Raw genomic sequence first — 64,836 nt, forward strand, 5'->3', positions numbered from 1 at the left:
CACAGGGCCCTGCAGGCTGACCTCAGGCCGCCACGGAGGAGGCTTCCTAGGGGTGGATGCAGCCTGTCCCACTCCCTGCCTCCCGTGGCAGGGGATGGGGGTGGGGGGAGCTTAGGCCCTTTTGGGGACCTTGTCTCCTCTCTCTGCCCCCTTGATGTCCCTTCCCCTGTGATGCCCTGTCCCCAGACCTGTCCCCAGACTCCTGGTCCCCCTCATCCCATCTGCCTCCCTAGGTCCTCGGTGGGAGGGGCCAAGGAGAGCTGGCTCCAGCCTGGGAGTCTTACCCTCCGGCTCGGTTCCTCCATCATTCTCCCCAGATGACCTTGGAGAAGGGGACCTCCAGCTCTATCCCCCAGGGCCCACAGGGGCTGGGGCTGCTGACGCAGGCGATTTCCAGGAAGAAGAGGCCGGGAGGGGAAGGAAGGGCTGAGTCAGTCCCTGTGTGGCGATTACAGGTCCTTGGGTGGGGGAAGCAGCTGTGGGGTTGAGGGGCAGGGTTATGGCGCCCGGGCCTAGCTCAGGATCAAGGCGAGGCTCCAGGCTAAGGGGAAGGGACTTGAATGACCCACTGGGGCATTTCTCCCTCCAGGCTTCCTCGCCTCTCGCCTCTCCTGAACGTCCCTCAGGGTCCTACCCCTTAGACCCTAGGCTGTCCGAGACACCTTCTGGCAAGAGCAGTCCAGGCCCTGAACAGGAGGCACTTGGCCTGAGCGTCCACTGGGTCAAAAACACAGGACACCTCGATGCTCCGTTGGCCCAGGATCCCAGCCTCATCACCCATACTCAGACCTTTACACACAGCCTGAGACATTGCATAAAAAAAACACACACACACACACAATTCTAGTCAATGAAATCCTGTATTATAAATGCTCATTAACTGCAGGGCTACCATGGCAACACGGGGTGTGTCTGCAAGGATCCCGTCCATTCAGCAGAGCTGAGAGCAGCCAGCAGCAGGCTCCCCAGGGACTCCGCAGGCCCCAGCCAAGCCACACAGCGGCCTCTGTGAATGGGGAGAATGGACCGCCTACCTGAGCGCTTGCAAAGTGCAGAACTCAGTGCCAGGCACAGAGCGGGCCCTGGATGTGGGCTTTGCAGGGGCTGGAACTCCGGTTGATAACAAGGGGAGTAGGAACCGTCCAGGGAGCCAGCGCTGGGTGAAACAGTGTCACATCCAGGTGGGCTTAGAACAGCCCCAGAGCGCAGGTGGCTCTTCCTGTGGCTTTGGGCCCTGCTTGGGAGCCCTGACCACACAGCCAGGCTGGGCAGATGACTGACTGCTGAGGGAAGGGCCCAGGATTGGGTCAGGCTTGGGGGACAAATCATCGCCCAAGTGCTCTGTCATCCCCAGGGCTTTTCAGTTGCCCTCCCCCATACACCAGAACTTCTCCAGAGAGCTCCGGAGTTGCTTCCTGGCTTTGCGTGGCCTTGGATAAGGGTCTTTGCCTCTCCAAGCTTTCGTCCCTGTAATTTTGTTTTGTCACCAGCCCTGAATGGAGCTCCTGACCTTTCCCAAGTCTCTTCCCCCAACGGAGGATGCTCACTGATGGGCAGAGTGGGGGCCGCGTCTCAGCCTTATTCCCACAGGCTCAGAGGAGTCATTAACAGAGTCAGCTATTCATCATTAGACTCATTCCAAGTCAGGTGGCAAGGCCACCCGCCATCCCCCAAAGCTCCAGTTATAATGTTTCCACGAAACTCCCGCCTGCAGGGACTGTGTGTTCCCATCAACAAAACAAGGGCAAGTCCCTTATCTTGTTTGGGACTTATGGAACTCCACTTTTACAGGCAAGGAGGCTCAGAAAGGGATTGCCCTTTCTTTGTGGCCACAGAGCAAGTCGGCAGCACAGTCAGCTCAGAACCTGGGTCTGTGGCTCAGAGACCGTGCTCAGGGCTGGGCATCGAGCTGTCCCCCCAACCTGACTGCTTTGTAGGAATGAGGGGAGGGCAGGGGTGACAACGGCTGGGTGGGAAGCTTGAGCGGGGAGGAGGACCCAGAGCCAGCAGGTCTTGCCCTTTCAGGCTAAGTAGATCACTGTCAGTGCCCCGAGTTTCAGTTTTCACTTCTATAAAGGGGGATAGTGAGGCTGGCTCTGTCCATCTCACTGGCTCTGAGAGGATTTGAGGAGCTCAAGGGCAAAAGGCACTGGGCAAGGGGCATAGGCCGGCCTGGGTGAGTTGGTGGCTGACAAAGCCTGGGTGGTAGGAAGGAGGAAGGTACAATACTTACCCACCCACACCACAACTTGGCCTAGGGCCCCCTTCCTCCACTGTCCAGGTCTCAGCTTTCCTCTGAGCCACTAGGCCAGTCCTGGCAGAATCCACCTAACTGACGCTCCTTGGGGAGTTGAAGGAGCGGCCAGGAAGGCTCCAGATTAACAGTTGAAACTTCCCTGCATTTGTTTTCCATTGCTACTGTAGCAAATCGCCACCAACGTGGGGGCTTTGTTGTTGTTCAGTTGCTCAGTCCTGTCCAACTCTTTGGGACTCCATGGACTGCAGCATGCCGGCCTCCCTATCCTTCACCAACTCCCAGAGCTTGCTCAAACTCATATCCATTGAACTGCTGATGCCATCCAACCATCTCACCCTCTGTCATCCCCTTCTCCTCCTGCCTTCAATCTTTCCCAGCATCAGGGTCTTTTTCATTGAGTTGGCTCTTCGCATCAGGTAGCCAAAGTATTGGAGCTTCAGCTTCAGCATCAGTCCTTCCAATGAATATTCAGTACCAATTTCCTTTAGGATTGACTGGTTTGATCTCCTTGCAGTCCAAGGGACTCTCAAGAGTCTTCTCCAGCACCACAATACCAAAGCATCAGTTCTTCAGTGCTCAGCCTTTTTGTATTGTCCAGCTCTCACATCCATAAGTTGGAGGCTTAAAACAACACAAATTTATAAACTTCCAGTCCCATTGATGAGAGGTTCCAACATGGGTCTAAAATCAAGTTCAGTGGGCTGTGTTTCTTCTGGATGCTCGAGGGGACAACCCGCTTCCTTGTTTTTTTCCAGCTTCTAGAGGCTGCCTGTTTGTGGCCCCTTCCTCCATCTTCCTAAGCAGCAATACAGCATTTCTGCATCATCACATCTCTTTTTCTGACACTCCAGTCTCCCTCTTCCACTTCAAGAACCATCAATCATTATTGTGCTGGACCCACCCAGATAATAAGGATAATCTCTCTGGTTTTTTGTTTTTTAAAAGCACAACACAATTTTTAAAAATTCATTTATTTGTCTGTATTGGGTCTTACTTGCCTCACGTGGGATATTTTGTTGCAGCACAAGGGCACTCTAGCTGGGGGTGCACCGGCTTAGTTTCTCTGCTGCACTTGGGATCTTTAGTTCCCCACCCAAGGGTTGAACCCATGTCCCTTGCATTGCAGGGTGGCTTCTTAACCACTGGACCACCAGGGAAGTCCAAATCTCTCTGTTTTAAAGTCAGTTGATTCAGTTCAGTTCAGTTCAGTTCAGTTGCTCAGTCGTGTCTGACTCTTTGCGACCCCATGAATCACAGCATGCCAGGCCTCCCTGTCCATCACCAACTCCCGGAGTTCACCCAGACTCATGTCCATCGAGTCAGTGATGCCATCCAGCCATCTCATCCTCTGTCGTCCCCTTCTCCTCTTGCCCCCAATCCCTCCCAGCATCAGAGTCTTTTCCAATGAGTCAACTCTTTACATGAGGTGGCCAAAGTACTGGAGTTTCAGCTTTAGCATCATTCCTTCCAAAGAAATCCCAGGGCTGATCTCCTTCAGAATGGGCTGGTTGGATCTCCTTGCAGTCTAAGAGACTCTCAAGAGTCTTCTCCAACACCACAGTGCAAAAGCATCAATTCTTTGGCGCTCAGCCTTCTTCACAGTCCAACTCTCACATCCATACAGGACCACAGGAAAAACCATAGCCTTGACTAGACGGACCTTTGTTGGCAAAGTAATGTCTCTGCTTTTGAATATGCTATCTAGGTTGATCATAACTTTTCTTCCAAGGAGTAAGCGTCTTTTAATTTCATGGCTGCAGTCACCATCTGCAGTGATTTTGGAGCCCCCCAAAATAAAGTCTGACACTGTTTCCACTGTTTCCCCATCTATTTCCCATGAAGTGATGGGACCAGATGCCATGATCTTCGTTTTCTGAATGTTGAGCTTTAAGCCAACTTTTTCACTCTCCACTTTCACTTTCATCAAGAGGCTTTTTAGTTCCTCTTCACTTTCTGCCATAAGGGTGGTGTCATCTGCATATCTGAGGTTATTGATATTTCTCCCAGCAGTCTTGATTCCAGCTTGTGTTTCTTCCAGTCCAGCGTTTCTCATGATGTACTCTGCATATAAGTTAAATAAGCAGGGTGACAATATACAGCCTTGATGTACTCCTTTTCCTATTTGGAACCAGTCTGTTGTTCCATGTCCAGTTCTAACTCTTGCTTCCTGACCTGCATACAAATTTCTCAAGAGGCAGGTCAGGTAGTCTGGTATTCCCATCTCTTTCAGAATTTTCCACAGTTTATTGTGATCCACACAGTCAAAAGCTTTGGCATAGTCAATAAAGCAGAAATAGATGTTTTTCTGGAACTCTCTTGCCTTTTCCATCATCCAGCAGATGTTGGCAATTTGATCTCTGGTTCCTCTGCCTTTTCTAAAACCAGCTTGAACATCTGGAAGTTCACGGTTCACATATTGCTGAAGCCCGGATTGGAGAATTTTGAGCATGACTTTACTAGCATGTGAGATGAGTGCAATTGTGCAGTAGTCTGAGCATTCTTTGGCATTGCCTTTCTTTGGGATTGAAATGAAAACTGACCTTTTCCAGTCCTGTGGCCACTGCTGAGTTTTCCAAATTTGCTGGCATATTGAGTGCAGCACTTTCACAGCATCATCTTTCAGGATTTGAAATAGCTCAACTGGAATTCCATCACCTCCACTAGCTTTGTTCGTAGTGATACTGGCAAACTTAATTGTTCTTTGCCATGTAACAAAACACATTCACAGGTTTCCCATCTTTAGGGGGAGCCATTACTCTGCCTACTGGATTCTGCTTCTTCCCATCCTTCCCTCCCTCCTGGCTTAGCTGACCTTCGCCTCCACCCTCAGCATCCTTCCCTCCTTCAGGATGCCTTCCTGACCCCCTCTCCTCCCCTCCCACCTTTACAGTATGAAAGATTTTATCATCTTGGTCACATTGTACTGTCACAGCTGTCGGGTACCCTTATCTCTTTACCATCCACTCTTTGCAGGGTCTGCCTTTCAGTAAATGTTTCTTTTACTGAGTGAATGAACCCACCAACCGACCAATCAATAAGCCTCCTGGTCACCGTCATCGGCAAGCCCCAGGACCTCACACTGCCTCCGCTCAGGCCCCACCCAACGTTGTAAAGAGTCTGAGTACCAGTCCCACCCCCGCCCCGGAAGCCACCTAGCCTGAAGATAAATACGGTAAATACGGGCGTGGCCGGGCCATTCATCCCGCGCACACCCCCAAAGCCCTCTTTTCTAGGGGACGGCAAACTCCTGAAAGCTCTCGGAAGTCTGTAATATATTGACGTAAGCGCCTCCGAGGCCTCATTCATTTCCTCAGCAGTCACTCAATACTTTTATGCCAGTGCCCTCCAGGGAGGGAACCCTCCAGGGACGCTCCTCTTCTGAATTCTAAAGAATTCGGTTTTCCGGCTACCTCCCCGCTCGGCCCTCATAGAACCGAGAGTTTTGGCTCTGACGGACATAGCCGGAGTCCGCGGAGTCCAGCCCCATCACTCGACTCGGCCCGGCCCGCAGCGGCCCGAGTTCGGACGGAACCCCCGGTCCTGCGGCTGCTGGACCCCTGAGCTGCGCCTCGGAAGAGGGAGCCCAAGCGGGCCCGCTAGAGGGGCGAGGCTGTGGGTGTGGCCTAGATGGGGCGGCCCCGGCATTGGCTCTACGGGCAGGGGGCGGGGCCATAGGGGCCACGGTCTTCCCTGTAAGTTCGCAGCTCAGGTCTATCCCACCGCCGCGCGGTCCGGCTCCTGCGCTTTCGCCTCTCTCGGGTCAGCCGCCTAAACGCACGTCAAGGTGAGTTCAGGCACGAACTCTGCAGCCAGACCTCGGCTCCTGGGCGGGGGTCCCTCGAGAGGCGCATCCTTAAGGCGCCTCATCCCCGATCGCTCCTCGGTCCCCAACTCATCTCTACGTAGGTCCTTTCTGCCATGAGATGCACGGCATTTCTCACCCGCGGTCCCGGCGGCCACGCCCGCGTTCCCCTCAGCCTGCGGGGCGCCTCGTATCCCGAACCCGAATTCCCGGTCCAGTCCTCCATGCTGCGCTGGGCCCCCCGCCCCACCCCCGGGACCCGGGAGTGCCCTCCTGCCTTTCAGCGCCCTCGCCCGAACCCGGGGTCGTATTTTTAGTCGATGGTGAGGTGTCCTCCTATCTTTAGCCGTGGCCGCGAGTGTCCTGAAACGGATCCGGACTGGGTTGGGCTGCGCTCGTGTAGAGGGCAGGGAGGGGGTCGGCTAAGTAGCAGGACCCGCCGGAGCCACGGGGCGGGGGCCTCACGCCCGAACTCTGGCCCTGCGCCGAGCGGACACTCGGACATCGCCTAGGCCGGAAAGCACAGGGGAGGCTCCTCCCTGAGCCTGGATACCCGGGCAGGGTCCCCGATCGCTCCCTCTTCCCCCGATTGTCTGGTTCTGAGCCCAGAATCCTCCAAGGGAAGAAGATCCTGCAGACAGTCCGCACCTGGTAAGCGAACGTGCGTGCCTCTCCTTGGGAGGCGCCCGCCTAGATCTGTAGATTCGCTGGAGACCCCGGTGCGTGCAGGACCCCTCCGGGACAAGGGCGGTAGAGGGAGAGCGCGCGCCACCTGGTGGCCACGGAACCGAGCGCCGCTCTGCACAGGGAAGTGGGAGACCCCGCGGCCAGCGAGGGCGCCTGTACCGGCGGGCCCCTCCGCCCAGGGGCTGCTATTTTTCAGTCTTGTCTGGAGCACTGTCCCCGGAGAACCAGAATGCTTGAGGAAGTCCCTATAGGTATTTGTTGAATAAATGTCGAGGCTGACAGTGACCCGCTAACCCCCTCCTACATCCACACTCTCTGACTTCCAGTAACTCCCTGGTAACGGCCTTGTTGTCATCCCATTTCATGGATGAGGAAGGTGAGGCCCAGAGAGAAAAGATGTTTTCCAGGTAGCAGTGGGTTCAAGGTTAGGGGCCTGCCTTTGGATCACCCCTGGTGGGGAGTGGCCTAGTATTCCTTGTGAGGAGGGGGCTCTGCCTCCAAGAAGTCATTTTCTCTAAAGGAGGCCCCGGGCTCCTTCCAGAGCAGGCCCACAGAGCTGGGATGGCTCCTGTCTGCTCCTCCCAAAGCTGCAGGGTGCAGCCCAGCCCAGCCCCTAGAGCCTTGTCCTGATGGACAGCTCATTCTCATATATCTGGACACTTGCATGTTGAGAGATGGAAGCAGCCAAGAGGTAGGACTTAAGTGGAGGAGGCTTGGGGACCTGGCAACCCCAGCCCAGGTGGATCCGTTTCCCTCTTGCTCCCCAGGCAGTGCACATATTATAGTATGGCCCATTGTACCAGAGACACTGGAACCCAGCTGGGTAGCAGTGCCCACTCTTCCTCTTACTAGCTGGGTGACCTGGGCAAAGTTGCTTGATGTCTCTGAGATTCAGCGTCTGTCTCTGAGATTCAGCGTCTTCCTCTGTAAAGGCCAGTGATGACACTGTGTTGTGCCTCGGAGGTTAAAATGGAAACCATGCAAGGCTAGCTGGAGCCTGGGGTCTTGGTGTTGCCAAATCTGAATATTTGGGGCTTGATTGTTGCAGTTCCCAGCTCTCCCCTGGTGGTTGACACTGGCCCAACCCTTCCCCCCAGCCTCAGTTCTCCTCACATCTGGAATTGGGTGGATACATCTGGCTCAGAGCGCGAGAGCTGTCAGGGACGCCGGATCTGTTGTGGAAACACTCAGGCTGTCTTGGCGCCCCTGTATGATGGAGGGCGGGGGGAGGGGGGAGGTCTGGCCCAAGTTCTGGTCAGATCCCACCAGTTGGCTTCCTTCTCCATGAGTGAAAAGGAAGGAAAACTATCCCAGAATTTCTCGCCTGCCAAGGGGACAGATAGGATATATGTCAGCATGCCTCCAGACCTGGCATGGTGGGCACAGATAAATGTCTTTTAGATAAATGAGTGATGGGAGTCCAGGACCTCAGAGCATGTCCTGCCTCCCTCCCCCGGCTCCAGCTCCTTCCAAGCTTAGCTGGAATTCTGCCACTGGAGAGTCATTCCTTTGTTTCCTGTTAAGCTGCAGGTGCTCTGGGAGGGGCAAGATGTCCGGTCTCTGGCTCAGCACCACTGACCCGAGCTGTCCCGTCCTGGGGTGGGGTTTCCTGAGTAAGGGCCTGGCTGAGGGGGAGGACTGTAGTTGGGATTCTGCCTCTCCTGCATCCTCCTTCCTCCTTCCTACTCCCTCCTGCCAGCCCCCTCCTTCTTCTCTCACCCTGCTCCTGAGGCTGAATGCAGAGGGGACTTCCCTGGTGGTCCAGTAGCTAAGACTCCGTGCTCCCAATACAGGGATCCTGGGTTCGATCCCTGATCAGGGAACTAAAAGATCCCATGTGCCACAAGTAAGAGTTTGCTTACTGCAAGTAAAGACCCTAGTGCAACAACTAAGACCCAGCACAGTCAGATAAATAAATAAATATTAAAAAAAAAAAAGATGAAGAAGAAGAATGGGGCAGAAACTGGCAGAGGCTGCTTGACCCTTCCCCAGCGATTTCCCACCTGCTCAGCCCCTGTTGGCCCCAGGAGGGTGGGCTCACGTGGTCACCCACTGGGCGACCTTGGACAAGTTTCTTTGCCTTTCATGCTGATTCTACACACTAGGCCAGTCCCCTGCTGCGGGAACTAGAGGGAGTGCTCGTTCCACTTCCTTTTTCTGTTAAACCTGTATGACATCCCTCCAGAGTGTATTTATTTTTTCCACCTTAAAAATATCTGTGTTTATTCTGACTACATGAATAATATGTGCTCATAAATAATACATGCTTCTTATTAAGAATTTGAGCTTATAGAAGTATGAACAAGAAAGGGGAAGTCACCTGAAATTCTACCATCTTGAGAGAACTACCATCAACATTTGGCAACCGTCCTTTCATACTTAGCTTGTGTATATCATTTTTTAGTAATGAGACCAGATATTAAAGATAATTTTTATTGAGGGGAACTTTTCTTCCCATGTCACAGACCCCACACTCCATCCCTGCCCCCCCTGCCTCTAGGTAGCCCCTATGCCAACCTAGTGCCAGCCTTCTATATTATTTCCTGCTCCAATATAAGATATAATCCTATGCAGACCTGTATGTGTAGGTACACATACGTGCATGTATGGGGAGTGGGGAGCGGAACTGCTTTCAGCAAATGGGATCTTCTAGACTACATGTTTGCATTTTTGCTTCTCTCATTTTGTAATGCCTTATGGGAATCTCTCTAGAATGTCTGAAAGCTCTTACTTTATTTATTTATTTGGCCATGTCATGTGGCTTGCAGGATCTTAGTTCCCCAACCAGGGACTGAACCTGGACCCACAGCAGTGACTGCAAGTCCTAACCGCTGGACCACTATGAAATTCCGAGAGCTCTACTTTTAAATGGGAATGAAAGGAGAGCGGTTGTGATGATTGAATGAGATGGGTTTGCAAAGAACTCAACAAAATCCCAGGCACGGAGCAGAGCCTCCACTCCCCAAGTATTTATATCCTCCACTCCCTCTTCCCCTTAGCTGCTGGGACAGAAAGGAGGGGCAGAAACTACAGTAGACTCAGTTCCTGCCCATAAGGAACTCCTAACCGGGAGGAAGATAAAAGGGAAGCTCTGAGCAGGCATCTCCCTTCCAGGTGGGATGTGATTGGGCCAAACCAGTGTTTTTTCTGCTCAGTGGGCTGAACACCTGCTGTGCATCCAGTCCTGGGCCCAGCCCAGGTGGGCAAGACAGAGGTCACAAGACCTCCATCCTCAGTCAAGTCAGGAGCTGAGACAAATCTGAGACAAGTGCCCCCGTCTGCCCCCCATACCCCCCACCCCCAATGACTTGGCACTGGTCACATCTGGGGCACAGTTGAGTGCAGATGATGAAGATGAGCAGAGCTGTGGACTCAGAGCAGGAAACCAGAACCAGGGCTGTGTATGTGACTTCAGGCCTGTCACTCAGGGTCCCCACTCACAGAGGGAGGGGCTTGGCGCTTGGGATCCAGGCCTTGAGGCCGCAGTAAGTCTGTGGAGGAACACAGGATCTTTCCAGGAGGGCTCCCCACAAGAGTAGGCCCCGCGTGGGCTCCTGGGGCTCCTGAAGGGCACCTGGAAACCAGACAGGTGCCTCTGCTTTTGTCCTTCCATCTCTTACTCATATCCTTCGTGTTTCAGCTCCTCAGCCCAGACTGGAAAGAATCTCTCAAGGACAAGCCCGGAGAGCGTTGCCGCCTACCAGCTTTGCGCCTGCCTGCTTCCGGTTTTCAGAAGCGTTTTCAGCCTTCTTGGGAGAAAGTGATTTTGGCTGTCTCGACGCTCTGACTTCGCTGATCGTTTCTTAGCCCTTTGGCAAGTGTTTGGTGCCTGGACACCTCGCTCTGGGTGTTTGTGGTGGACGGGGGTGAGAGGAGACAGCGGAGGGCGCGGTCCTGCGAGTGGCCGGTCCCGGTCCCCGGGGGTGAGGTCGTGATGTCCACCAAGGTGCCCATCTATCTGAAGCGCGGCAGCCGCAAGGGCAAGAAGGAGAAGCTGCGGGACCTGCTGTCCTCGGACATGATCAGCCCGCCGCTGGGGGACTTCCGCCACACCATCCACATCGGCAGCGGAGGTGGCAACGACACATTCGGTGACATCTCCTTCCTGCAGGGCAAGTTCCACCTCCTGCCGGGGACGGCGATGGACGAGACCCAGGAGGACAGCAGCTTCGAGATGCCCTTCCAGTTCACACGCACGGCCACACTGTGTGGGCGGGAGCTCCCGGACGGGCCGTCCCCTCTGCTCAAGAATGCCATCTCCCTGCCGGTCATCGGCGGGCCCCAGGCTCTCACCCTACCCGCCGCCCAGGCACCCCCCAAGCCCCCTCGCCTGCACCTGGAGACCCCGCAGCCCTCCCCGCAGGAGGCGGGGACTGTGGACGTGTGGAGGATCCCAGAGGCTGGCGCCGCCCACAGTGAGCTGACCCCCGAGTCCGGGGCGGAGGAGCCCTTCCTGTCCCACGCCAGCTCCCTGCTGTCCCTGCACGTGGACCTGGGGCCTTCCATCCTGGACGACGTCCTCCAGATCATGGACCAAGACCTGGGCCACCTGCAGATCCCCACATAGGACCCGAGAGCGGCTAGTGGGGTGAATGCCACCGAGGCAGGGGGTGGACACCAACCCTGGTCTAGGACTCGGGGTCCCTGGGTCCCACCTGTGTGGTTGTTGGCCAGCGATTTCTCACTTTGAGCCTTTGTCTCCCTCCCTCCCACCCTCTCCGCATGGACAGAGTGGCCTCTTTGCTTCCGCCTAAGCCCCACAAGGACACGTGCCGACATCAGCCCAAAGCGCCCCCGTGTGTCTCGGGCCACCTGGACCCCCACCGCCAAATGCTCCTCAGATCCCTCAGACGAAGGCTCTGCTGAAATGGACTCCACATTTCACCCGCCTCTAACTTAGCCTCCATGACACCCTGATGGGAGGGGGGCCAGGGAAGAGGCGGGGCACAGCCAACTGGACCTCTGGCTCCATGCTGTGGATTGGGAACCTGGCGTCAGTGACCGGTGTCCCTCCACCCCACCCCTCCCACATGATCAGGGGATTCAAGTTGCAATAAAACTTGCTGCTGCTAGTACTTGTGTTCCCGGTACTCTGTTCCGGGCCCCTCCTCAAGACAGGCCAGGCTCTGGGAGCTGTGGGCTCACTCACTCCAGCCCCAGAGGTCTTTATATGGTGGGATGGGGTGCTGGAAAGGCCTGCCTTCTGGAAGAAACTGTATGGTATTCTGAGCCCATAGTGAGAATGAAGCCTGAACAAACCAAGTGCCAACTGGGGATATTCTGACATTGATTGGGGTGCCTGATGAGAGGTAGCTGGAGTAGGCCAGGCACTGGGCCTGGGAGACTGAGGTCTAGCAAAAGAGGCCCAAGAGCCAAGGAATAACCACGGCCTAGTGCAAGGGACCAACAGCTTCTCTGGCATCAGGGGACTGAGGGAGCATGCAGAAGGGCAGGCTAGACCTGGCGCTGGGAGGGATCCGACTGTGTTCCTCAGTGGACCCATCTCATCAGTGCTGCTTGTTGGTCTACAGTGCATCACACGTGCTCCAGGTGCTGGGACGTGACCCCCTGGTCTCCTGGAGCTCGCAGTCTAGTGGGGGGAAGGATAGCAAATCTGTAATCAAGTGCATTTTCAACCGTGTTGAACACCGTAAAGAAGACACCAAGATTATGAATGCCCGGGGCAGGGTGGGGTGGTGTCAAGATTCTGAGCCAAGCCTGAGGGCGGACGGGCTTATGCTCATTCTTGAACAAACACACTGAGGCACCTGAGTGAATGAGAGAGGATCCAAAGTTTGGCCAAAAGGGCCTAGGTCTCTGAGTCCAACCTGGCCTTGTTGAGAGTCAGTTTTCCCATCTCTAAAATGGGAATCAATGACACCTGCCTTGCACGGTTGCTGAGAAAATCAGGGATAACATTTCTTTATTTGCAGATAGAAGGTATTCAAACATGGTTATGAAGGAGAGATACGTGGTCAGACCCAGGTTTTAGAAGGGTCACTACAGAGGCCGAGTGGGAGATAGATCACAGATTAGAGAGGAAAAAGCTGTTGCAGGAAGAGAATTGGCTCCAAGTGGGGACTGAGAGAGAGGGTGGGGCTTGATGTCTGGAGGCACGTGCTGGCCTCAGTGACCCCCCCCTCTTCCACTCTCTGCTGGTTCTTTTCCATCCTTTTGACCCTACAAATCTGACTCCCACCTCACCTCCAGCCTTTCCTGTTTCTAGGCCAAGATTTCATACCAGAGGCAGAGGCAGAATTGGAGCAGGGGACATTTTTCTTGGCCATACTACCTTTTTATTTTTCAGTGATTTTTAAAAACTGTGATAAAATATATATAATGTGAAATTTACCATTTCAATTATTTTTAAGCATATGGTTAAGTGGCATTAAATACATTCACATTATTCTGCAACCATCACCACTATCCATTTCCAGAACTTTTTCCATCTTCCCAAAGTGAAACTCCATACCCATTAAACACTGACTCCCATCCCCCAACCCCAGCCACTGGCAGCCACCTTTCTACTTTGTCTCCGTGACTTTGACTTCTCTAGGGGCCTGATACAAGTGGAATCACATGTTATTTGTCTTTTGTGTGATTGCCTTATTTCACTTAGCGTGACAACTTCAAGGTTTATCCATGCGGTAGCAGGCACTCAAATTTCATTCTTTTAAATGAATAAAAGGATGAATAATATTCCATTGGGCTTTCCACGTGGCACTAGTGGTAAAGAACCCACATGCCAATGCAAGAGAAGAAACACAGATTCAACCTCTGGGTCGGGAAGATCTCCTGGAGAGGGAAATGGCTACCCACTCCAGTATTCTTGCCTGGGAAATCTCATGGACAGAGGAGCCTGGTGGGCTACAGTCCATAGGGTCATAAAGAGTCAGACACAACTTAGTGACTTAGCACCCAATATTCCATTGTCTGTATATTCCACGTTTTGTTTATCCATTCATCCAATCAATGGACACCTGGTTTCTTCTGTTGCTGCTGCTGCTAAGTCACTTCAGTTGTGTCCAACTCTGTGCGACCCCATAAACGGCAGCCTACCAGGCTCCCCCGTCCCTGGGATTCTCCAGGCAAGAACACTGGAGTGGGTTGCCATTTCCTTCTCCAATGCATGAAAGTGAAGTCCCTCAGTCATGTCTGACTCTTCGCGACCCCATGGACTGCAGCCCACCAGGCTCCTCTGTCCACGGGAGTTTCCAGGCAAGAGTACTGGGTTGCTTCTACCCTTTGGCAATTGTGAATAATGCTGTTATGAGCATGGGTGTACATATATCTGAGTCTCTGCTTTCACTTCTTTGGGATGTGTTCGGAAGTGAGATTGCTGAATCTTATGATCATTCTATATTTAATTTCTTAAGGAAGAGCCATTTTCCATTGGAGCTGCACCATTTTACATTCCCACCTCCAAATTTTTTGTTTTTAATTAGAAATTTTGGCCATCATTTAGAGAATAGGAGTTGCAGTATCTGTAGTGGGATTTTGAACCCAGGTCTGTGAGGCCCCAAAGCCCGTACATGATTGCAACCCTCTCCTCCCACTGGGGTTCAGCTTCAGACCCTGGTAACATATGAAGGCAAAGGGTGGGGAGCTGAAGGCCAGCACCGTCTTGCCTGCAGGCTCCCCCTCAGTTCTTGGGTGACTTGGCCCCATCTGCCCAGGAGGGGAAGACAGGAAACACGACACCTTCCTTATAGCTTCACCCAGCCAGAAAACAGCACGTCACCTCAGACCTGAGATGAGGATAAAGCGGCCATGGAAGGCAGACCTTCTTGTCCTGGGTCCCCGGAACTGCTCCCTACCTAGCAGGCACATTCAAAGGACTCTGGGAACCCGCTCGGGGCTACCATGCCTGGGCGGAGAAAGGGAACTGGATGGGGAAACTGAAGCATTGGACTATCTAAACTTGGGACTAAGGTGGGCAGAAGTGGAGTGAAGGACCTTCCCCCTTCAGCTTGAATAGAGCTGTACTTACTCCCTACAGATACCACTCCCACAAAGGAATCCCTCTATATAGGAAGTGAAGTTGTTGGATGGCCAAAAAAAAAAAAAAATCCCACAGGAATTTCCTGGTTTCCCAGTGGTTAGGACTAGTGATTTCACTGCTGTGGGCCTGGGTTCAATCTCTAGTTGAGGAACTAAGATCCTGCAAGCTACGTGGTACAGCAAAAAAAAAACAACAAATATCCCCACAGTCCACTGTTTTAAATGCCTGACATCCATGCATTTCTTTATTGGAGTATTTACTCTTAAAAATATTACATATATTATTTTATATAACCTGTATATATCACCTCTGGTATAATAGGTCTATCCCTGTCAAAAACACATTCACTCGGGACTTCTTTGGTGGTCCAGTGACTAAGACTCCGTGCTTCCAATGCAAGGGGCTCGGGTTCAATCCCTGGTGGGGAATCGGATCCCACGTGCCACAACTAGGGGTCTGCATGCTGCAACTAAAGATCCCACATGCTGTAACTAAGACCTGGGACAGCCAAATAAAAACTAACTCATTAATTATTATAATAACAATTTTAAAAATGCATTCACTCATTTCCCAAAGGGAGACAACTCAAAATCTTGTAAAGGATCACATCCACTTCCGAGTCCAAGATGTCGAGATGATGCCCATTACCCCTGCAGTTCTTTACCAGCTCATCTCGATAGTTTGCAAACTATAAACTACACTGTAAAGTTAATCACCACTGCGTACAACAGTGGAGAAAAACAGAGAGGCGTGGGAGAATTAAAATATATTTAAAAATATACTTGACACAGCAAGAAAAGAAATATATGTAGAAGCTATAGACTTTTCTACAACAAAGCTGTAGCTGGTATGAATAACCTCCCTTCTTTGTTACGCAGCTCCTGTTTGCTTTGTCTCCAGCCTGCATTTTGCCTGTTCAGGGTTCTTCACCAGGTTGACACATCCCAGACCTACTTTTTTCAAGAATCTGAGCACTTGGTGGATCTCCCTGTAGAGAACTGGTATTTCCCCCAAACTTTTTATTTTGAAACATTTCAAACCTACAGAAATACTGAAAGGCTAGTAGAAGGGTGCGACAGAGGATGAGACAGTTGGATGGCATCACTGAATCAATGGATATGAGTTTGAGCAAATTCTGGGAGATAGTAAAGGACAGGGAAGCCTGGCGTGCTGCAGTCCATGGGGTCACAAAGAGCTGGACATGGTGTAGCCACTGAACAGCAGTAACAACGTACACCCACATATCTGCATCTAGATCTGCCAATTATTACCGTTTTTCCTAATTTGCTTTCTATCTTGAATATAAAAACTTTTTTCCTGACCTTTTGAAAGTAAGTTACAGATGTCACAACTTGTCAGTATTTTTTCTGTTAAGTCATTCTTTAGCTTTCTTGGGCTTTCTCTGGCATCTTCAATGTGTGAATTGGTGTATTTCATCACTTTGGGGAAATTATTGATCATTTTCTCTTTAAATATTGCCTTTACACCTTTTCTTTCTCTTCACCCTCTGAGATTCCAATTAAATATATCTCAGATCTCTATATTTATCCTGTTTCTACTCTAATTCTGTATTTCCTGTCCATATGTCTTCCATGCTGTATTAAGGACAAGATGATATCTTCCTGTGTATCATACAGTTCAGGGGTCCCCAACCTCTGGAATCTAATGCCTAATGATCTGAGGTGGAGCTGATGCAAGAATAATAAAGTGCATAATAAATGTAATGCACTTGAATCATCCTGAAACCATCCCACCCTCCTCCATTCCATGGAAAACTTGCCTTCCACGAAATGGGTCCCTGGTAACAAAATGGTTGGGGACCACTCTGGTAGCACACTCGTTCTGTCTTCAGCTGTGTCTAATTTTCTTTTTAACCAATCTATTGTGTTCTTAATTTCTGTTATTGTATTTTTCAGTTGGAGGAGTTCGATGTGATTCTTTAAAAATTCTGTTGTGACACAACAGAAACTTGTCACCTGCCGATGTTTTTACACTTGTCTTTATCTTCTTTAAACTCAGTAAGCAGTGTTCTTTTATGGTCAGTATCAGATAATTCCAGCATCTGTAATCTCTGTAGGTCAATTTGTGCTTTCTATTGGGTGCAGTCAGTTCTTATGCAAGGTTTCTCGTTTTTTTTTCTGTGCCTGGTTGTCTTTGACTAAGTGCTGGATATTGTATACGAAAAAGTACTTTTAAGACATAATTTAAGGCCTTGGATGACAGTCCATTCTTTCAAAAAGGATATTTCTTCGTCCCAAACATGCTCACTTCTACTAGGTAAACAGAGGCATTATAAGGATAAGTTCAGTTCAGTCACTCAGTCGTGTCCAACTCTTTTGCAACCCCATGAATTGCAGCACGCCAGGCCTCCCTGCTAAGTCACTTCAGTCATGTCCGACTCTGTGTGACCCCATAGATGTCAGCCCACGAGGCTCCCCCATCCCTGGGATTCTCCAGGCAAGAACACTGGAGTGGGTTGCCATTTCCTTCTCCAATGCAGGAAAGTGAAAAGTGAGAGTGAACTCGCTCAGTCGTGTCCGACTCTTAGCGACCCCATGGACTGCAGCCCACCATGCAATCCCCTTCGTCCATGGGATTTTCCAGGCAAGAGTACTGGAGTGGGTTGCCATTGCCTTCTCCATGTCCATCATCAATTCCCGGAGTTCACTCAGACTCATGTCCATCGAGTCGGTGATGCCATCCAGCCATCTCATCCTTTGTCGTCCCCTTCTTCTCCTGCCCCCAATCCCTCCCAGCATCAGAGTCTTTTCCAATGAGTCAACTCTTTGCATGAGGAGGTCAAAGTACTGGAGTTTCAGCTTTAGCATCATTTCTTCCAAAGAAATCCCAGGGCTGATCTCCTTTAGAATGGACTGGTTGGATCTCCTTGCAGCCCAAGGACTCTCAAGAGTCTTCTCCAACACCACAGTTCAAAAGCATCAATTCTTCAGCGCTCAGCTTGCTTCACAGTCCAACTTTCACATCCATGCATGACCACTGGAAAAACCATAGCCTTGACTAAACGGACCTTTGTTAGCAAAGTAATGTCTCTGCTTTTCAATATGCTATCTAGATTGGTCATAACTTTCCTTCCAAGGAGTAAGCGTCTTTTAATTTCATGGCTGCAGTCACCATCTGCAGTGATTTTGGAGCCCCCAAAAATAAAGTCTGACACTGTTTCCACTGTTTCCTCATCTATTTCCCATGAAGTGATGTGACCAGATGCCATGATCTTAGTTTTCTTAATGTTGAGCTTTATAAGGATGGGTCCACTTTAATCCAAATTCAAGGCTTGAGTTCCCAGGACCACTAGTCCATTGATGTTGGGATCACATCTTAAAGTATATATGTATTAGTAGTGGGGTATCTGACTTGGAGTATCTGACCTTGTGCAGGCTCTTGAGTTTTGATTTTGACCCTCCCCACCAAAGACCACCAAATAAGAGCTGAGTTTCAGTTATATCTTCAAGATCAGTAAATGTCCCCAAGACAAAAACTGTCTTGAATTCTGGGCTTACAGCTCTGGGTTTCAACTCTAAATGTTGGATCAGTAATTCTTCACTATATTATTAGCTTGTCAATGCTTTTAAGATTTTTTCTTTTTTTTTTTTTAAGATTTTTTCCTCTTAAAAAGAGGAAAAATCTTATTTTCTATTTCTCCCTTTTTTATTTTCTATTCAGTAGAAAGGTTGGAATTAAATACCCAACCAGGAAGCCTGTCTCCCATTAACCACCTGAATGCAATATTAGAAAGATCTCCTGGGTTTTGTTTACATTTCTCTTTGTCCTCAACGGGTAACAGCAATCCTGCTTACCCTAAACAATTAGAATCAATCACCCCAGCCATCAATGATACTTCCTTTTTACTTTCTTGCCCAGTGACAGGTAGAACTCAAAACAGCCCATTGGCAATCTCAGATCCTATTAATAATTCAGAGAAATCATTATTGTGCCCCCTGGTGGAAGCCTTCCTCGTGTCCTAAAGGCTCTGGATCAGCCAGAGCCCAGAGTGGAGAGAATCGAAAACAAACATTTTGCAAAAGAACCATTAGCTGAGATTGCAAGAGGCTGCACCCCCACTTCCACTTCTCTGTAAGAGAAACACTATATGTATCAGTCACTGGTTTCAGAGCATATAGAGGATCTACTGTTCAATGATGGAGCATTTCTTAAAAGAATCCTAACAGAGAGACTTCCCTGGTAGTGGCTAAGACTACACTCCCAATGCAGAGAGGCCCAGGTTTGATCCCTGCTCAAGCAATTAGATCCCACATGCCCCAACAAAGTGTTCACATGTCACAACTAAAGATCCCACATGCTGCAACAAAGATCAGAGCTCCTACGTGTGGCAACTAAGACCCAGCACAACCAAATAAATAAATAAAAGAAAGAAAAAATCCTAAAAGAATCAAAAGCCATTGGTACTGGGCTCATAAACTGCATTTCCAATAACAGAGAACTAGGCTACTTATCATTACTAGTATCTTTTATTTTAAAACTTTTATTGAGACTTACCTACAGGTAAGTGCACAAATCTTGGGTGGGTCAATGAATTTTTACAAAGTGAACAAACCTGTGTAACCCAACAAGGAATATTACTAGCATCTTTGTAGCCACCTTATGCCCCCTCCTTGTTATTATCTTCCAAAGTGAACCACTTTCCTGACTTCTGCCCCATAGTTTAGCATGTGTGATTATTTAATTTGATACAAATGGAATCACACAATATGTCCTCTTTGGAAATTGGCTTCTTTTTTTCAAATATTAAGTTTTTGAGATTCATTCATGTTGTTGTGTAGCAATAGTTCGTTCTTTTCCATGTTGCTTAATCCACTCTAGTGCTATGGGCATTTGGAATGTTCTCGTTTGGGGCCAATACAATTAATGCTATTGTGAGCATTCTTTTACATGGTTTTCCATATATGCATGCACGAATAGAATTGCTGGGTCAGAGGGTATGTGTGTGTTCAGCTTCAGTGCTCACACACTGTCTTAGCTCAGGATGTTGTAACAAAGTACCATAGACAACAGATATTTATTCCTCACAACTCTGGAGGCTAGGAAATCCAAGATCAAGGTGCCAGCAAATTTGGTTCCTGGTGGAAGTCCACTTCCTGGCTTGTGGACATTTGCTTTCTTGTGGGTCCTCACATGGCCTTTCCTCACAGAGAGATCTCCAGCTTCCTCTTCTAAGGAGGGCACTAATCCCACCATAAGAACTCCTCCCTCAGGCTGCATCTAATTACCTCTGAAAGATCCCACCTCCAAATACTATCAGACTTAGTGGGGAGGACTTAAACCTATGAATTTGGGGGTGGGAGCTTCCCTGGTGGTTCAGACAGTAAAGAATCTGCCTGCAATGCCCGAGACTGGGGTTTGATCCCTGAGCTGGGAAGATCCCCTGAGGAGGGAATGGCTACCCACTCCAGTGTCCTTGTCTGGAGAATTCCATGGGCAGAGGAGCCAGATGGGCTACAGTCCATGGGGTTGCCGAGTCGAACACAACTGAGCAACTAACACTTCCACTTTTCACAAACATTCATGCTGAAACACATACTTTTGTATTCTTTTGGTGTCACCTTTGATTCCCACAATCTTTGGGGGAACAAGAGTGCAACAGTATTGTCCCTAGGTTTTCCTTCCAAGCTGCTGACATCTATTCTGCAAATTTGGTGCAGGGTAAACAGTGACAAATACCACTCAACTCTCACCTCCCAAACTTGATTTTAAGGTATAATGATGATGTGTCCTGATTCTGAAATACTAAAATGGGGCGGGGGGTGGGCAGAGAATTTGTGCATCTTAGAATTGATGAAATACAGCATATTACCAGGATCAAAGACCAAGCCCTGGGGACTCTGACAGGTCTAGGTAGATGTGAGGATAGAGCACCAGCAAAAGAAGCTGAAGGAGCTGCCAGTGCGATAGGCAGCCAGCCAGGACAGTGTGTGTCTCAGAGATGAGTTTGAAAAAGAAGTGAATGGCCAGTGTTGTCATGGGGGCTGATAGGCTGATCAAGACAGTGAAGTGAAATTGCTCAGTCGTGTCCGACTCTTTGCGACCCCATGGACTGTAGCCTACCAGGATTCTCCGTCCATGGGATTTTCCAGGCAAGAGTACTGGAGTGGGTTGCCATTTCCTCCCTGATAAAGACAGGGAGATCTCTAAATCTGTTGAAATGGAGATCATGGTGTCTTTGTTAGATGTTTCAATGAACTGATGAGAACAAAATCCCCATTAAACTGGGCAGAGAGACACTCAGAAATCAATCAACAGAGATAGTAAGTATAAACAAAAATATGTGCTCTGAAAGGGTGAAAAGAAAGAGGGTGATAAAGGCAGAAAGGGCTTAAGGAAGGGCTCTGATATTTTAAAAAGAGGATGTTAAGCCATGTTTGCAGATGAATCTGCATGATTCAATAGTGAAGGAGAAGTGAATGGTACAGGAGAGGAAGCTGCAAGAGAGTTCTTCAGAGGAGGAAAAGAGCTTAGGGGTAGGAAGCAGGGGAGAAGAGGTGGGGATCAATTAAGTTGGTGGCAGGAGGGTGGGGGAACTTTTGTCAGACCCCAATATTCGGGCCAAAGATCTGCCAGGTTCTTGCAGTTAATATTTCTCTCCCTAAAATGGGCAGCCCAAAAGGAGTGTGCACTGCTCTTACCTTCGGCTACCCACCAACCCCTAGTCTGTACGTGAGGGCAAAGGGTTATTAACCACGAGGTTAAAGGTCAGAGAGGTAACAGGACGCATGACCTCCATCTAGACCACCTCTGGGTTTGCCAGTTCTCACCAACCTCACACCTTCTCATTTCTGGATCTGGTCAGATCCTCCCTCCCTTCTCCCTTCTCACTAAACGGCTGAGGCAACACAGGAGCAGAAGCCTCGGGGCGCGCGCCCGCCTCCATTGCGCCTGCGCATTCGTCCCCAGAGTTCCAGGCCGGGGAGAACCCGGCAGAAGCTCGTTCTCCGTCGCTCGCTCTCGGGCGCACGCGCCCCGGTGGCGCCTGCGCAGGAGGACAAGGAAATTACTTCTCTCTGCGGGCCCAGCGCCTGCGCGCTGCGGGCTTCGGGCCTCTCGGCCTGAGGGAGAGGAGCCGGGAAGATGGCGGCCGTGGTGGAAAATGTAGTGAAGCTGTGAGTGGCCGTTTCTTTCTCTTCCAGGCTGGGAGGTCTTGTAAGGGACCTGGAAGCAGGGGGCGGTGTGGGAACGGACGAGGCGGAGAGAGGGACGTGCCCGGAGACGCCGTGTTGCGACTCCTAGAGGGGAGGGTAACAGGAGACTCGGGAGAAGACGTTGCGCTTCTTTAGAAACTTGTGGAGGCCCTGAGGGGGGCACGCGGGAGCCCCTAACGGGCAGCCTCCCTGTGGGGCTGGGCGCTCCTTCAGGCGGAAGGTTTCCAGAGTATGGCGCCCTTATTGCGTACGGGAGACCGTCCCGGGTTCGCCTCAGTCCGGGAGAGCCGGGCCGACCCCCGCGAAGCGCGGCCGCCGACCCCTCCCCATCGGCTGCCCGCAGCGGGCCCCGGAGGAGCAGGCTTGGCCGCCCTGGCGCCGTTGAGCGCTCACGGCTGTTTTGTTCTGAACAGCCCCGTGACGTTCCTGGGCGGGCGGGGGCGGGGGTGGGGTGGTCCTTGAGTATCATGTACCCGAGACCAAAAATATTCCTGGGGAGAATTTGTGGAAGAGCAGACACGGAGGGAAAGAACTTCAGGGAAGAGGGGCTTGGCGCCGGCCAGTCCCAGCCATCGGAAAGTGGGCACTGGACGGACGCAGTCCAGGACGCCCTGGCCGCCCCGAGGGGCATCTAGGTCGGCCGTCTTCGCTCTGCAATACTCTTGGACTGGGCAGATTTCAAGCGAAGTTAAAGTTTATGGTCGTTTGGCAAACTGAGAATGGCCTGTTAGCTGTGAGTTAAAGATGCTTTGGGACTTGATTTAACCCAGCCTCCTCCCCGAAGAAGAATCTAAATGAGTTTTGCAATGGGGTCTTGCACCCCCACCCCCACCCCCACCCCCGTCGGCCAATACAGCAAGCTCTTTAATGGACACATTTGGCTTGGTGCCGCGGTAGGAAAAATGAGGTGACCAGCTGTCCAGCTTGGCTTTTGGATTTTGACTGGGTGAGAAGGTAAAGGTTTGGGAACTCTTCTAAGGGGCACACAGCTTCTCATCTGTCTTTGTAGTAGACTGAGCCCCACTCTTAAGAGCCTTTTTTCTAAGGGTACGTTGCTGCTCTCCCTCCCCCTGCCTGGAGCCTTTTCTTTGAGAATGCTTTCCCACTTCCATTAAGCTAAGTGCCTTCTCCTTGTGGGTTTTTTGGTCGTTTTTTTTTTTTTTTTCCCCTTCTAACATGCTTTCAGCTCCATCCTGCTGCCTCTTTCAGCCACCCCTACTCCCAGCACTATTATCTTCCTCTCTGATCTGCCCACTTCAGTTTCCCCAGCACTCTCTCCAAGCTGACATTTCCCTCAGTTTAGAAATGACGCTGCTGATCTACCATTTATATGTTACCCATACTGACTCAGATGTTCTTTCTTTGTTTCCCTGTCTTTCTCTTTGTTGACTGCCCCTGTCCCATTGTAAAGGGAGGTTTTACACAGGTTTCATGCCTCTCAAAAAAGAATCAAAGCTTCTACCTTGGAAAGCTTACTGTAATGGGGGAATGTCAAAACTTGCCTAGGTTTAAGAGTTTTACGTAGTGAGATAGTTTATGTTGGAAGACTTTCAACTGAGAAATAAGGTCACCAACCCTTTCATGCAGTATTGGAAGTGAGGGGTTGCCCGTTTAAATAGAACTTGACTTATTTCTCTTTAAAGATCTGTAGAGATAGTGAAGGTCACCAACTGCTGATTCCTCAGTACCAGTAATAAATAACCAACTTTCTGCTCCTCGGTTCTAGCTGTAAAGAGCTGTGGACCACAGTTAATACATTTTCCTACAGAACCTGCTCTTTAAAAAGAGACTTCCAGTCTTCCTGTACTGTTCTCGTCCTGGAAAGAGACGCTTTTCTGACCACGGTGTGCCTAGTCGTCTGACTGCTGAGGTTTTACATTGAGGTCAGGACTACTAGCTCATCTTTTCTGACTTGCATCTTGTTCTGGGAGAAGAATTTTCCTTTTGTAAATTCTCCATCCCTCCCAAATGTGGTGTCAGAATTGAAACAATCTTTAAGGGGTCTTACTGGGGCAAAATAATAGTATAAAAGAGCTGTGGTTGCTGACTGGTTTTGAAATCCTCTGAGTTAGGTAACAAGATATGGAGAATGTTAGCTTAAAATTTCTTGTAGTAGGAGCCTTAGATTCTTAAGAGAGCTCTCATTCTCCTTTGCTGTATCCTCATCAGATCCTCTCTTCCTCCAACTTGTATTTCTTTATCAGCTCTCTCACTCACAATGCAGTTTGCCCCACCTTCTGAAATCCCATTTAACTCACAGGAGCTTTGATAGAACATCTCTCATCCATACCTCAACCCCACCCCCCACCCCCGACAGTTTCCAGCCTCCTTGCTCTGACTTTGCAGTTCTCAGCCTGTCTAGCCCTTCCTTCCATCTGACTTACAGTGTCAGTATCAATTTCCATCAGCAGAAACAAAGGCGCTGCTGCACTCAGCCTTGTTTATCCAATTTTCCTCTGTTTAGTGAGGACATGGCTGCCTCCTAAAGGCAAGCAAATATGAGCCTATTCCTTCTCTTTATTCTCCAGCACAGGCTTCATGTCTACCTCAAATTACAGTCATTACAGCACATTGAATCAAGCCAGACTATCTTGTGTCACTGCCTGCGTGCAGTGTATGTCTTTGTTGGTTGCTGGGAACGTTCTAAGCTGTGCCTCAGTGGTCTATTGTGGCTGCCCCTTGAAAGCCCCTCTTAGATTCCAGAGCAGGGTTTGTTGCTGCAGCTTGAGTTATGAACATAAGCTACAGAGATTCACTGTGTTCAACTTCTCATGCTTGGAGTCTCCCTCTTGTAGAATATGTCAGAGCTTATCTAGTTCAGCCACCCTAGTCAGTAGCATACCTGAGGTCCACATGGGTTGACTAAATGTCCACATATATGTGGTGACTTGCAGCCAAGCCAGATCTTTTTACTTCTGAGTCAGGATATTCCAGACACCTTCTTGGGTGCTGAGGATATTATGGGGAAGAAATCATCTGCCCTCAGTTTGTTTACTTGAAGATCAATCAAGGGGAATTCCCTGGCAGTCCAGTGGTTAGGACTTGGCGCTTTCACTGCTAAGGGCATAGGTTCAATCCCTGGTTGGCAAACTTTAAGATCCTTCAAGCCACTTAGTGTGTAGAAAGAAAAAGTTTGCTCGAATATATAAATGTGAATTGTATTAGTTTAAGCTCTAGTATTACTGTGCTTGTTAAGCTCTGAAGGATGAGAACAAGTTTGGTTCTATATACATGCTTCTTAGAACCAGATTACTCCTGGCACTGCAGTTTTGCAGCTTTTTAAAGCTCTTAAAAAGTTCAAATTTCAAAGGAGGTCTTTTGAGTTCAAAAAGGTTCTTTCTTAAAAAAATTGTTAGTGTCAGAATGGAGAAGGGTCTAGAATAGGCCTTTCTGCAAACAGGTTTTGTATCAGTGTAATGGTACTCAGTAGAAAGTAGGCTTCAAGGGTGTTCACATATTTCCAAATGTTTTCTATTGATTGTAAAGTTAGTATATAGAATTAGCTACTTTGCAAATACCTAGTTTAAAACTCTAAAGATATAAAATGGCACAAAAGAGAAAGTCCCCTAGTCACCTGGTTTTTCTCCTTGGACGCCTACAGTTTCTTTTCCACCACTTAGGGACATCCCATAACACTCATCAGCCCTGTACCCCACCCCCCCTTTTTTTTTTGTAGTTATCTTGGAGATTGTTTAATATTTGTACATGAAGAGCTTCCTTTTTTTTGTTACAGCTAAGTTGAATTTCTTTGTATAGATGGGGTTTGATAAACTTTAGTAAGTCCCCCCAGATCTTTTGAACTCTTCTCGTTTGTAAACAGGAGTAACTTCAGCTTCTCAGAATCCTGAGGGTTAAGAGAAGTAGCACTTTGGTTACCAAAGGGTTGGAGAGGCACAGAACAAACATTATTTTCTTCCCTTCTTTGTGGGTTAGACTAAGGACTGATTAGACACAGGGTGCAATCATGCACTCTGACGGTTATTTATTTGTAAGGTACTTTTCCTCATAATGGCCTAGTGAAGGGGTTTGGTGTCCCATGAGGCAGAAATGGAAGCAAATAAAAGCAGAGTGACATTCTCCCAGTCCCTTGAGCCTTCTAGAGAAGCAGATGGCAAGGGAGAGGGATAGCCCAGCACACACACACACACACACGTGCGCAGTCACACCTGAGTTTTGTCTTTCCTGAAGCCTTGGGGAGCAGTATTACAAAGATGCCATGGAGCAGTGCCACAATTACAACGCCCGCCTCTGTGCTGAGCGCAGCGTACGCCTGCCTTTCTTGGACTCACAGACGGGAGTAGCCCAGAGCAACTGTTATATCTGGATGGAAAAGCGACATCGGGGTCCAGGTGAGAATCCACTCAGGAGCCCAAGGAGGAAGCAGCTTCCTCATCTTAGGTGATGAGCCAGCTGAATAGGTTTTCCCTGTTGCTTTCCACCCAGGATGCATACGGTCTTCCCGTGATTAGAATCCTGGAGAGGTCGAAACACCTTTTGTTTTCCACAGGGCTACACTGCTCAGGGTCTTGCTGGGCTCTGGAGAGCTATGTGTTAGCCAAAGCTCCTGAGCTTAATATGTTTTCTTGTCCATAAGCCATGCCTCCTCCAGCCCCAGCTGCTCACCATCCACATTCCTCCCTTGCTCTAGAACGCTACTCATGTGGAAAGTGTTTGATACTATTTTCTAGAGCTGTGTTAGGGTTTGATTTCTCTCTTTTCCTTCCTTCCTTAGGATTGGCCTCTGGGCAGCTGTACTCTTACCCTGCCCGGCGCTGGCGGAAAAAGCGGCGAGCCCACCCTCCTGAGGATCCAAGGCTTTCTTTCCCATCTATTAAACCAGGTGAAGCATAGTCCTTCCTGAGTGGGATATACCCTGCTGCATAGTCAGAGGCCTGCTAATCACCTGTTACGTACCAGGCCCAGTGCTAGATTCTAAAGATACTAAAATGAATGAGATGTGAGTCTTTCTGTAAAGAATTCAGTCTAATAGTTAAGAGACAAGTAAACAGATAAGTTATGGTGCCAAGTAAACCAAAGCATCTTGGTTCCTGGGCACCCAGAGACCAGAAGACAGTGACTGGCTTGTGATTGGTCTGACACTGTGTAGACCAGGCAGATCTGCGTTCAGCCCTTCTGAGCCTCACCTCCTCCTGACCTTGCCCGCAGACACAGACCAGACCCTGAAGAAGGAGGGGCTGATCTCTCAGGATGGCAGTAGCTTAGAGGCTCTGTTACGCACCGACCCCCTGGAGAAGCGAGGCGCCCCCGATCCCCGAGTTGATGATGACAGCCTGGGCGAATTTCCTGTGACGAACAGTCGAGCACGGAAGGTACACGATTAACACTGTGGTTAAGGAAACTGGTGGAAACCAGTCTCCTCTTCATCAGAGGCCAGCCAGTAATCAGAATAGAAGCAGAAGCTATGGGCCAGGAGGGGCCCCTGCTCTTCTGTTCCTGCTCCATTCCTTAATGAGCACTGGGTACTGATGGGCTTCATTGTCACCATCCCGTCTTTTCTGCTCCTTTTCTGGTAACTATAGAGTCTAATCTTCTGTTGCCACCTGAGTTTTTTTTAGTGCCTGGGGTTACCTAGGTGATGTCCCTGCCAACAAGGAAGCGAAAACTACATAAAAATATGTCAGGCACTGTGCTAAGCACTTTTCCGTCATTTTCTGCAGTCTCTACAATCTTAGGAAATAGGTACCTTTGCCCATTTCACATGGTGGGGGGGGCGGCGCTGCAGCACATTAGTGAAAAGAAAAACTTGCCACAAGCAAGCAGCGTAGTTTAACTCTGGGACGTTAGGTGTTGGAAGGGAACCGCTGCTGACATGCTCCCGGGTGGCAGATCAGAGGCAGGAGAGGGCATGCCACTTGGGGTATCAGGGATAGTTTTATGAAAATGTGGCGTTTGATTTAGCTACTTGGAGATGGTGGGAAAGGCATTCCAGGCTAGGGGAACAACATGAATAAAGGCCCAGAGGAAGGAGAGCCCAAAGCCTTGAAAGAACAGCAGTGAGGAGTGAGGCTGGAGTGGAGCCGCTGGGTCACGGAGGCGGCCCTGGCAGCCTTGGCCAGTCCCAACGTGGGGGAGCTGTTGGATGTTCTCATTTCTGCCCATCCTAATCCTCCTGTCTACTCAGCGGATCCTAGAACCAGATGACTTCCTGGATGACCTTGATGATGAGGACTATGAAGAAGACACTCCCAAGCGTCGGGGCAAGGGGAAGTCCAAGGTGAGGGGCAGCCCAGGGGATTGGGGAGCCTGCAGAGTCCCACTGTCTTACTGCTGCTTGTTGCCATCATCCTTCCTGAATGAGATTAGCAGCCACTACCAGGAGAGTAACTCTTCGGGCCTAGACACTTTAGTAAGGGCATCTTTTTGCTCTTCTTTGCAGAGTAAAGGTGTGGGCAGTGCCCGTAAGAAGCTGGATGCTTCCATCCTGGAGGATCGGGACAAACCCTATGCCTGTGACAGTGAGTGCCTCACGAGTGGGTGGGTAGTCCTTGCCTTGGACCCAGCTCCTCGGGATATGAGAGGAGGGAAGGTTGTATTCTTGCTCAAAGTGGTAAAACAAGCTTGGACTCTTGTCCTGCCTGCTGACTGGTTCCCTCTGAGATCCCTGAGAGGCCCTGGCCTCTGCTGCACAACGGGTGAGCCTTGCATGCTCTGGGGGAGATTTCTGCTGTCCTCTGGGGTGGGGGTGCCCATGAGGGACACACAGCAGGCAAAGTTGGCCTCTCAGTAGATGGCATCTGGGCCTGCTGGCCCCAATCCAGTCAGGCCCCAGGAGTCCAATGCTAACTTTCCCAGTGTCTGTTCCCTCTTCCCCTTTTCTCTGACTCGCCCCACTTCTGTCCCTCCACCCTGGGAGCACCGTCGCCACTGGGGTTTCTCTCTCGTTTGCTCTGCTTTCCTGCTGCTGCTGTACCTGTCTCAAGTGTACCAAGGCCCTCTTCTCATGACTTTTCTTTCTGTCTTTCAGATAGTTTCAAACAAAAGCATACCTCGAAAGCGCCCCAGAGAGGTAGCTCTCTCAACTTCTCAGACTTTTGGTTTTCCTATCCCTTTTTCCCTTCTCCCTTTGTTCCTGCCTTTCTCATCTGTGACGCTAGTGTTAAGGTCCCTGGAATGGCATGGAGAGAGGAGCCCTGGCCCTTCTGTTGCGGTCCACTGCTCACAGTCCCAGAAGCTGCCTCTCCCTGCTTGTCTCCCACTATGTTGCTCTAGGGCTGCTTGGGCCCACTGCATGGGGTGGCTTTAGAAGCATTCTGAGGGACCCATTGTCCCAGATCCCTCTGCTTCCGCTTCCCCAAAACAGACGTGGTGGTCAGCTAATGTTCCCCACCATCCCGCCACCCTTCCCATCCCTTCCCCATTCCTTTCCTGCCACCCCCTATTCTTGGTATCACTGCTCAAAAGTACAGGGTGCCTCGTGGGGATCTGCTTTTCTTGCTGGTTGAGGGGTTGTTGGTTGGACAGAGCACTGATGTGGGCATGTCTTTGAGTTTCTCTGGGGGACAGCTACCCCAGGAGACTCAGTTGATAGATTTTCCCCAAGAGATCCACCCCCACTTCTTTGTTTGAGCAGAGGTGGGCTATGTTGTATTTGGGGAGTAGCATGAGCCTACATTTACTGAGAGGTAAAAAAGTCTGGAGTCTTAGCTTTCCTCCTGCCTGCCATTATTTCAAAATTATTGCAATACTATAGAAGGTCCCTTTCCTTCCTGACTTGGAGCTCCCCAGACTATTCCCAGGGCAGGCAGAAGGCAACGGCTCAGTCTCCCAGACAGCTTGAGTGGAGGAGCAGAGGTGGCCGTGCTCTGGGCTTTAGTAAGTGGAGGAGCCGTGGAAGCTTGAGAGCCCTGGGCCTGCTGTTCCTGGCCACGGGGAGGCGGTTCTCAGTAGAGGTCTGTCCCTGAGCAGAGCTGATGGGGGCGGTTACCTCTGCCTCAGGTGGAGCCCACAGCTTAGAGGGGCAGGGATGAGGTACTTTCAGAGCCTAACACCTTTCTCTGCAATCTTCTCCCCACTCAGTTTGTGGAAAACGTTACAAGAACCGACCAGGCCTGAGTTACCACTATGCCCACTCCCACTTGGCTGAGGAGGAGGGCGAGGACAAGGAAGACTCACAGCCACCCACCCCAGTTTCCCAGAGGTCCGAGGAGCAGAAATGTAAGCTGGTGTCAGGGGCGGGGCAAGCAGGAGTCGGCCTGGCTGTGAAAAACCCTCCTTGCGGGGATGTCAGGAGACCCAGAGGCCTGCATGGGTGTCATCTGAGTTCTTCCCTTTCTCGTTATAGCCAAGAAGGGTCCTGATGGATTGGCCCTGCCCAACAACTACTGCGACTTCTGCCTGGGGGACTCCAAGATCAACAAGAAGACAGGACAGCCCGAGGAGCTGGTGTCCTGTTCTGACTGTGGCCGCTCAGGTATCTGACCCAGTGCAGCCCCTGCCGACACCCAGACCCTGAGGGCCCGTGGCTCACCAGCATCCCAGTGGCTGTCATAGCCGGGTCCCCTTGCTGCTCCCCAGCCTCCAGCTCCCTGATTCGCTCGCTGTCCTCCACAGGGCATCCGTCCTGCCTCCAGTTCACCCCCGTGATGATGGCGGCAGTGAAGACCTACCGCTGGCAGTGCATCGAGTGCAAGTGCTGCAACATCTGTGGCACCTCCGAGAATGACGTGCGTGCCCCCCACCCCAGCACACTCCTGCTTGGCTTTTCCTGTCCTTTCCACCAGGAGGAACTTTGATTTTTTTGGCAGGTGTTCACTGAGTATCTACTTTGTGTCAGATCCTGTGTTAGGCACTAAGGACACTAAAGACAAACAACGTCCCTACTTTCATGGGCTTCACACTCTTGTGTGAGCAAACAGTTAGCAAGGAAATGAGTGGCCTCTTTATGCTGTTCCCTTTAGAGAACGTTCCATGCAGTAGTGTGGTTAACTGTTAGAGCAAGTGAATAACTGATTCAGATAGAGCTTTTCTGAGGCTGTTGGGGTCCCGGTGGGATGACAGTGACTTTCTGGGTGGAGAGGGACAGCAGTAGTTTTCTGGCCAGAGGGTCCCATGTCTGTTCTTCCTGCCATCTGCCCCCGCCCCTCTTGGAAGAGCCCTCCTAACCCGTTCCCAGCGGCCCAGGCAAGGGGAGTCATTCACCTCCCCCTCCCTCTTCCATCTCGCCTCTAGGACCAGCTGCTCTTCTGTGATGACTGCGATCGTGGCTACCACATGTATTGTCTAACCCCGTCCATGTCTGAGCCTCCTGAAGGTAGGTTTCCCTGTACTCTTACTCAGAACAAGTATTTATTAGTGACTTGGAAAATCACTTATATAGTGAGTGTATTCCTGTATCAGTGATACAGTCTTCCAGGTTAGGAAGTAGGCTCTTGGCCTTCACTCAGTTCTGAGTGCTTTACTAGCATTGCACCTTTAGGGTTTAACGTTTGTACATTATCACCAGATAACATGCGCGGCCACAGAAAACGGACAGCCTGAAAGAAAACAGATGCTGAGCAGAAAATAATTACCAGAAGGAGAGATCTGTTATCCTTCAACCAGCCTACAAAACTCAGTCATAGTTTGTCCAGTGGGGGACTGTGGTTTCACCACTCCATGCCTGACAGATTTGAGTGTTCATTTCCACCAGTTGGGAGAGGGGGCGGAACCTGGGACCTGGCCCTCCAGCAGTGCTTAGTAAGATGCTTCAAATTTATGGAAGGTCTTCAATGAAACCACTGGGGACACCAAAAAGTGGCTGCCTCTCCGCAGGTCCTCTTCTCCCCAGATTTCCGTGCTGAAGTCCATCCTTTATAGAAATGCAGAAGCTTACTCAGGAGTACGTGAAGCCCAGGAGCTGTGGCTGTGACAGCATGTGGGCCAGCACTGCAGGCGAGGGAAAGCAGCTCACTGCCTGATGCCAGCTGACTTGCGGTGTAGGTCAGACTGCCGTCGCCCCCAGGAGGAGCCGCTGGCAAAGTCTAGGGTCCTTTAACAGCTGCAGGGAGGCACGCACTCGGTCGTGCTCTTCTGTCACACCGCATATATTTGTTTCATCTGTCAGGCCACATTTAGGGAGAAGCAGCATGTTTTGTGTTCTATTGTTTTTTAACCATAAAATACCAGTTCACAGGCACAGTTCTGCATGAACTGTAGAAAGGCTTTCCTGTGGAAGTGCGGTCAGACACTGCTGTGGTAGAGAGTTGCAGGCAGCTGGGGAGTACCCGCCAGAAGCATCAGATGGTCTAGCCTCTAGGCCAGGAGTTCCAAACTATGACCCCAGGCCAAACCGAGCCGAACCTAGTATACATAACTCACAAGCTAAAAATTATTTTTACATTTTCAAACAGATTTAAAAAAAAAAAAATGACTGAAACTGTGTGGCTCACAAAGCCTAAAGCAGTTAACACTGTCTGGCAGTTTACAGAAAAAATTTATCAACTGCTATATATTGACCTTTGGGTTAGAAAGGACCTTAGCTTTTTGAGAGTCACCTCTGAAGAGCTGATAAAAGCTATGGATTCTTTCCCTCAGAATGATGTTGAAATACACATATGTAGAACTATGTTTATAGTTTTGAGGCATTAAGGTTTTTTGTTTCTCAAGGCATAGAAGAATTTAGCTGTAGCAAGTATTAATAAATGAACAAAATAAACTAGTTATTTTGCTTATAAGGAATATTATTTCCTGTTTTTGTTTTTTTTTTTCTTTTTTTTTTTAATGAAACCAGACTTGGGTCACAGTAAGTTGCATCATCATAGCTGGCCCCCTTTTCCTCTCATTGGGTCCTCAGCCTCTGCTCAGACAGCTGGTGACAGTGGAGAGCCCTTCTCTTCTGTCGGTGGGCTTTGCAGAAAACTGTCTTCTGTGGAAGCAGTATTGGTTTCTCTAGACCCTCTATTCATGATCTTTTATTCTAGCCTTTGGGGCCATGAGAACAAAAGTCTGGCTCTTCTGTAATCACAAGTTTAAAGCTCGGTTGCTTTAAAAAAGTTCTTTGTCTCCCCAGGTCCTCTTTAGTGATTATAATTATAGGGCCCAGAGGGCCTGGGAATCTGTCTTCTAAAATAGGCCTCCAGGTGATGCTTTCTTTCATCTCCATTGAGAATTACTTTTCATGCTGTTTGAAGACCTAGAGTTTGCCCTGCTCAAGGTAACTGAAACTTTGCTGCTGCAGCGCATCTCCAGTCCTACCTGTAGCCAGTCCTGCCACTGGAGGTGAGGGGTGCAGGTCGAAGGACAGCAGGTGATTGTGTGGAGCCCTCCTAACCCTCTATGCTTCTCTGCAGGAAGTTGGAGCTGCCACTTGTGTCTGGACCTGTTGAAGGAAAAAGCTTCCATCTACCAGAATCAGAACTCCTCTTGATGTGGCCACCCCCAACCCCTCATATATCTAGGGCTGTTTCTCTCCTCTCTGTTTTTCATACCCACTTACCCTTCCCCCTCTCTTTCTCAAGTCCAGAGAATTGCAGGTGGTCATGCCAGCCCCCTTGGCAGCAGCAAGCTGAGGTGGCAGCTCTGACCACCTCTGGCCCCAGGCCCTCAGGGAGAACGGAGCAGCACACTGCCCCAGGGCATAGCTGTGCGCCCAGCTTCTCCCTGCTCTCCCTGAAGCGCATTCACTCTGTCTGCCTTGGGCTGAGGCCAGGGTTCAAGCATTGTCCTCCAAGAGAGTGGGAGAGCAGCTCACTTCTCTCAGCTCAGCCTCCACTCTGGTCCCACGGTTTTCCCTTCCTGTGAAGGTGAGTCAGACTGGGGCATATGCCAGAGCAGCTGGGAGTGAGAACTGAGCAAGCTGGCAAGCAGCTGCCCATGCCCTTGAGCTGCTTAGCCTCACCGCCTCCTTCCCCCAGAGTGGCTTCCTGTGGCCCTCTGTTCCTGCAGCCCAGGATCCTTTACCTGAGCCAGGTAAATGCTCTTGGTCCTGCTCCTGGCTCTACCCCGTTCCCACCAACCTACCCCAGGGGGAGTAGCAGCCTCACCCGGATTGTTCCTTGTGCTTGCCTGTCTCATTCTCACAGGCCCTGGTCTCTAGTGACTGAAGCATTCCCCACCCTTGTTATTTTCTGTCTTCTGCCCCACCCCCCTCCTTATTCCCTTTGGTTTTGTGGGGAGAGGGGAAGCATCACGGGGCCAGGCCAGAAGCTTGGGGGCCACTGGGAGATATTGGATAATGTGCCTGTTTTTTAACTCGATGAAAAAGCCTACCTCCAAAATCCCCTTTTTGTTCTTCCTGGACCTGGGCATTCAGCTCCTGCCCTTAACTGAATTGGGAGCCTCTGCCACCTGCTCTGTGTATCCTGGCTCCTGGGTCGTGGGGAAGCCACCTAGACATCTCTTTCTTCCCTCGCACACTTGCTAGCAGCTGGTAAGGTCTTCACACCCTGATTCTTTAATTTTCTGCCTGGTGACACTTTAAATAATAGGGGGGACTGTTCATCCCAGGACAGCCTGGAATGTCCTTCCCCTTGGCTGTGGGCAGGCCCTAATTCACTGTCACTTTGGAGTTGAGGTGTCTTTTTTTTCTTTCTTTCCTTAGTTCCTATATTCTAAGCATTAGTACAAATAAACATTTTTACACAGAGCCTTCTGCTGGATTCTTTTTTCTCCAGGTCTCCTTTGCTGTTTAAGGCCGCTTTATCCTAAAACTTCCTTAGGACAGTGGTTTTTAAATGTTTTGAAGCATAGCTTTTCACCCAACTTAAAATTTTTGCTTAACCTTAGTAGATTAAGTTGATACAAAATTGGGTACTTTGTTTTCATCTTTTATGTAAATTAAGTTATGACAATTTCTTATAAAGAAAAATGAAGTTGTTTTGATTAATACAAAATTTGAGGGCACTCCTGGTGGCTCAGTGGTAAAGAATCCACCTGCCATTACAGGAGAAACAGGTTTGATCCCTGGTCTGGGAAGATTCTATATGCCTCGGAGCAACTAACCCTAACCCGGGGGCCTCAACTATGTAAGCCTGTGCACTAGAGCCTGTCAGCCACAGCTACTGAGGCCCACATCCTAGGGCCCGTGCTCCCCAGCAAGAGAAGCCACTGCAATGAAAAACCAGAGCGTTGCAACTGGAGGAAAGCCTGTGTAGCAACGAACACCCAATGCAGGCAAAAATAATTTTTTAAATGCAGTTAAAAATAACTTTAGAATCCTGTTTCTGTATTTTTGTGTCTTTGGGGGAGATTCTCCTGGATTTGTATATGCAAGTAGTGACAACTTTATAACAGTTGACCTTGCAATTTAAGATACTTAAAAATAGGTCCAGAAGCTTGATTATTATATAAATAGAATGACAGGAAGACTCATGACATCATGATGAGACATGGGACTTTTTGCATAAGCCATGAACATGAGATGAGAGACCCCAACCTTGGGAGTGAGCCCACAGTGCAGTGCTACAGCCTTTCCAGACAGATTTATGAGCACAAAAAGGAGTTTCCTTTTCCTTCAGCCAACATGTGAAAGGTATGAATCAGTTATGAACCCCCTGAAACATGCTTAGGGTTTTCTGGGCCAGCCTGAAGGCCACTTGTTTCCTCCTGGAAGGCAGAGTGGCCTGGGCCCCTGTGCTCAGTTAAGGAAGCCAGGTGCTCCAGTTTGGAATTGTATTAGGGACACAGCACAGCCCCCATCCTCCTGTCTGTACCTGGAAGTAGGCCTGGAGCAGAGGGAGCAAAGCAGTGCAACGATCCTTGCTGGTGGACTAAGTGTAGGAGATGAGATGCTGATGAGAGCCCCGTATCATTGAGAAGAGATTTGGAAAGGTTGCTGAAGGAGGATTTAGGATGGGACATAGAAGGATGGAAGAGGGATCAGGGTTGGGATGGGAAGGAAAGCCTGTGAGAAAGGGGACTCACCTGTGGCCCCAGACTTTCACTTGACTGAAGGGAGAGGAAAGCAGTTTAGAGCTGAGGATTCGGCACTCTAGATGAGGGGTTAAAGTCTACATTGGACTTCAAAGAACTGAAGTCTACCAAGGAAAGGAATACTAAATCTTGACTTTAGGAACTTGAGTCTTGCCAAAAAGATACCAAAACTAAAAAATTAATCTCCACATGCCCTAACTCAGAACTAGCCCCAAGCAAGTAGTCTTGAAGGAGGAGACAGAAAAGGCTCTATTTTGAAAGCAGGACTCCATCTTGGGCCAGACTGGACTTTGAGCTATATGTCCAGTATCTATGGAAACGACATACCAACAGGAAAACCAGACCCATGGATGGAAGAGCCCCAGGGCTCATACCTAGACTCTCCATGGCCTGAAAGAATACCCTGATTATCTGTGTAGCCCAATAGTCATAAATTTTATTATGCTTATTGGGGTATGACCACAGGCCTGTTGATAATTGTCCCCTGTTAACCACAGTAGACTTAAGGCATATGAATCACGGGTTAACTTTGTATCTTTCTTTTCCTTTGTTCAGACTAGTTTCATGGAATTTGGGGAGGTGGGTTTGGGCAGATACACTTAGGGTATTGTAGCCACACATTCTGGGAAACAAACTCACTCGGACAATGCAGATAGTGGAGGGCAGTTTATTACACCAGCAGGCCCAAGGCAGTCTCCTCTTAGCCAAGAACCCTGACCGGTTTTTGTGAAAACCTTACATACCCTAAGTGTACAGTGTCCAAACCCACTTCCCCAAATTCCCTGAAACTAGTCTGAACAAAGGAAAAGAAAGCTACAAAGTTAACCCGTGATTCATATGCCTTAAGCCTAGGTAGTTAACAGTGGACAATTAGCAATAGGTCTGTGGTCATATCCCAATAAGCATAATAAAATTTATTATTCCATTGGGTTACACAAATAATCAGGGTATTCTTTTCAGGCGACGGAGAGTCTAGGTATGAGCCCTGGGGCTCTTCCATCCAGGGGGTCTGGTTTTCCAGTTGGTATGTCGTTTCCATTGATACTGGGCATACAGCTCAAACTCCACAGTACGGCCCAAGACGGAGTCCTGCTTTCAAGATGAAGCCTGTTCTGTTTCCTCCTTCACGGGTATATAAGGTTTTCACAAAAACTGATCGGGGTCCTTGGCTAAGAGGAGACTGCCTTGGGCCCGCCGGTGTAATAAACTGCACTCCACTGTCTGCGTTGTCCTTCTGAGTGAGTTTGTTTCCCAGGGTGCATGGCTACAACAGTCTGTTGTACCTTGGCTGACCGGCCTGAGGCCAGTGCTGTCCATGGGAACATCTTTTGTGTGGCTTATAACCTGCTTCTATTTTTCAAAGACCACTGGGTGAGGGGAACGAGATCTGTTTGGTAGATGAGGAAGCTGCCTAGGGTCATGGCCAGGAAGACGTCCTGCGTCCACGCTGTCGAGTCCTGTCAGGCTCCGAGGGCCGGGTCCCTGAGGCTGGCGGCGCATACAGGACTCCCGCCGCGACCAGTCTCCGCCTCGCCATCCCTTCTTGCAGAAAGCTGCGTCCCCTCGGGGACCTGACGACCCGCCACTTTCGCAATGTCCAATGAGACTTAGCCGGGGGCGGGACGGACTTCACCGAAGGCCAATCTAATTGGTTCGGGGCGGGGCTGCGGCGGGTGGGAGCTGAGCGGTGGACATCGGTCTTCCCAGCCTGGAGAGACCCCCCGCGCGGGCTCCGCGCAGAGGGTGCGCGCGCCCGCCGCCCGCGCAGCCCCTCTGTCCGCTCGGCGCGTCCCTCTCCTGCTCTCCGGTAGCCGCCGGGAGAGGGGCTCGGGAGTCCGGCCCCAGCCAGGGCTGGGACCGGGGCGGCAGCCGCGGGACGAGCGCCTGAGGTGGGTGCAGAGCGGAAGGGCTGGAAGCCGGGAGGCGGGGAGGCCGGGCAGGCAGATGACTGGGTCCGCCCTGCCGATGGACTCCGGGTCACCAGAGGGAGAGGCCGGCCGAGTTGCGGAGCCCGACTCCTCGCCTGCCTGGGTCCCGGACGCTCGTCCCCCCGCCCTCCCAGGCCACAAGCCTCCCCGCTGAGGACAACCCGCCCCTCTGGCTGCCCGCGGCCTCCTAACCCCTCCTGCCCTTTGTCGCCTGTGCACCTGCCTTTCGGCCTTGTGTTTCCACCCACCCCCTCTCCAGGCCGGACCCCGGCCCAGCCTTCCCTGCTCAGGACCCAGCCCTAAATTAGACTTGCTTCTTCAGCCCCTAGTCCGTCCCTCTTTGTCGTCTGTACACCTGTCACCCCAACTCTGTTCATTCACTCCACCACCCTGCCCCCAACATCATCTAAATTCAGCCTAGGCCCGGCGCCCCCTCCCTGTCCTGGGGGTTCCTCCCGCCCGCTCTGATTATCCCCTACACCTGCCCCCCTCGGCCCCAGCCCTTGTCCTCCCCCGTCCACGCTCCTTTGTTGTGTCTGCAGCTGTCCCCTCGGCTCTATTCATCCCTCTCCCGCGGACCCCTTTCTCCCTCTGACCAGGGGGCCATCCCCTCCAGGCTCTGTTCTGTCATTCTCCCATCAGCGCCAGGCCCACTGCCCACTCAGCCTGGCCTTTTCCCTTCCTTTCAGCCCAGCCTTCTCACCTCCTACCCAGGGTACCCTCGCCCTCTCCCAGCTGGTCCAGCCTTCCCTGGACTGCCCCCGCCCCTCCACACCAACCTGTCTCCCTGCCCCATATACTCTCTTTTCCTTGCTGCTCTCCTCTCCTAACCTGCGTGGCCTCCACCGTCAGTCCGCTCACCCTTTCCTCCCCGCCCAGGTGCCGCCGAGAGGCCATGGAGCTGTGTGGCAAGAAGAAGCTTCACGCCCTGTCCCTGGCCGAGAAGATCCAGGTGCTGGAACTCCTGGATGAGTCCAAGATGTCCCAGTCGGAGGTGGCCCGGCGCTTCCAGGTCTCCCAGCCTCAGATCTCCCGCATCTGCAAGAATAAAGAGAAGCTGCTGGCGGACTGGTGCAGCGGCACGGCCAACCGGGAGCGCAAGCGCAAGCGAGAGTCCAAGTACAGCGGCATCGACGAGGCTCTGCTCTGCTGGTACCACATTGCCCGGGCCAAGGCCTGGGACGTGACAGGGCCCATGCTGCTCCACAAAGCCAAGGAGCTGGCCGACATCCTGGGCCAGGACTTTGTGCCCAGCATCGGCTGGCTGGTCCGCTGGAAACGCCGAAACAACGTGGGCTTCGGGGCCCGCCACATACTGGCGCCTCCGTTCCCCCCTGAGCCGCCTCCCCCAGCTCCCACTCCCCAGGCCCAGCTGCCTCTTTCTCTTAAAGATTTCTCCCCAGAGGACATTTTTGGCTGTGTTGAAGTGCCCTTGCTGTATCGGGCAGTGCCCGGCAGAGCGGGTACATGTGATCGGGTGCAGGTGCTGCTCTGTGCCAACAGCAGGGGCACAGAGAAACGGCGGCTGTTGGTCTGTGGGCCCCAGGCTGCCCCACGATGCTTCTTTGGGGTCAGCAGTGAGGCCCTGCCTGCCTCCTACCACCCTGACCTGGCCATCCCGTGGTCGGAGTGGTTGTCACAATTCGATCAGGACATGGGGCGGCAGGGCCGGCAGGTGGCCTTGCTGATGGCTGCCCAAGTGGTGGAGGAGGTGGCAGGCCTGCCTGGGCTCTGCCACGTGAGGCTCTTGCCTCTGTCTGCTGCGAGCCCCACACAACCCCTGCCCAGCTCCGTGGTCCGGGCGTTTAAGGCCCATTACCGGCGGCGTCTGTTGAGCAAGTTGGCTGCCGCCCAGAGTGAGAGGGCTGGCACGTTGCTGGCTGAGGTCGGGGCGGGCATCACAGTTCTGGACGCTCTGCACATGGCAGCAGCGGCCTGGGCCAGGGTGCCTCTCCAGCTTGTTGTGAGCGGCTTCATTCAGGAAGGGCTGGCTCCCGGCAGAACGCCGGTGGCCCAGGACCAAGCCTCAGAGGTGCTGCAGGTCCCCGGTGGGCTGAGCCTCGAGGAATTTTCCCGCTTTGTGGATCTGGAGAGTGAGGAGCCTGTGTCTGGAGCGTGCAAAGAGGAGGTAGGCCCTGCAGACGAGGCGGGGGGCGGAGAGGACGGCTTCGAGCCCCTGCCCACCAAGGCTGATGCCCTCCGGGCTCTGGGCACCTTGAGGAGGTGGTTGGAGTGCAGTGGCACCACCCCGGAGCTATTTGAAAATTTCTATGCCTGTGAAGAGGGGGTGGAGCGACTCTGCTGCCTGTGAAGGGCTCTTCCTGCCAGAGCCCCCTCCTCTCCTGTTTCCCATGGAAACGCCCTCTCTCAGAAGGCAGGTTGGGGGCTGGTCTCTTTCCCGTGGAAATGGAGCTTTTGTGAAAGGTGTTGAAGGGAGACAGGTTGGGAGACCAAGTCTAGGCTCTGAACAAAAGTTGTCCAACCCCTAGAGAAGAGAGTCTAAACACAGGGCGGTGGGGCAGTGAAGCTCAGCTGCGTAGTTTCGGAACCTCTGTGGAGGCTGGGACTTAGGAAGGCAGAATAGGAATTTACAGACAGACCGACCCCTTGAACTCCGTGTTCAAAACAGTTCTGCTTCTGGAAATAAAGCTTTTAATCAGAAAAGCGGCCAAGGTTCTATCTTTATGTGTGTATGTGTGCTCAGTCATGTCCAACTTTTTGCGACCCCATGGACTGTAGCTCACCAGGCTCCTTTGTCCATAGAATTTTCCAGGCAAGAATACTGGAGTAGGTTGCCATTTTCTCCCCAAGGGGATCTTACCAACCCAGGGATTCAACCGGTGTCTCTTGCATCTCCTGCATTGGCAGGCAGATTCTTCACCACTGCGCCACCTGGGAAGCCCATTATTTTCATGAGAGGAGGGTATAGAAACTTTCAACTCAGGTTTTTTTGTTTTTGTTTTATGCAGGCCACTTTTAAAGTCTTTATTAAATTTGTTACAATATTGTTTCTGTTTTCTGTTTTGGTTTTTGACCTCAAAGTATGTGGGATCTTAGCTCCCCAACCAGGATTTGAACCCTCATGCCTTGCATTGGAAGGCGAAGTCTTACACACTGGATCACCAAGGAAGTCCCAAGACTCAGATTTTTTAAACTGATTGCCGGAGATTGCTGCCATGCAGATGTCTAGAGCTGTCTGAGAAATGACCAGGGGTGAACCTCCTCTCCCAGAATTCCAGCAAGAAGGAGCCCTGGGCATGGGGATTCCTCATGGGCTAACAGACAGACAGATTCCCAGGACATTCTGCTTCTCTGATCATTTCCCTCTTTGAGGAATTCACCTCTATTGAGGTGCTGTCTGAGAAAGGAAAAGGGGCAGGCTAGGAACATTCTAGGGAAACAGAAGGAGCCAGAACTTGGGAGTCATTCATTCTTTTTTTTTTCATTTGTCTGATTATTTCACATCTCTTTAGCAAGGCTTCTCGAGGGCAAGGTTGCAAAGGCCATGTCCCTGCCAGGCAGGACCTTGCAGGCAGTGGCAGTGGAGTGTGATTAACGGCCATCCTAAAGGCATGTGCACAGGGCTGTGAGCCTAGGAAGCCTCCGGAGGAGGGGAGCTTTGAGTTGCAGCTGAAGGACAGACAGACAGGAGAGTCAAGGACAGTCCTGGCCAAAAGGCAGCAGGCATGGAGGCAGCTTTTCCCAGAGCACACAGGGAGGCCCAGGGGGAGCAGGAGGGGGCTGGAGCCCACCGAGCCTAGTGGTGGGGCACCCCCAAAGAGTTTCAGGTTATTTGTAAGGTTCTAGAAAACAGATGTGGAGGATGGGTCAGAGATGTGAAACCTAAAGGAAGAGAAACTCTCACTGGTCCCCGTGAAAGATGGGGCAGCCCGAGCCAGATCGAGGGAGCAGGGCAGGAAGGGGATGGTTTACCTGGAAAGGATCGGGACTTTGGACTCAGACAGACTCAGGCTGGTGAGGAGTCCAGCTCCTGGCAGAAATCGTTTCAGGTCGACTGCGGGAATCACAAGCCAGCACAGCGCAGTTTTCTAGGGGCATCGCTGGCAAGGACACAGGCCAGCTGTACATCTCCAGCCCAGGCCCCTCCCCGTGGGGCCTCAGCCAAGACCCTTACTGGGTCTTACTGGGATCCTTACTGGGGTTGCGGGCTGAGACACTTCTTCCACCCTGATGCAGCATCTTTCACTCCCAGCCCTTCCTCCCTCCTCTACTCCGACCCCCAGAGCCCATAAAGTGGAAGGAGCCCCTCCAGCAGCCTGCCATCTGACCCTCCCCTTCAGACTGGTGAAAATGGGCCCCTGGGAAGCTGGTGCCTTTTTTTGCTCCTCACAGGGACACCTCAGCGAATAAAGGCCGACTGTTCTTTCAGTTTAGCTAGTCGTCCTCACTGACCACCTCTATGCCTGGCTGCTCAACAGTGAGACAAAGGTATGTCACGGTCCACTCGTAAACTGTTCTGAAGCTTCTTGCCAGCTTTCACTCCCAGCATAAGATCCCAAATCATCCGCCTTTCCCCACAGATTCTGCTTTCCTACCTGCATTCACTCCTTTTTCCTTGTATTTGTTTATTTCCCTGCTCTGGGTCATGGTTGCGGCACCTGGGATCTTGAGTTGAGGCGTGCAGACTCTTAGCTGTAGCATGTGGGACCTAGTTCCCTGACCAGGGATGGAACCCGGGGCCCCTGCCCTGAGAGTGAGAATCTTAGCTGCTGGACCACCTGGGAAGTCCCCCTGCCTGTACTCATTTAAGTTGTCCTTTTTCTAAAGTCATTCCAGGTCTGACATAACTCTTTAAATGTTGAAGCCAAAACTTAGAGGATCTGTAAAGACCTGACCAGAGTAACAGAGGGGATGGATGAGCTCTGTTCCCAGGGGTCCTATTCCTGTTGCAGGAGCAGGATACAGCATGGGGTTTTCTCATTGACTTCATCCCAGAGCCTTTTTTCTTTTTTTTAAACCCATCCATTACGTCTTCCTTTCTTGTACTGTTACCAGGTATCATACTTACCTCTTCCTGGGTGGCTCCATGTGCTCATTTAAGCAGCATTCACTGACATTTACTGAATGCTTTGCTTGTGAAGTGGATCCTGTTCCAGGACCTGAAGCTAGTGCTGAACAAGACAGAGAGAAAAAAGAGAGGATCTTCCTCACTAAGCCCTTCTTTCCTGGTAGAGGGGATAAAGAAGAGACAAGTAAAGAAATACACATGGTCATTTTGGACAGCAGTAAGTGCAAGATGAAAATAAAAAAAACGACGTTCTAGAGAGGGCTTCCCTGGTGGCTCAGTAGTAAAGAATCCTCCTGCCAATGCAGGAGACACGGGTTTGATCTCTGGCCAGGAAGACCCCCTGAAAAAAGGAAATGGCGACCCACTCCAGTATTCTTGCCTGGGAAAGCCCATGGACGCAGGAGCCTGGTGGGCTACAGTCCACGGGGCCAGAAAATAGATGGAAGCAACTGAGCGCGCATCCACACAATAGAAATTATTTCTGTTGTTACATTCATCATCAGCATCAGTCTGGAGGTGATGAACATGGGGTGCAGAGATCCCCAAAGCAGGAAGATCGGTTCCCTGTCTTCTTATATCTACATTGTCCTGTGAGAAATCTCTCCCCATCTACCTTCCGGTTCTCTTCAGCTGTGACAATTCTTTTGGGTTGTTTTTTTAATATATATAATCATTTTTTTCAATGCAAAGAAATAGAGGAAAACAATAGAATGGGAAAGACTAGAGATCTCTTCAAGAAAATTAGAGATACCAGGGGAACATTTCATGCAACTGCTACTGCTGCTGCTAAGTCGCTTCAGTCGTGTCTGACTCTGTGCGACCCCATAGACGGCAGCCCACCAGGCTCCCCTGTCCCTGGGATTCTCCAGGCAAGAACACTGGAGTGGGGTGCCGTTGCCTTCTCCAATGCAAAGATGGGCACAATAAAGGACAGAAATGGTATGGACCTAACAGAAGCAGAAGATATTAAGAAGAGGTGGCAAGAATACACAGAAGAACTATATAAAAAAGATCTTCATGACCCAGATAACCACGATGGTGTGATCACTCCACGATGGTGTGACCTAGAGTCAGACATCCTGGAGAGTGAAGTCAAGTGGGCCTTAGGAAGCATCACTGTGGACAAAGCTAGTGGAGGTGATGGAATTCCAGCTGAGCTATTTCAAATCCTGAAAGATGATGCTGTTTAAGTGCTGCACTCAATATGCCAGCAAATTTGGAAAACTCAGCAGGGACTCCACAGGACTGGAAATTCCACAGGACTGGAAAAGGTCAGTTTTCATTCTAATCCCAAAGAAAGGCAATGCCAAAGAATGTTCAAACTACCTCACAGTTGCACTCATTTCACATGCTAGCAAAGTAATGCTCAAAATTCTCTAAGCTAGGTTTCAACAGTACGTGAACCAAGAACTTCCAGATGTACAAGCTGGATTTAGAAAAGGCAGAGGAACCAGAGATCAAATTGCCAACATCCGTAGGATCGTAGAAAAAGCAAGAGAATTCCAGAAAAAGATCTACTTCTGCTTCATTGACTACACTAAAGCCTTTGACTGTGTGGATCACAACAAATTGTGGAAAATTCTTCAAGAGATGGGAATACCAGACCACCTGATCTGCCTCCTGAGAAACCTGTATGCAGATCAAGAAGCAACAGTTAGAACTAGACATGAAACAACGGACTGGTTACAAATTGGGAAAGGAGTACATCAAGGCTATATATTGTCCCCCTGCTTATTTAACTTATATGCAGAATACATCATGTGAAATGCCAGGCTGGATGAAGCACAAGCCAGAATCAAGATTGCTGGGAGAAACATCAACAACCTCAGATATGCAGATGACACCACCTTTATGGCAGAAAGTGAAGAGGAACTAAAGAGCCTTTTGATGAAGCTGAAAGAGGAGAGTGAAAGAGCTGGCTTGAAACTTAACATTCAAAAAACTAAGATCATGGCATCCAGTCCCATCACTTCATGGCAAATAGATGGGAAAACAATGGAAACAGTGACAAACTTTATTTTCTTGGGCTCCAAAATCACTGCAGATGGTGACTGCAGCCATGTAATTAAAAGAGGCTTGCTCTGTGGAAGACAAGCTATGACAAACCTAGAGAGCGTATTAAAAAGCAGAGTCATTACTTTGCCAGCAAATGTCTGTCTAGTCAAAGCTATGGTTTTTCCAGTAGTCATGTATGGATGTGAGAGTTGGACCATAAAGAAGGCTGAGTGCTGAAGAATTGATGCTTTTGAACTGTGGTGTTGGAGAAGACTCTTGAGAGTCCCTTGGACTGCAAGATCAAACTTGTCAATCCTAAAGGAAATCAGTCCTGAATATTCATTGGAAGGACTGTTGCTGAAGCTGAAGCTCCAATACTTTGGCTATCTGATGTCAAGAGCCAACTCATTGGAAAACACCCTGATGCTGGGAAAAACTGAAGGCAGTAAGAGAAGGAGACAACAGAGGATGAGATGGTTGGATGGCATCACCGACCCGATGGACATGAGGTTGAGCAAGCTCCGGGAGTTGGTGATGGACAGGGAAGCCTGGCGTGCTGCAGTCCACGGGGTCACAAAGAATCAGACATGACTGAACAACAACAATAACTCATTTTTTAAAACTTAAAAAAAATGATTTTATTTACTTATTTTTGCCTGTGCTGGGCCTTTGCTGCTGCACAGGCTCTTCTCTAGTTGCAGTGAGCGGGGGCCGCTCCTCAGTTGCGGTGCACGGGCTTCTCACCGCAGTGGCTTCTCTTGCTCCGAGTGTGGGCTCAGTAGTTGTGGCACATGGACTTAGTTGCCCCGAGACATGTGGGATCTTCCTGGACCGGGGATCGAACCCTTGCCTCCTACACTGGCAGGTGGATTCTTTACCACTGAGCCACCAGGGAAGCCCTATAGTCATTTCTGTACTCTCTTGTTTCCTCTCTTTTAATTCTTTTATATATTTAGATCTTTCATGCGTGGTTATTTTAAATTCTGTATTTGCTGAGTGTAATACCTGAAATCCTGGCGGGCTAAATCTGTTGCTTTTGTTTCTCCTGATGCCTTAATTCATGATGGCTTTTTTCTTAGTGCGTCTGGTTTTTTGGTCCTGGAATTTTTTTTATTGGTTGCACTTAATCTCTGGAAAACCTGAAAATCCCCATTTGGGGACTCTCCTTTGGAAAAACATGTAGTTATTCCTATGAGACACAAGGGGGCACTACATTCATGATAAATTAATTCCTGGGAGGAAGGTGTCCCAGAGCTGAAGGACTCTGGTAGCAGATGCTGTGGTTCATAGGAACCCATCTTCTTTTTTTAACTTTTTATTTTAATTGGATTATAGTTGATTAACAGTTTTGTGTTAGTTTCAGGTGTACAGCAAAATGATTCAGTTATACATACACATGTATCTATTATTTTTCAAATTCTTTTCCTATTTGGGTTGTTACATAATACTGACCAGAGCTCCAGGAGGCCATCTTATTCTGAATTTTTTCCCACCACAGGGAAAGGCAGTTTTCTTTGTAGGTTCCCTCTACTGGTGGGTGGAGTTTTTCTGTTCTGCTCTCACTAAAGGTGTAGCCCTTTCCAGGATCTTGACTTAATTTATGAAGGTTGTGCTCGGCTGCCTCAGTCTCTGGGCCAAAGTCTTCTGTTCTCTGTGTTTCTTTCATCTTCAAGTTCTCAGTGCCACCGTTTACCTCAAGGGTAGCACAGTTCCAACACACACTCACTGCCTTGTTTTGAAGGGCTCTTTGGGACGTTCCCTCACGTCTTGCAAAGTTAGCAATGGTTTTACAGCCATGTTTGTTATCATGGTTGAAACCTAATGCCTTATAGTAGGAGGGCTCTGTGTAAAATCTAGAGTGGGGAAGACCAGTTTTCATTCATTCATTCGTTCGTTCAACAATTATATATTGAGCTTCTGTAAGCCCACTAGTGTTTTAATGAGCAAAAGAGTCAAGGTCTCTGCCTTGTGGAGCTTGTAGTTTAGAAAAGAGACAATTATAACCAAAGAGAAAATGTTAGTTACTCAGTCATGTCCGACTCTTTGCAACCCCATGGACTATAGACCACCAGGTTCCTCCGTCCATGGGATTCTCCAGGCAAGAATACTAGCGAGGGTAGCCATTCCCGTCTCCAGGGGATCTTCCCCAACCAGCAGTTGAACCTGGGTCTTCTGCATTGCGGTAGATTTCTTACCATCTGAACCACCAGGGCCACACAAATGAAAGTATGTGATTATAGACTGAAAAGGGGAGAGAACATACAAGTACAAGCCAGTGGTTCTCAAACTGCGGCTGAAACCAGCAGCATCCAGGAATATAGTGAAAAGCAAATTCTCAGACCCTCTCTAAACCAAAGGACACTGACCTAGAAAGAGGAGCTGAGGACAGTTTCACTACGGAAGTGATGCTGAACTGAGAGCCAGCGGCACAGAGAGTGAGAATAGCGTGCACAACGCAGATGCCCTGTGATGGGAGGGAAGCGAGAGAAGAGGAATATCCGAGTGCTTTACAGGCCGTGGAAGGAAACTGCCTCAATTCCAAAGAGCAATGGGAAGCCATCGAGGGGCAAGAGGAGTAGAGGACCTGATCAGATTCGCATTTGAAAAGTTATTTGTCCAGATTCCAGACAGGACTTGGGGTGCGTTAGTAGGATTAGAAAAGGGAGAATAAGTCCCAAGTTTAGCAGCAGGATTCACAGGGGTTGGGGACCCTTTTGAAGTGGGAGCAGGGGAGAAGGAAAGCTGCTCTTCTGGCCTCTGAAACTCTAGGCACGTGTGGGATACTCAAGGATCTGCGACCAGACAGTTGGCCACGTGGGCCAGGAGCTCAGGCCAGCACTCAGGCCAGAGATGCCAATGAAGGGCGACTCCTCTTGGCTCAGTGAGTCTGGCAAAAGTGATTTAACCAGAATCATCCCAGGGTTCTGCTTTGTCCCCCTTTACCTGCATGTGTAGCCCTCGAGTCTCTATACCCAGAAATTAGCCTCCTCCATTTCTCCTACTGTGATTGATGCTGTAAGAATAAATACGACAGGGGACTTCCCTGATGGTCCGGTGGTTAAGACCTCACCTTCCAGTGCAAGAGGAACAGGTTGAGTCCCTGGTCAGGGGATTAAGATCCCACAAGCCTCAGGGCCAAAAAACCAGAACAAAAAATATAAGCACAACTGTAACAAATTCAATAAAGACCTTAAAAAAATAAGTACGACATTTGATGACCCAAATCCAATGAGACACTGTTTAACGTGTTTACCCAAGTTGTAAACCATTTACTTGTGACCCTCAGACACCACCCCCATGTTCAACCTCAAAGCAGGTTCCTGTACTATTTCCTAGTTCTCAGGGACTCCTCTCTGAATGAGTCTCAAATAATGATGCGTAAAAGTGAAAGTCATTCAGTCGTGTCCGACTCTTTGCGACCCCATGGACTATACAGTCCATGGAATTCTCCAGGCCAGAATACTGGAGTGGGTAGCCTTTGCCTTCTCCAGGGGATCTTCCCAACCCAGGGATCGAACCCAGGTGTCTGGCCTTGCAGGTGTATTCTTAACCAGCTGAACTACAAGGGAAGCCCAATAAAGCCAAACAACATGTGTTAATTTCTTAAGGAGTTTAACAGGCATATTCTGACCCCCTGCTGATATGAAACCATCTGGCTGTTAAAAATATCTTTGGTCATTTCCTGCCTGATCTTTGTTTGTCTTTCCACCCTCCTTTCCAAGAGGAGTGAGTTGTTTTCTCTCTAATCACACTGCGCTTAACCCTCACCTCACCGCAGCACTGTTCTCCAGGCCAGCTGGCAGCCCTTGCCATAGGCCAGTGGAAGCGACTCAGGCTTGGGACCGCATGGCCAGCCAGAGGGGGGCCTGCCACTCTCTCTGGTTCTAACCAGGAGCACAGAGGAAGGGCGCTCCCGCCCCTCCACACAGCCAGGAAACAGAAACTGTGCCCTGCAGTGCGAAGGCAAGCTTGCGGGTGGAATTACAGCCCCCAAAGGATCTAATTAAAACAAAGTTGCAGGACTTCCCTGGTGGCACAGTGGATAAGCATCTGCTTGACAGTGCAGAGGACATGAGTTTGATCCCTGGTCTAGGAAGATTTCCCATGCCACCGAGCAACTAAGCAAGTGTGCAACAAATATTGAGCCTGTGCTCTAGAGCCTGCAAGCAACAATGACTGAGCCCACGTGTCATGATTGAAGCCTGCCTGCCCTGGGGCCTATGAGCCACACCGAATGAGCCCTGTGTCACAACTACTGAAGCGCCTCGAGCCCGTGCTCCGCAACAAGAGAGGCCACTGCAGTGAGAAGCCCGTGTGCCGCAACTGGAGAGTAGCCCCCGCTCTCCACCCCTAGAGAAAGCCTGCTTGCAGCAAGGAAGATACAGCGCAGCCAGAAAAACAAACCATAAACAGAAGCAATACTATAACAAATTCAACAAAGACTTTTAAAAAATGATCTACATCAAAAAATCTTGGGGGAAAAAATAGTCAAAAAAGAATTTTGGAAATTTTATCATTATTATTTTAATTTTTTTTTAAGCTGTGTGATTCTGTTTTATTTTTTATTTTTTGGCTGCACCACACAGCATGTGGGATCTTTGTCCCCCAACCAGGGATTGAACCTGCGCCCCCTGCAATGGAAGTGCTGAAGCTAAACCACTGGATCACCAGGGAAGTCCCAAAAAAAGCATTTTTAAATTTTCTTCTCTTGCGACTGGTGAGGTGGTGAGAAATGACGAACTGCAGAGGACCCCTCTGGCCTCCTGCCCCGTTTCTAAGAACCACCTCCTTTTTCACATGCATGCTGTTCGCTCCCTCGGAACCAGCCGCCGACTCCCCTGAGAAGTTCCGATGACTGCTCCCCAACACTGCGGTGTCTGGCCTGAAATCCCTGACACTGCAGTGACCCTGGAGACCTTGGACTGGCCACTTGGGCTCAAGGACAGGCCAGTTAGAAGGGATCTCAGAGGAAACTGGGGCACAGAACGGGCTGGCTGCCTCAGACAGACCCTGTTTTTCCACACTAGGAACATGGGCTGCCTGAATCTGAGAGTGAGGCCACCGGAACTGGTGTTCAAGTCACCAGAATGACAACTTCCTCAGCTTGAAAAGGTGGTGCGTTTCTTCCCTTAGAAGCATCCAGAGCACCATTTCTTAAACTTTAGCCTGGAAAGGTTCGTATAGCCAAAGCTATGGCTTTTCTACTAATCATGTATGGATGTGAGAGCTGGACAATAGAAAAAGGCTGAGTGTCAAAGAACTGATGCTTTTGAACTGTGGTGTTGGAGAAAACTCTTGAGAGATCAAACCAGTCAATCCCAAAGGGAAGAAACCCTGGATATCCATTGGAAGGACTGATACTGAAGCTGAATCTCCAGTACTTTGACTACCTGATGCAAAAGACCTTGATGCTGGGAAAGATTGAAGGGGGCGACAGAGGATGAGACAATTAAATGGCATCACCAGTTCAATGCACATGAGTTTGAGCAAACTCCGGCAGATAATGAAGGACCGGGAAGCCTGGCATGCTGCAGTTCCTGGGACACGACTGAGGGTCAGACACGACTGAGCGACTGAGCAACAACAGAAGATCACAGTGAGAGTTTTGTGCAACACCGATTCCCAGGCCCCAGCCTCAGAGATTCTGATTCCGTCAGTTCAAGGTGGGGCCTGGGACTCTGCCTTTCTAACCCCCTCTAGGAAGTCCTCTTGCTGCTGCTCCATGGACCACGCTGGGATCACCCCGACCTTACCCACTGTGTTAGTTCAGGTGAAGGCTAAAGAGATGTCAGAATGCAGCAGCCCAGGACGGCCAGTCAGCGGTCCTCACTGAGTCCCTGGGTTCCAGGAGCCCCCTATATCCTCAGCAGTGGCCCCTATTTCCAGCCAACAGTGAGGAAACGCCTCTGAAGCAAGCAATGGTCAATTTTCACACATTTCTTCTGCTCACATGTCGCTAGCAAGAAGCCAAGCAGCAGTCCCCACCGAGGGGAACAGAGCCTCACTCAGCGGCCGTGTGCCCAGCGGCCACGCTGTGAGAAGGGAAGAATGCTTAGGGTACCGTCTGCTGCTGTTTCACACGATTCCATAAACAAGGGATCCGAAGAGCACATGGGGAGGTCGAGTCTGGGTGAATCTGAGCTTAGGTGTCTCGTGGGAGACTGTCACAAGCCCCAGGCAGGGCAGGGTAGCAGAGCAACTGAGCTCTGGAGGCGGAGGCGCAGATGCGTGCAGGTGAGCTGTGTAAAGCAGCAGCCGTGCGGCCTGGGACGGGTGACACGCTGTCTCTGAACCAAGGCCACCTCCTGTGTAAACCGTGGTGATAACACTGTGATTGTCTTTATATGCGGGCCCCAGTAAATGGCAGGATCCCAGGCATTCAGGTCACCATGTGCGGGCGGAGGGGGGCCCTGGTTGATCTCAGACTAGGTTAGGATGTCTGCTCACTTTATTTGCCAATTAAGTGAACCCTTTCGCTAGTTTTTAATTCCCCTTTAGCAACAGAGATGGTGAAGAAAACAAGTGCCCTCGATGGGAGTGGGCGAGGCAGACACTGCTCCTCTGGAGACCCCAAGAGGGGCCGGGCGAGGGGATCTCTCAGTGGAAGCTGGTAAGAGGGTGCCGGGGGGGGGGGGTGGTGGTTGGAGTGAAGGATGGAGGCTGGGACTGTGCTTCATTTCACAAGCATTTATCAGGCTCCTTCAAGCATGGGGCTCCGTGCTGGGAAACGACCAGAAATAGGACCCTTGACCTCAAGGAGCACCCAGTCTAACTGGGAAACTGAGAAGCAAACCCACCACCGTGATTAAGTATAGGCCAAGACTGTGATCAAGGCATGGGGATGAGCAGAAAGGTCTGGAAACCCCAGAGTCAGTTCCGGGCAAGGGGAGGCAAGCCAAGGAAGGACTCCAGGAGACAGGCCCAGGTTGGAGCTGGCTCAGCCCTGGGATGGGGGAATCAGCCTGCAAGCACTGCCCACTGCTGGCTGAGAGGAAAGGAAACTTCTAGGTGGGAGGCGATGAGAGAGTACGGCTTGTTCAGGGACCTCAAGCAGGACTGGGCTGCTAAGAACAGAAGGAGAGGAAAGCTGGGGAGCAGAGGGGAGGAGGGGGCCTTTTCCTGAAGGTGACGGAGTCACTGAAGGATTCTGGACTAGAGGAGGCATAAAGGCTACCCTCAAGTCCTGCACGGAGAGGTTTGAAGGGAAGTGAGGTGGGGGGCCAATGAGGATCTCCTCACTCAAATCCAGGGAGGGTGGTTAGCACCAGGCAGCTCTTAAAGGGGAAGAGTCACAGGACGGGTGGTTGGGGGGGCCACAATGTCACCAGCTCCGCTGGCTCTGAGTTTACTTCTCAGATTCAGGAAGCCAAGGAATCAGGGCACGTGCTGCCAAGAGGCCCAGGCCAGCCTTGGACTTTGGGGGGCGGGGGGCGCCAGGGACCCCAGGCCTCCTGGTCCCACGCTGTCTCCCCAGCCCCCTCTGGTCTGAGCACTGGAGGTGACTTGGTAAAAAGGGGTTCACCCTCTGCATCAGACCCACGAGCCGGTGCTCTCAGCCTGGCCTCCAGTCTGGGCAGGTGGGCGGTGGTCCTGCCAGGGAGCTGCCGGAGTCGCCCGGCCGGCTCACCCCCAGAAGAGGAGGAGGTGCTCATAGCTGAGGAAGGTGACAGCGTTGACGGGAAAGGCGCGGGCACTGTTGATGGTGAGCCCCCGGAAGAAGACCCCCAGTCCTTCCTGCCGGGCACTGCTCACCATGCAGTCCAGCAGCCCCCCGTAGGCCCTCTGCTTCAGCCCTGCCATCTGCATCCGGGACTTGATCACATCCAGGGGGGTGGCGGCAACCCAGGAGGTGATGCCGGCAAAGCCCCCTGCCACCAGCACTGTGCCCGAGCCTGGGGGCAGGAGTGGGGAGGCATTCAGCCGAGGAATGGAACAGCCCCCCATCACAGTCCCCCTCCCCGTCCTCCCCTTCCTTCCTCCTCTCTGTCCCCCGCCCTCTGACCCCACTTCACTTACTGGGGGTCTGGCCGTCCGGCGTGAATTGGCGACACAGCCATTCATAGGTGACGAAATAGATTCCCAGAGTGGGGGTGTCCCTCAGGGTCAGGGCCCAGGCTCCCCGGAACAGCCCCCGGGGCCCCTCGGCCTGGAAGATGGAGGCGGCACAGTGCATGGGTCCCCGGTACCGGGGCGGGGGGCTCCCCGGCTTCGCCCTGGGCTCCGTCTGGTTTTGTAGCCGGACTTTGATGAGATCAAAGGGAGCCAAGCAGTAGGCCTGTAGGGAAGGAAGCACAAAGGGCCGGGGCGGACCTTGGGACAGGAACAATCCCTCCGAGTTGTCTTGATGGGAGGAAGGCAGCGAGCAGACACGGCAGCATCTTTCCGCAGAGCCTCGCGGGCTCCCGTGGCCACTCTCAGCCTCTCTCACGCTCAGTGGGGAACGGGCCAGAGCCCCCTCCCTTACCATCAGACCCCTGACCGCAAGGAGCCCTGCCCCTCCCCTCGGCTGAACTTGCTGACACACCCATGGCGCTAAAGAAAGAGTTCCCTAGAAGGCCAGTGCTTAGGACTTGGTGCTTTCATTGCCATGGCTGGGGCCCAAAAAAACAAAAAGAGAATTCCATCTGTGCCCACAAAACAGCCGGGGATGGACCCCTCCCCTCAGATAAAGAGGTCACCTCGATAGTGTTGAGGACTCAACTTCATAGACTCCTCCGGCCTCACCCCCTGCCAGGCGCCTCTCAGAGGCCCCTGGGTGGGGAAATTCGCCTCACAAAGCCCCAGACTCTAGCGTCCCAAGAAGGTGGGTGACAGGGTGGGATCTGACGGTCCTCGAACACGATGGCTGAGGCAGACGAGACAGATCTGGGGTAACATTGGTGCTGGGGGCTCGGAGGGAAGGGAGGAGCCAAGGTGTGAGTCAGGGGTGCAACTAGGGCACGTTCAGGTGAAGACTGAGATCCCAGCCGAGATTGGCACATCATTTCTGGACTTGGGTGTTTTTTGTTTTTCTTTCGTGGAAGGTACCCAAGCTCGCAGCCCTGGAGACGGCTGATGGCGGCGGAGCCTGCAGGCTGGCTCTGGTGGTGATCTTTACAGGGTGGCAGTTGGCTTACTTCCTCCTCTGCAGGAAGGGCCGTGGGCTGGGGTCCCTTCCTGTGAGGTGGTGCTGTGATGTCACCCTCCCAGCAGAGCCCATGGGCAGTACTGAGCTGAGGGCTGCTCTAGGGGGTGGGTCCCTGGGGGTGAAGACATGGCTGGGCCAAAGGCAGGGTGGCGGGGAGGGGTGGGCTCGGGTCCCTGCCCTCCCCACCCTGTGCCCACAGGGGCCGTGGGGATGTCAGACACTATACCAACCTTAGCCAAGTCAAATGCAACTTTTGTACACAAGAGGTTGTCATTCCCTGCTTTATGCTAACTAGAGTCTTCCTCTCCATCTCCATGCAAAATATACATTTTCCATCCAAGGTGGAAATCAGAGCCTTGGTCTTGGTGGTAAACGGGGCTCCACGTGGTCCCTGGACCCTATCCCCATCAATGACTGGACAGTCCCCAGTTCCACCATCTGTTCTGCTTTCTGAGGAACCAGAGAGGAAGGAAATGGAGAAGCTGGGCCCGGTTGAGCCTAAATCAGGCCAGTTGGCCTGGGGGCTCACTCTCTTCCTTGTTTTTGCTGGATGCAGGTCTCAGGGTTTGGGAAATATGCAGGCATGAACCCCACACTAGGGGCAGAAGCAAAGCCAGGACCTTTTGGGTCTCATGAATTATTAATTCACTCAATGAGCCCCTGACTCTGTTCTTTGTCCTTGCTCTCTGCCCTGAAGTGGACAGAGCATCAGGGCAGGTGTCAAGTAGAGGGTGACCTGGGGTACTAGCTGTGGGGGGGGGTGGAGCCAGGTGCACACCCTTGGACCTCTGTGCTCAGGCCCCCCCTTAGCTAGGGCTCCCCCTGCTGCCCTCTCCCCTCCACCCCACCCCTCAAAACCCAGTACTCGAGCACCGAGAACAAAGACCAGAACCAAATGGTTAGTCACTTAATAATTAACACCCTGGACCTCTCCCAGCGAGATCTGTGGATGGGCCACAGGTGAGGGTCAGAGATGGCAACAGACCCCCCACCCCGAGGTGGGCACCAACGGCTGTCCTTCTGGCACTGTCTCCCCCTTCACCCCAGCTCTCTTGCCCCTTGCCCCTTCTGTTCTCCATGACTCTCCCCTCCAGACCTGCAGCCTAGAAGGCCACTGCTCGGCCAGGCCAGGTCCCAGGAGCAGGCCTTTCCCCACCACTCCTCACGTTCCCCTTGAGAAGGCCGGGGGTCTGCGGCTGTGGGTCACTAGAGGCAGGTTGGAGAGAAAGGAGTGAACTGATCATCACTATGCAACTGTGTGTGTGTGTGTGTGTGTGTGTGTGTGTGTGTGCGTGCGCGCGCGCGTGCATGCGCATGCCTGTGCACCCCCTCACCTGCAGGAACCCCCCGGTGCAGCCGGCTATGAAGACGTGTGTGTAGCTGGGAGGCTGGGCCCGCCGCTCCTGGTGGGAGGTGGCCGTCAGCGCCAGCAGGGCGTTGCTGTAGACCCCGAACAGGACGGAGTTGACCACAGCTATGCTGGCGATGGGGAAACTCATCCCCTTGAAGAAGCCCAGGAGCTGCAGAGACACGGTGCGAGGGGCTCTGGGAGCCTCCCTTTGGCCCTCTCCAGGCCTGGCACGGCCTCCTCTGGCTGGAAACCACTCCCAAGTCTGGCCACAGACAGGTGGAGGCTGGCTAAGGCTGGGGATGGCCTCAGCTCCACTTTGGGGGGCATGAAGCTACTGCTCAGCCCATCCCCTGGTGGCCCCAGACTTGGGTCTTCTTTCTCTCTTCCCGGGGACAGAGCCCTTCTGGGGGAGAAGGAAGCTGGCCCCAACCGCCCGGAGGCCTCCCACCCGCAAACCCAGCAACACAGGCCACCCACCGACTCATGGCGGTAAGTCTTGACCATACAGTCAACGATGCCCCGGTAGGTGGTCTGGGTCTGCAGCCGCACCTGGACAGGGAGGACAGAGCAGGCGGGAAGGCAGGCGTCCAGCCGGCTCATTCCTTGGGCCCTTTGGGCGGGACCCCAGCAGGACGGGAGAGGCAGAGAGAGCCTCCGAGAGCCAGGCCCTGCTCTCTCCCTTATATCTGCTTCAGGCGACATCTTTCCTTCCTTGGGTGCCTCCCCTAGACTCACCTTCACAGTGTCAAAGGGGTGTCCCAGGACCAAGCCCAGAGCTCCTGTGGGGACGAGAAGGTGCTAGGAGTGAGGCCCCTTGGGCTGGGCTGAGGAAGCCAGGGTGTCCCAGCGGGGAGCAGAAGTTGCCCCTTGGCAATTTTCTCCATGCCAGGCACTGGGCAGGGAAGGTGTGGGGAGCAGAGAGAGAGAGTGAGCCTGACCCTGCCTGGAGGACACACATGCAGAGGGGAGGAGCCAACCCCAGACACACAGGGTAATCGCCCGTCCGGACTTGACCCCCGAGCATCCTGCTGACTTGTCTAACTGGGGGATTCCAGGGCTCCGGCCTCCCTTCGGCTCACAACTGCTGTTGAGTTCAGGGCCTTGGTCCAGGCCCCGCCCTCCCAGCGCTCTGCCCTGGCAGTGCAGAGTCAGGGGCTCTGAGAGGACGTCTGCTGGCACCAGGGGGGCCCAGCCCCCCAGCATCTCCCCACCTCCTGGTCCTGCCCTGCTTAGCAGAAGCTGGTCCTGGAGCTTCGGGGAGGTCACTCAGATGCTGGGCTGGGGCGACAGCACAGCTGGCCTCAGGGCTCACAGCCCATTGCCAGGTAGGACAGAGGTCCAGAGCGGAATGCAGGACAGCGGCTGATGTCAAAGGTGAACTGTCCTCTGAGCCCTGGAGATGGAGCTGGCAGCGCAGGTGAGTCTGGGAGAGCGCTCACCACGGCCCCACCCCTGACAGGTGTCCAGGTTGGCGGGGGGCAGCCTGGGGCTTGGCAGTAGCCCCCGCCCACTGCACCGTCCTCTCCTCGCCCCCTCGGGCAACTCCCAGGAGGCCCAGGGACGGCTGGTTCTGGGCACTCCCAGGCCACCAGGACTTTGGCTTCAGCTCCTCTCAGGTCACCCACCTTCCCCAGGAAAAGTGACCTGTAATTGGCATTGATATGACAGAGGGAAGAAAAGTGTCTCACCGGAGATCCAGCCGGCCACAAACTCCTCCGCGGGCATGTCTGGCAGGGGCGGGCACAGATGGCTCCAGCAGAGGAGACGCTGGTGAAAGTGTAATTCCACCCTCCCCGGACCCTGGACTGATAATCTGCTACTAATGTTTAACCCTGGGTGAGGGCCGGGTGCCAAGACCTCAGGGGACCAGGATGGGGAGCCAACCAGCTCTAGAGATGTGCAGAGTGTGAAATCTCACGGGGCAGGGAGGATGGCCCACCGTGGCCTGAGCCCCCTGACAGCCAGCGAGGGCCTCGAGGTGTGACCAGGCCTGGCAGCCAGGCTTGGGCCCTGGGGGAGTCCCTCCGGGGCTGCCTCAGTGGACAAGGATTTAAGGAGCCACCCTCCCTTGGCCCAACTCCTGCTCATCTCCCAGCCCTGCACAGCAGGCTGCTCACCCCAACTGGGGTAGGTGGGGCCTGGCCACCAGGAACCAGGCCCAGCCAAGAGGAGTGACTCACCAGGGCCGGAAGCCACCTTCTCCAAGGGTTGTTTACCACTGACTCCCCAGCATGTGTCAGAAACAGCCTCCCTTGCCTTCTCCTCCTGGAGCCTCTTTCCCAGGGGAGAGCTGGGGACATGGTGTATAAGGATGGTGTGTCTCTTTGCCTGGGGTGACCAAGCTATGATGCCCACTTTTCTGTGGATAACAACTCAAGCCAACGGGCCAGGGACCGGAATCCCTGTCTTCCTCTCTGCTTCCTTAAACCTACTTCCCCTGCTGCCATCTCACTAAACGAATGGTTACTCCGGTCACCCTCTTGCTCTGTTATGAGCTGTGCCATGCTAAGTCACTTTTGTCGTGTCCGACTCTTTGTGACCCCACAAACTGTAGCCCGCCAGTCTTCTCTGTTCATGGGGTTTTCCAGACAAGAGTATTGGAGTGGGTTGCCATTTTCTCCTCCAGGGGATCTTCCCAACCAGGGATCAAACCAGCATCTCTTAGTTCTCCTGCATTGGAAGACAGGTTCTTTACCACTAGGGCCACCTGGGAAGCCCCAAAACACACATGCTTTGTTTTGAAAATGCTACTTTGTATCATTTAAAAATGTGTTGCCTCTTGGCCTTACACCTGGAAACTGACACAGCATTGTAAATCAACCATGTTACTGTTGCTCTGTCCCTGAGACCTGTCCCATTCTTTGTGACCCCATGGACTGCAGCACGCCAGGCTTCCCTGCCCTTCACTATCTCCTGGAGTTTGCTCAAACTCATGTTCATTGAGTCCGTGAAGCCATCCAGCCATCTCATTCTCTGTCACCCCTTTCTCTTCCTGCCCTCAATCTTACTGAGCATCAAGGTCTTTTCCAATAAATAAACTATACTTCGACTTAAAAAATTTTGTTGCCTCTTTTTATAAATCAGATGATTGCTCATAGGTTGTGTTTTCTATAAGTGTCTGGTACTTTGATTTTTCCTACTCTGTCATCTCTCTCTGCCCCACAAGGGGAGACATGTACATGGAGTGAAAGAAGCACAGGGTTTGGCATCTTCTAAATTGAGTTCCAATGCCAAAGAATGCTCAGACTACTGCACAATTGCCCTCATCTCACACACTAGTAAAGTAATGCTCAAAATTCTCCAAGCCAGGCTTCAGCATTATGTGAACCGTGAACTTCCTGATGTTCAAGCTGGTTTTAGAAAAGGAAGAGGAACCAGAGATCAAATTGCCAATATCCGCTGGATCATGGAAAAAGCAAGAGAGTTCCAGAAAAACATCTATTTCTGCTTTATTGACTATGCCAAAGCCTTTGACTGTGTGGATCACAATAAACTGTGGAAAATTCTTCAAGAGATGGGAATACCAGACCACCTGATCTGCCTCTTGAGAAATTTGTATGCAGGTCAGGAAGCAACAGTTAGAACTGGACATGGAACAAAGACTGGTTCCAAATAGGAAAAGGAGTACGTCAAGGCTGTATATTGTCACCCTGCTTATTTAACTTATATGCAGAGTACATCATGAGAAATGCTGGACTGGAAGAAGCACAAGCTGGAATCAAGATTGCCGGGAGAAATATCAATAACCTCAGATATGCAGATGACACCACCCTTATGGCAGAAAGTGAAGAGGAACTAAAAAGCCTCTTGATGAAAGTGAAAGTGGAGAGTGAAAAAGTTGGCTTAAAGCTCAACATTCAGAAAACGAAGATCATGGCATCTGGTCCCATCACTTCATGGGAAATAGATGGAGAAACAGTGGAAACAGTGTCAGACTTTATTTTTCTGGGCTCCAAAATCAATGTAGATGGTGACTGCAGCCATGAAATTAAAAGACGCTTACTCCTTGGAAGGAAAGTTATGATCAACCTAGATAGCATATTCAAAAGCAGAGACATTACTTTGCCAACAAAGGTTCGTCTAGTCAAGGCTATGGTTTTTCCCTTGGTCATGTATGGATGTGAGAGTTGGACTGTGAAGAAGGCTGAGCGCCGAAGAATTGATGCTTTTGAACTGTGGTGTTGGAGAAGACTCTTGAGAGTCCCTTGGACTGCAAGGAGATCCAATCAGTCCATTCTGAAGGACATCAGCCCTGGGATTTCTTTGGAAGGAATGATGCTAAAGCTGAAACTCCAGTACTTTGGCCACCTCATGTGAAGAGTTGACTCATTGGAAAAGACTCTGATGCTGGGAGGGATTGGGGGTAAAAGGAGAAGGGGATGACAGAGGATGACATGGCTGGATGGCATCACTGACTCGATGGACGTGAGTCTGGGTAAACTCTGGGAGTTGGTGATGGACAGGGAGGCCTGGCATGCTGCGATTCATGGGGTCGCAAAGAGTCGGACACGACTGAGTGACTGATCTGATCTGATCTGAAACTGAGTTCCAGTCTCAGCTGCCCCGGCCAGCAAGGTGATCTGGTCAGGCACGTGCTTTTTGAGGATCTCTTGTCCCATGTCATTTGGGAGGCTTGGGAGGCCATCAAAGGGGCTTTCCAGGTATTGGTGTTGTCTACAAAAATAATCAACAACAATCTATAATAAGAATTGAAAAGAGTTTTATTTGAGTCAAACTGAAGACTATGCCCCAGAAGACAGCCTCAGATAACCCTGAGGAAGAGCTCTGGAGAAGCATGGTTTTCAGCACAGTTTTATGTCTGATCAGAACAAAGATCCGTCTAGTCAAAGCTATGGTTTTTCCAGTAGTCATGTATGGATGTGAGAGTTGGACCATAAAGAAGGCTGAGCGCCAAAGAATGGATGCTTTTGAACTATGGTGTTGGAGAAGACTCCTGAGTCCCTTGGACAGCAAGGAAGTCCAACCAGTCAATCCTAGAGGAAATCAGCCCTGGATATTCATTGGAAGGACTGAGGCTGAAGCTGAAACTCCAATACTTTGGCCACATGATGTAAACAACCGACTTATTGGAATAGACCCTGATGCTGGGAAAGATTGAAGGCAAGAGGAGAAGGGGATGACAGAGGATAAGATGGTTGGATGGCATCACTGACTGAATGGACATGAGTTTGAGCAACCTCTGGGAGATAGTGAGCAACAGATAAGCCTGTCTTCTGCCCCGCTGGACTGCTCTGCTGTACTTCATGAGGTCGCAAAGAGTCAGACAAGACTTAGTGACTGAACAACGACAAGGAAAAGAACATCAAGCGAATCAGTGATATATTCCTTCAAAGTTTCAGAAAAACAAATCAGCACAAACACGGCAAGGCAATATGGCCTTGGTGCCTGAGAAGGGTGTCATCACTGAAGGAGCACCTGTGTTGGTGTCCCAGGAAGAGGGGCAATTCATCTTTATTTTTAAGATGGACATCCTTTTTTTTTTTTTTTCCGGCTGCCCAGTATGTGGGATCTTAGTTCCCTGACCAGGGATCGAAACCACGCCCCCTGCAGTGGAAGCCCAGAGTCTTAACCGCTAGACTGCCAGGGAAGTCCCTTAACATGGACATTCTTTACTTCTGGTCAATAATTAAAGCAGATCTACAGTGTATGTTTGAGAGGCCACAAACAGGCTGTTCTAGTTAGCATCAAATTCAAGTTAACTCATGTATAAGCCAGAGTGCCTCCCCCACACCTCAGTAAGTGAACATTCCTTTTGTCAGTGTCCCCGTTCAGGACCACATCATCCAGGATCATGTTTCTGATTGTCTGTTAATCTCACGTGTGTTCCTATGAGGTAAGCCCGGAAGACAGCAGCGGTGCAGATGTGGAGGCAGGGGTGGGGCAGACCCATGGATGCAGGCAAGGTGCTGACCGCAAGTGTGACTGCAAACCCGGAGGAATATGGCCTTAGGAGAGCGTGGGGGCACTCCAGTGGAACACGGGCTTCACATTGACAAACATGAAATATTCTATCCGATTTCTATTCTCAGGAATGTTGGGCAGTTGGGGCCTTGGGGTGGAGGTTGAGGAGAAAGGGGTCTTCTCTCAAGGGCACAGAGACCCCGGGCTCAGGTGTCACTGCCCAGAGAAAGCTGTGATGGCCCCAAAGGCAGTCCCAACCCCTGGAATTGCCTGGACACCTCCCTTTCTCTCTACCTCACCACCGTTCCCTGAGGAAACGCATTCATAGTACCTCCAAAACAGACCCCGAATCCAATCCCTTGCCAGCTCCCCCACTGCTTCTGCCCTGGCCCCAGACCACCATCACAGCCGCTTGGATACCTCCCCGCAGCTGGCCTCCCTGCCCCCGCCCCATCCCTTCCACTTCCCCTTCCTGCCTGTCCTCCACCAGCAGCCCGATAATGCAACTGAGATTGAAGTAGACCATGTCTCCCCCCTGCTCCACACCCTGCAATGGCCCCATCCTGCTCAGAATCAAAACCGAAGCCTTGGGGACTTCCCCGGTGGTCCAGTGGCTAGGAATCCACCTACCAGTGCAGGGGGCCTGGGTTCGATCCCTGGTCAGGAAACCAGATACCACGCCACAACTAAGACCCATACAGCCAAATAAATAAATCTTTAAAAACAAAACAAAGCCTTCCAGAGACTTCCCTGATGGTCCAGTGGTTAAGGCTCTGCGCTTCCACTGCAGGGACCACTAAGATTCCCCCATATGCCTTGCATTGCAGCAAAAAAGGAAAAAGCCAAAGACTTCCTGGGCTCTAGAGCACCTCTAGCCACGCTGGCTTCCATCTCTTCTCCCAACAGCCTCCCGCCTCCGGCCTTCACACCACTGCTCCCTCCTCCAGTTGGCCTCCTCTCGCTGGGCTCAGACATCGCCTACGCAGTAAGCCCGCCCTGACTGGCTCGGCAAACGCTGTTGTCTGCTCCACCTGCCCAGCGTTCCCAGTGCCCCTTCCCTAGCCCAACCTTCTCTTTCACTCATCACCTTCTGACACACCAAGCAATTAACTTGTCTGTCTGGGCAGGTATCTCTGGCTGTTTTGTTCCCTCATGTTATCTTAAAGGTTTAGAACTATGCGTGGTACAGAGTAGGCAATGAATGAGATATGAATGAGCGGACAAGTCAGGGAAGAGCATTAGAGAGCCCTGGGTCTCCAGTTCTCTCTCCCCATTTCCAAAGGGCCCCAAAGAATGTACAGTTCCCAAACACCCCCTACCTGCCCCTCCAGGTCTCCTCCAGCTCCTAGTTCCCCACCAGCCTAAGGATCAGTCCTGATGGTGCTCCTCCTCTCCTGCAGCTGCCAAAGCAGAACGCATCCCCCACCACCACTTACTCGTGGGTGGGAGCAGAACCTCCGACCTCCTCCCCCTGGAACTATCCTGGGCTCCTTGGGCTGCCCCCAAAGACTTTCCCGAGCCCTGGTCCCTCACGGACGGCTAAGCTGTAATCCTAGTTTTGCAGCTTGTTCTCTCCTGAGTGATGCTGGGCGATCCCTCCGTGGGCCTTTACTGTTTGCAAAAGTCAGGAACCAGCCCAGCAGATAGCTGAGTCCCAGGCCTCTTGGCTGTAAAGGCCATCAGGCTGCCTGTCTCTTCAGAATGGGCCCCACTCTGTCCCCTAAGCCTACCACACGACCCCAGCTCAAGGGAGACCCACAGCCACTCCCCAGAGCCTTACAGAAGGGCAACCCCATGCCCGGCTAGCTCTTCTCCAATTCTCCAGCAAGGTCCACCAGGTTAACCCTCGGCCTGGCAAAGCAGAGCTCAGGTCTTGACATTCTCTAGCTCACAACCTCCAAAATGGCTTCACTGCCTGCCAACACCCACCTCCGTGCCCCCCCCACATACTTCTACTCCTGGTGTTCATACCATCCCTGACCCCCACTGGGTGCCACCCCACCTTCCCACCTGCTGTGCTGTTTGCTCAGGCCTTCCCTGGTGTCCTAACCATGGTCCTGCAGCTCTCACTACCTGGAATGCTTTTAGGAATCTCTTCCAGCTCCCCTCCTCGCCGGACCTGGGTTCATCGCTTCACCACCACCACACATACTGCCAGACATCAGCTTTCTTATTGAACCTTCTGATCCTGTTTTCTCATGAAATGGACATCTGATGCTCACCTCTTAATGTCTGAGAAAGATTATAGCACTTAGAAAAGGATCTGGCACGTGTTCTATGCTCCACAAATAGCAGCTACCATTATTCTTGTCAGCACTCACAGGGTCGTCCCTGAGGTTGACATGAGGAAACACGCATGAAAGGGCCTAGCACACAGTAGGTGCTCAGGAATTGAGGACCTTGTTCTTCCTGCTTTTGACATTTTATAGCTCTTATGGCATTTCTGTCACCTTATGGGGCTTTAAGGCTTCCCAGGTGGCACAACTTGGGACTTCCCTGGCAGTTCAGTGGTAAAGATTCTGCCTTCCAATGTAGAGGGTATGGATTCGATCCCTAGTTAGGGAACTATATCCAGCATGCCACAGGGTGCAGCCAACATTTTTAAAATAAATAAATAAACACAACATTGTAAATCAACTATACTTCAATTTTTTAAAAATTTTAATGCAAAAACAAAAAAACATGCATCTTTCTTGGTGTTCTCTCTCCTCTGTCCCTCCACCCCACAGTGAAACCATAACATAACCTTTCCGAGGGCAGGAGCCTTGTCTCACCAAGGTCTCCACGCCCTGCCCCAGCCCAAGCCCCACACCCCAGTAAGCACTCAACATACTGAACTGTGTTTGCACTTTACCCCAGCCAGTTTAGGGAAGACACCGAGCCGTTGTGTCCCATCCCAGAGCCAGGAACCTAGAGGCGGGTGCCGCTTCCCACTGCTCACATCTGAGCTTCCCTGAGTCCTTAGGTCATGTTGGGAAGGAAGACAAGATGTAATGGGCCAATCGTGGGGCAACCTGGGTCCTGGAGGCTAGGCAGAGAGCTGTTTCAAATATTGAGACTTGGACTGTGTTAGGCTGGAGCTGCCTTCCAACACGCTGCAATCAGGGCAGGTGAGCCCTCTACCCTCCACCCCTCACCCCACCTCCTGATCACCCAGCCCATTGCTGTCATTTGGAACAATCTCTGGCTTCTCTGTCTCAGGAAGGCGATCCGTGGACCTGTTTTTTCTGAGATCTACACGCCAGGCACACAGATGCTGGCCTTGCCAGGACACGTTGGTGACACGACCCTGGGGATAGGTGCTTTCACACCCGCCTCCTCTGGGCCCCAACCCCTCTACCCGGCCTGGGAATGCCGCAAGGTGTCCCAGGATGTGTGTCTAAGATAGTGAAGGCTCATGTGACTGCTCCCTGGATTAACAAGAGTGCCCAGCCTGGATTCCTGACACGTAATCTGAGGATCTTTGGAGGTCATTGAGTCCAATGTCTTCGTCTGACAGAGCGGATAACTGAGGACCCGAGGGGAAAGGACTTGTCTGGAATAGTCAAGACAGGTACCCCAGTTCTGACCACCGTGGGGAGCTCATCCCCGCTCCCGGCCTCGAGGCACCGCGGTACAGCAGGCTGCCAGCATCACCTTTACTCAGCACCCAGCACAGTGTGGCTCTGGAACACGTCCCCACGAAGCATCTCCCT

The 64,836-nt window shown here is 51.3% G+C and overlaps 4 protein-coding genes across 6 annotated transcripts; 3 read left to right on the top strand and 1 right to left on the bottom strand.

Moving 5' to 3' along the window:
* The first annotated feature begins 5,902 nt into the window (after positions 1 to 5,902).
* On the top strand, positions 5,903 to 11,818 carry CDC42EP2 (CDC42 effector protein 2). Its single transcript, XM_006056485.3, has 2 exons — positions 5,903 to 6,041; positions 10,387 to 11,818. The coding sequence occupies exon 2, from the start codon at positions 10,681 to 10,683 to the stop codon at positions 11,311 to 11,313; it is 633 nt and encodes a 210-aa protein (XP_006056547.1). The 5' UTR covers positions 5,903 to 6,041; positions 10,387 to 10,680; the 3' UTR covers positions 11,314 to 11,818.
* Positions 11,819 to 21,717: 9,899 nt separating this feature from the next.
* On the top strand, positions 21,718 to 34,503 carry DPF2 (double PHD fingers 2). Of its 3 annotated transcripts, none has more exons than XM_006056483.4 (12): positions 21,718 to 21,881; positions 26,109 to 26,269; positions 26,653 to 26,760; positions 27,087 to 27,250; positions 28,066 to 28,155; positions 28,318 to 28,396; positions 28,906 to 28,947; positions 29,958 to 30,095; positions 30,223 to 30,351; positions 30,492 to 30,604; positions 31,110 to 31,191; positions 33,209 to 34,503. In XM_006056483.4, exons 1-12 carry the CDS (start codon positions 21,850 to 21,852, stop codon positions 33,283 to 33,285), a joined length of 1,215 nt encoding a protein of 404 aa, XP_006056545.1. In that variant the 5' UTR covers positions 21,718 to 21,849; the 3' UTR covers positions 33,286 to 34,503. The 3 variants fall into 3 exon arrangements, with proteins under 3 accessions (XP_006056545.1, XP_006056544.1, XP_006056546.1); XM_006056482.4 differs by having other exon boundaries at positions 21,724 to 21,881; positions 28,063 to 28,155; XM_006056484.4 differs by lacking the exon at positions 28,906 to 28,947 and having other exon boundaries at positions 21,724 to 21,881; positions 28,063 to 28,155.
* A 141-nt stretch (positions 34,504 to 34,644) lies between these two features.
* TIGD3 (tigger transposable element derived 3) lies at positions 34,645 to 40,724 on the top strand. The gene is made up of 2 exons (XM_006056481.4): positions 34,645 to 37,678; positions 38,597 to 40,724. Exon 2 carries the CDS (start codon positions 38,613 to 38,615, stop codon positions 40,026 to 40,028), a length of 1,416 nt encoding a protein of 471 aa, XP_006056543.2. The 5' UTR covers positions 34,645 to 37,678; positions 38,597 to 38,612; the 3' UTR covers positions 40,029 to 40,724.
* Positions 40,725 to 50,840: 10,116 nt separating this feature from the next.
* SLC25A45 (solute carrier family 25 member 45) lies at positions 50,841 to 57,234 on the bottom strand. The gene is made up of 6 exons (XM_006056479.4): positions 56,908 to 57,234; positions 55,955 to 55,998; positions 55,697 to 55,768; positions 55,203 to 55,388; positions 52,758 to 53,016; positions 50,841 to 52,633 (listed from the first exon to the last, which is right to left on the bottom strand). The coding sequence occupies exons 1-6, from the start codon at positions 56,942 to 56,944 to the stop codon at positions 52,365 to 52,367; spliced, it is 867 nt and encodes a 288-aa protein (XP_006056541.1). The 5' UTR covers positions 56,945 to 57,234; the 3' UTR covers positions 50,841 to 52,364.
* Between the last annotated feature and the right edge of the window lie 7,602 nt (positions 57,235 to 64,836).

Source organism: Bubalus bubalis, chromosome 5 (assembly GCF_019923935.1).
Source record: "Bubalus bubalis isolate 160015118507 breed Murrah chromosome 5, NDDB_SH_1, whole genome shotgun sequence".
In the NCBI taxonomy this organism is placed as follows: domain Eukaryota; kingdom Metazoa; phylum Chordata; class Mammalia; order Artiodactyla; family Bovidae; genus Bubalus; species Bubalus bubalis.

Excerpts from the sequence above, each read along its gene's own strand:
- DPF2 (XM_006056482.4), top strand. The coding sequence starts at position 21,850 with ATGGCGGCCGTGGTGGAAAATGTAGTGAAGCT. Across the intron at positions 26,270-26,652 it reads AAAGCGACATCGGGGTCCAG|GATTGGCCTCTGGGCAGCTG; the intron begins GTGAGAATCCAC and ends TTCCTTCCTTAG. Across the intron at positions 27,251-28,062 it reads CGAACAGTCGAGCACGGAAG|CGGATCCTAGAACCAGATGA; the intron begins GTACACGATTAA and ends CTGTCTACTCAG.
- CDC42EP2 (XM_006056485.3), top strand. The coding sequence starts at position 10,681 with ATGTCCACCAAGGTGCCCATCTATCTGAAGCGCGGCAGCCGCAAGGGC.
- SLC25A45 (XM_006056479.4), bottom strand. The coding sequence starts at position 56,944 with ATGCCCGCGGAGGAGTTTGTGGCCGGCTGGATCTCCG. Across the intron at positions 55,999-56,907 it reads TGTGGCCGGCTGGATCTCCG|GAGCTCTGGGCTTGGTCCTG; the intron begins GTGAGACACTTT and ends TCGTCCCCACAG. Across the intron at positions 53,017-55,202 it reads GCACCGGGGGGTTCCTGCAG|GCCTACTGCTTGGCTCCCTT; the intron begins GTGAGGGGGTGC and ends CCTTCCCTACAG.
- TIGD3 (XM_006056481.4), top strand. The coding sequence starts at position 38,613 with ATGGAGCTGTGTGGCAAGAAGAAGCTTCACGCCCTGTCCCTGGCCGAG.